Here is a 72,089-nt window from a genome sequence, read left to right on the forward strand (position 1 = left end):
ATCTTTCTTACTTGTTCATCATGTTTGGCTTTGTTAGTATGATTGACAACCTTATTAACATGTTAAACTTGATCATGAGTGAGTAGTTACTTAGCTAGGATTAATGGGTAATTAGGGGAAATAAACATGGGGAATGATTCATGCTTAATCTAATATGCTTCCATAATTAATTTGCTTGCTTGTTGTGATTTCAACTTATGCACATGTTATGTTTGATGAAATGCTAAGCCTATGAATCCTTGCATTTACAACCATCACTTATCTTTTCAATGAGACTTGTAAGACATAAACCAACTCGAGTCTCATTAGACCATGCATATAGTTGGATAGGGAGGATTAAGTCGACTTGTAGGTGTTGTACAATCTAATCGATTCGGCTCTGGGACCCAAACCTTCCTAGGATTGTAAGATATAAACCAACTCGATCCATCACAACAATAATTGCTTGCAACTTTGTAAACATGTTTGTATGATCAACACCATGAATCTCCTATGACCCCATGATATCCTAGCACTTTTAATCATTTGTTTACATTTCTTAGTTCATTGTTTGCTTTACTTTGTTACTTTCATTAGTTTAGAATACAACTACAAACCCCATCAATTGTGACACTAGCATAAATCGAGATAGATAGACTTAGAACCCAAAGCACACCGTCCCATGGATCGACTTTGACTTACAACTAACTAGTAGTTTGTTGAGAAATATAAATGCGTTTGATTGGGAGACCCGACGACATCACCCACATCAAAATGGCGTCGTTGCCGGGGATGGTGCTATGTGATTAAGTTCTTGCTTGTTTGTCTATTTTGATTTTGCTTTAACCTTGAGGAACTTGTTCCTCAAGGATTGTTTTTACCGTTTTCTTGTAGTTTCCTTGTTTGTAGTTATATCTTTGTCCTAGCTATGATAATGACCGAAGGCTTGGCACATGGAGTATGTGGCAGATCTTTTGAGTATGACTACCATGGGTATGGGGAGTTTGTGGAGAAAGTCAAAACAAACCTACCTTACAACTCATACAATGAAATTCCTAACCAGTACCCCGACTTTTCTTACCAAAACCCCCACATCCAACATCCACAACAACCACCCTCCCAAAACCCACTTTACAATCAATGCCAAATATCATCCTACAATGAACACCCATACCACCAAATTCTCATGTACCCACAATAAGAGAATGAGCATAATCTTGACATGCAAAGTGTGGTTCTCCAAATGTTAAGGGACCAACAAAATCTATTCATGTAAATGCTAGAAGAGAGCCAAGCTAGGGACAATGTTCTCAAAAACATTGTTATTAATGGTGAGAAGTTGGCAAATCAAATTGCCCAAATGGAAGCCACCCAAATGCTAAATGAAGAAGAAGGGGAAGATAATGAGGGTGAAGAAGAATTTGGATGGCATTATGAAGCTACTCTTGTGAATACCCCACCACCTCCTAAATTTATAAGTATTGAACACCCCATATTGCAACTTGTACCCAACTTTACAAACATTCATGATAGATGTGAATATGAAGATGTTACTTTTGAGGAAGGGGAGTGCTTGATTGATTATGGACCAAGAGTGGATGATGAATTGAAGCATGATGAAGTTGGGGTGGAGAGCAATGATGAATGTGAGTTGAAGGCCAATTATAAGACAAGCACTTTGTCTAAATTGTCTAATGAATCTAGCTCACACACTAGCCTTGCTTCTCCAATTTGGGATACCTATGATGATGATGATGAGGAAGACCTCCCACCATAATTTCCCTCTATGACCCATGTAGAGGAAGTGTGCTTCCTTGGCACTTATGGGAGTGAAGGTAAAACTTGGAAAGAAGAGGTTGATGAATTTGAACTTGCTATCTTTGGAGAATTGAGAGGCCAAGAGGAAAACTATGATGTTGGCATCTTTGATCATAGTTTGGAAGAAATTGAAGCTCTTTTCTTTGGAAATGGTTCAAGTTCTACGGAGGGTCAAGAAGAAAGTAAAGATAATGAAAGCATGAATGACCTCAATGGTGAGAAGTTGACTCCTCCACATCTTATCCTTCAGCTATCCCCTCATCAAAGAAATGAGAACTCCCCTTCTACAGATGAAGGATTGATGAATCAGTGCTCTATCATCATAGAATTTGAAAGAGATGGTAAAGAGTGGAAGCCTCCGGATGAATATGGGCAATACTTCATACCTTGTATTGACAAGAATCATGGGCTTGTTGGTTTGAAGCATTGTAAGAAGCCAAGTGCCAAGGGCAAAACAAATGGGAGAGTGTTCGGCAAGTTCTATTCCAAGCCAAGATGGCTAAACTACGTTTTGACATCGCCAATCTCCTATTTGTGCTTATATGAAGCCCATTCAAAAGCCTTTGACCGGTTGTTGAGAGCATTAAGCAACATGGACAACATCAATAACCATGACAACAAGGAATGAGTTTGGTGGAGTCCTCCCTCAAACCACCATTTGTAAGATATCCTTTCCTTTCACTTTGCATTACATTTACACTTGCATTTAGTTATTTACATATACATTTAGCTTGCATTTGTATTATATTTCATATTGCATTTACATTAGTTAGTTCATATAGTATAGTTTGCATTGTAATATATCTCACATGATTCATGTTGATAGTTGCATATAGACTAGAATTCATGCATAGGCACTAATGACCAAACCTATTCCTTTTCTACATTAGAAATAGTGCTTAAATCGGTTTGGGGAGGTTTGATCATAGGTGACCATAATTTACTAGAAAACATGCATCATATAATATAGTTTAGATTGCATTCATTTGTTATATATGTCATATAGAATTGCATTTAGTTAGAGCATGCATTCATTTATATCATATCATTGCATTTGTACTTTATTTCAAAAAAATCAAAAAATCAAAAATATGTATTTCCTTTTTATTCCTACTCCTACATGTACATTGAGGACAATGTCCAAAATAAAGTGGGGGATGAGAAAATTTCGAAAATGCATACAAATTGAAAATTTCGAAAAATCACAAAAATATGTCTTTTAATTTCATAAAACAAAAATCCATAAAAATTTGAAAATTTGAAAAATCAAAAACATGTTCTTTAATTTAGTAGTGTAGAATTGTATATACTTGTGCTTTTGTTCTCTTCTCACATAGATACAACACTACATTTGAGGCATTAGCAAGGGAAAATGAAGACCGCTTGGTATGATCGCTCTAATCTCTATTTCCCTTCCATTTCTTTTTCATTATATGAAGAGGATGGGCTTACATGTCAAGGAGGATGTGGTATATTTTGTTGTTGCGGTTTGTGTATCTATGTGTTGTTAGGAGTTGCATTTAGTTTATATGGCATATTAGTTGGTAGAATCATATGCGTAGGATGTATATATGTTAGTTGCATCATGGCATGTAGTTTGCATGGTTAGAAAAAGTTTGTGAAACCGTCTACTTGGGAAGCTTGACAAGTGTATATAGGCCCTAGTAGATGCTTTTTCTTCTTAAGACTTTGCTTGTTAGAATACTTGTAAAACACCCTAGGATGTGTCATGCTAGTATCTTTTGACCCATGGATTAAGGCCTAGTCAAGAGTACCTTATGGTGTGATAACTCCTTGGGTACCGTTTATTCCAAGGTGACCCTTGAAACCATGCATCCATCCATCATCCATGTTCTACCACATTTTTGTCATCAAAGGGAATGGGCACAAAAAGAAATCAATTTGAGTTCAATGAAATGAAAAGTGTAAGAAAGTTTGCAAAAATGCATCAAATGAAAAGAGGAGCAAAAATAGACTCCTATGCTTCAAATATAAGGCACCCTCACTACATATGGGGTGACTTTGAAAATGTTCAAAAAGAAAATGCAAAAAGTTGAAAAGTTGTCCAGTATTGAAATGCCAAAAATCAAAAAATAAATGGCAATGAAGTGTTCTCAAATGTTATATGCCACAAGAAATTGGGGGGAAAAACAAAAACAAAAGCAAACTCCCAAAGTGAAACTCAAATATCTATTGATCCCTTTATCCATCGTATCCATTTTTGTGCATGGTAGAGAGGGGAAGACCCTTCTTATTGTCTAGGCAAGAGGGGGAATTCCGCGATCCTCCAGTGTTTCTAACACCATAGGGAGTCTACTCTTGACAAAAGCATTTAACGATTGAGGACAAAAGTACCCTAGCTTGACACAACTTGGAGGTGATTTATTGGTATCCTTCTAGGCTTAGTAGTTTGAAGAAATTGCATCTATGAAGGAGTGTTGTGACACCCTCATTTATTGCGGAAAAGTAAACACGTAATTCTACAGAAAAACTGACAGGATATGTTTGTAATAGGTTCAATTGGGTAAAAACCTGTAATTTTTAAAAACCTGAACCTGTTATAAAGATATCCAAAAGGGAAGGTGTCAAACATGCAAGGTCCAAAATAAATCTCATGAATGAAACATCGCTAAAGTCGCGAAACAAAGTTATACAAACCAAATATGAGAAAGGGAGACATATGTCCCTAAAATGTATGTGACATAAAAAGGGTTTAAGGGTCACAATGAAATAAAACCAGTCTAGGTCCCAAGGTTACTTTGCTCGCTAGCTCGTCCATGTACCCCATATATGCATCACCTACCTGTCATTCGCATTTTATACAAATACGAAAGCCACAGTCAGTGGGGAGTAACTCCGAGTTCTCCCAGCCACGAAATGTCATAATTAATATAACATGTAAACATAAGAATATGAATACGAATCACACATAGCCTTAGTATATAGATGCTAGACAATCGTGCTTATCATGTGAACAACAATATAACAACACATAGTCCTAGCATGCGAATACTAGACCGACTCATACTGCACTATCATGTGAATCACATAACATCCAGGAATCCAAACTCTATCAACCATAGCCGGCTTGCATCTCACCTTCTATGATTCCTAGAATCATCAAACAAGAAAGGGCAATATATCAAAGACAGGCATAAGTTCTTAGTCCCGTCAATAGTCACTTTGTAACTCGAGTCTATACCACGAGGTAGGGAAGGTAATCGAACCGGTATCTTGGCTCAGCGGTTAATATTAATAAAACATGGCCAAGAGACAACACAACCCTAGCCTAAAATCTGCGCAGACCTAGACATGCGGATACACACCACCGCACCCAAGACCCACAATTTTTCTAAAACAAAGTGAGTACCCTAAGGAGTCCACCAAAGGGTTGGCTAGTACTTAAGCTGACCACTTACTATCAAAATAAGTAACTGAGGTCATGCCCCAACTTGGATATAAATCCACTAGTCAGGAACACAAAGGCTATCAAGCAGTGAACATATACTCATCAAAGACTATAAAGACCTATCTATGATGAAGGCCGAAATACTCACCTAGGACCTAGTCCCAGCTAGTCCCAGCTTGAATACTTTAGCCCACACCACACAAGACTCACCACACAAGTCAAGAAGACACCCACTTAACCATAAGAGGGCAAAAAGTCCAACTTACCAACTTAAATGCTAACATTCTATCATGTGAAAGGCTATATAAATGTCTATTCAGCAGATAATCCAACAGTATCCTCAATAAGTATTCAATACCAATTTCCAATTCTAACAATATTAACCATATTAAAGGTTTCGGGGAATCTAGGGCCGTTTCTACAATATAATAAGCTACTTAAATTAACTAACTACACATGTGAAATAAAAATATAATAAATGGCCTAAAACAAGAAAAAGGCCGATTATCCAATTCATATAAAATTTCATCCAAAGCATCCAACAACCAACATGTGAAATGATAATTACAAATATCAAGGCATAACATAAAACATCCAATCTCACCTCAAAGACAAACCCTCGACCCGAGTCCCGCGACGGGTCATCGGTCAAATCGAGGCTGACTGGTTTAAACCTAGCTTGACCAAACTCGTTCGGTCAATCTGGCCCAGCTCAGAGTCTTGGCCTACTTTGGCCCAAATTACAAAATTTATCGCAATATTATTCTCATGCTATTTCCAATTTTTATCATGTGAAAAACGAAAGTAAAACATTATCAATCACCTAAACACTTATCAAACAACAAACACAACATCAACTACTAATATGACATTAATTCGTCGAGTAACTCGGAATAGTTACCTTAAGCTAGCAAAGAGACAAGCAATAAACTTGAGAAAGCTTCTAAAACCCAAAATTACTCTTCATCTTCAACCACATATGAGGCACCTAAAATAATTATGTGAAAGGACGATATTAACGAATTATCGTTATATATAAAATATGAGACGGAAATTAATTTAATTATATTTTAAATAAACCAAACTAGCGTCAAAACAATTTATAGATACGGCCCAAACTCGCGACTTAGCCAGGCCACTGCCTAGGCCACTGCTAAGCTACAGCCAGGCCACTGCCAGGCCACAGCTAAGCTACAGCCAGGCCACAACTAGGCCACGGCCAGGCCACAGCAGGCCACGGCCAGGCCGCTGCTAGGCCAACAACCCAACGACAACAACCCATTCAAACAACCCAATAAGTGAATGTACATGTATTTGTATAAGAATGAGACAGAAATTCAAATAATTTAAACAAACCCAAATTGAGCCAAAGCAACCTCTACCCACGACTAAAAGGAGTCATTGAACGGTCCTACATCCGTCACCAAACAACTAGCAATAAACCCACTAAATAGTAGCCCGTACCAGCCTAGAAACAGCCCCACGAACCCCCTGTCACGGCTGCCCAGCAGCCCGTGAAATAGCCCCCCATGAACTGAGTTTTCATGGTCAAAGGAAACAACAACTGAAAGACAATACCAAAATCCATAATCCGAAATAACAATACAGTTGAAGCTAGCTAAACCAGTGGCCCAATCTTCTCGTACTCAATACTTAATTAATTCATCAACTATCAACAAGTTATGTTTATCTACATCCTCCACCTCCTGTACACTCCCACTTATGATACTACCATACATGAATTCAGATCATCACACTAATTACCCAACCTTAGTTGACGTAATCATGAGAATATACTTTCCCATTAGCTACTTTCTCATATAGCAGACACAAATTATTGCTATCTTGGTAATTAAACCATTAACCCCTTACACAATTCTCTCGACCTATCTCACAAATTAATTACCTTAACAATAAAATAGTATAACTACTATATAAATAATATCACATTCATTATCGATAATCAATTTAAATTAATACATGTATAGATTACACATAATCATATAACCCCGAACAATAATAATTATAATAGGATCGGTAGAATCGTGTTACCTTAAACGCCCCTTATTCTTCGAATAAATGGTCCACAAGGCACGAGCCTCACCCTGGGTCTTCGAATCCTTCATAAAAGGGCAAGAAAACGGAATAAAGGAGCTAAAAGACGACACTTTTATAAGACGGCGAAAGACGAAACCACTACAAAAAGGAGACTTTCTTACCTTAAAAGGAGGAGGAAGGAAAGGGAAAGAGAATGGTACAAAAATTACGGAATTTGGTCGAGAAATGGGCCGGGATCTGAGGTTGAATGTCGACTGAAATTGAGTTTTGAAGGTTTTGTTGATTGTTGTTGTTGCTGGTGAGTTCACGAAATGAAGAAGGAAGAAATGAGGGGGTGGGGACGGTAAGGAGTATAATAATAATAATAATAATAATAATAATAATAATAATAATAATAATAATAATAATAATAATAATAATAATAATAATAATAATAATAATAATAATAATAATAATAATGAGACACCAGCTAGCTTGCTAGCTACTAATTATACGTACGTTTCTTCGTCGTTAAGAAACTTCGATCGTTATTAAAACCGTTTCGAGTTAAATTTAACCGATTTAAGTAAAAGTTTCAGTAATAAAACGGAATCAATAACAAATAAATTTAATGAGTGAAAATAAAATAAACTCAGCTAGTTAACGGAAATAATACGATATCATCTTGAATCGGAATTATTAGCGATTTTTACGAAACTAACGGATATTAATAAAAATTGCTATTTTAGTGAAATAAGCTCAAAATAGCTAATTGGACGGTTTTGTTCCCAAAATCCATCTCGGGTTCACTTAAAACAACTTTCATAAGGACTCGTAAAGAAACAGAAATTATTAAATAAATAAACTCGAACTAACTTTAAATAAACTTATTAATGATTATTAAAATTAACGTATCGAATTATGATGAAATTAATTAATTAGCTAAGCATATATATATAAATCGTTAAATGATGTAATTAAATTCAAAATAGCAATTAAAAGAATTTTATCCAACTTAATAAAATACGGGGTGTTACAAGTGTGCACCCTTGAATTGCTTCCCTTGTAGATAATTTCCGCCACTTACATGAGAAAAGTGGCTATTCTTTTGTAGATGCATCCATTACTTGTTTTGTGTGCTTTAATGTTTGGATGTGTCGCCATCTTGGCAAGACCCACTTTGTCTTGGAAGAAGGCATCCTACCTCATGGTTGTCTTGTTGTGAGTTGAAGGGGCGGAGTGAGACCCGCTAATTGTCTCATATCGGTTATATTATCAGGATAGTTTAAATGAAGGTCTAGTTTTTGTCACCTCTTTACTCGGGACGAGTAAAGGTTCGGTTTGGGGATATTTGATGTGATCATTATTTGCGCACATTTAGTCCCCTAATTGAGCCTCTTTTGCATACTATTATAACATTCTATGGCCATTTTATCCGTCAAAACCTTCTATTTGCTTTTCTAGCGCATTTCGTATATTTTGTAGAAAAGGAGATAATAAGGCGGAAATTCCCGCCTTTCGTGCATATTTGGAAGCTTATTGATGATATTATATGGACTAGTATGAAGAGGAAGCAAGAATGATGACCAAAGATGTAGGAATAAAGTGTATATAGAAGGATCAAAGGGTTAAAAGTAAGAATGACGAGAGGGAAGGCATTACAAGAATAAATTGCTCAAAAACTGAACCAAGGGTTGCTCCTTTGGCTCTGAAAATATGCTAGATAGAACAGCATTGAAAAAACAAGTGATCTAGGCTTTTGAATCACTCCAATAGGAGTCCGGATGAGAAAACGACGTCCATTTTACAATCCGAGCTCAAACAAAGAAGCTGTTCGCCAATCCGCGCGTCCCGAGACAGAAGACGCCCGTCTTCCCCACAAGACGCCCGGGCAGATCCTCCAGAAGATGCCCGTCTTCCCCACAAGACGCCCGGGCAGAAATCACCAAATCCGCCCGTCCCGTGCTAAAGACGCCCAGATTCCCAGGCAGACCCATTTCGTCTTCTTCAAGCTTCAAGGAAGGATGCACATCTTTTTCTAGAGACCAGAGTCTCCCTAAAGACCGGAGTCTTTCCAAAAAGACCGGCGTTTCCTCAACAAGGGACTTAACCGTCATTTAAGCCCTTAGTTAACCCTAATTCTTACACCTAATCCCCACTATATATACCCCATTTCTAATAATCAAACCATCAAGTTTTCATTAGGTTAATTCAATCCTTCTTTAGATTAGATTAGGAGTAGATTAGAATAGATTACTCTTTAATCTTTCCACAAATTACACATTAATCTTTCCTCAATCATTGTTCAAGCCTATTATTGAGTAATTCAAGTTTATTACTTTTGGGTAATTGAAGATTATTGGGTTTATTGGGAGATTGACAACCTTCCATCAATCATCAAGTTCTTCTATTATTCTTTGCACTATTATTTTGGAATCTCCATAGGTATAATTCTCTTAACCCTTGTTTTAATTATTGTTAATCTTTCTTACTTGTTCATCATGTTTGGCTTTGTTAGTATGATTGACAACCTTATTAACATGTTAAACTTGATCATGAGTGAGTAGTTACTTAGCTAGGATTAATGGGTAATTAGGGAAAATAAACATGGGGAATGATTCATGCTTAATCTAATATGCTTCCATAATTAATTTACTTGCTTGTTGTGATTTCAACTTATGCACATGTTATGTTTGATGAAATGCTAAGCCTATGAATCCTTGCATTTACAACCATCACTTATCTTTTCAATGAGACTTGTAAGACATAAACCAACTCGAGTCTCATTAGACCATGAATATAGTTGGATAGGGAGGATTAAGTCGACTTGTAGTGTTGTACAATCTAATCGATTCGGCTCCGGGACCTAAACCTTCCTAGGATTGTAAGATATAAACCAACTTGATCCATCACAACAATAATTGCTTGCAACTTTGTAAACATGTTTGTATGATCAACACCATGAATCCCCTATGACCCCATGATATCCTAGCACTTTTAATCATTTGTTTACATTTCTTAGTTCATTGTTTGCTTTACTTTGTTACTTTCATTAGTTTAGAATACAACTACAAACCCCATTAATTGTGACACTAGCATAAATCGAGATAGATAGACTTAGAACCCAAAGCACACCATTCCATGGATCGACCTCGACTTACCACTAACTAGTAGTTTGTTGAGAAATATAAATGTGTTTGATTGGGAGACCCGACGACATCACCCACATCAGTTGGAGTTCACACTAGTACTCCGGCCGCCTCTTCCCCAAGCTTGAGATCCCCTGCCATAGCTAGCTCCTCCCGAAAAAGTCCTAACCTGATTATGATTGCTCCTCTTGTTGCTTGACTGATTGCCACCCTTACTCTCAGCCTTTTTCTTTTCAACACCCTTTTCTTTGGCTTCCTTGGCCATGTCCACTAGCCTCTCAGCTTGCCCCGCCCTTGTATAGACTTCTTTCAGATCAGTGACTATCCCAGCTGGTAGCCTCAACATGATCTTCACTGCTAACTCTCTCTCAAAGCGAAGAGCCAAACTCCATTAACTTAGTTGCATGTCCTTAGTATATCATGACAGCTCGATAAACCTGTGGCAGTATTCCGTGATGGTCATGTTATCAGTCATAGAAATGGAATCAAACTTAGCTCTCAACGTATAACAAATGTGCTCCGGAACAAAGTGATATCTCATAGCTCTCTTGAATCCTGCCCATGGGATTGCATGTTGGCCCAAATTCCTGTAGTATGCACGAGCCCCTTCCCTTTCATTCTGCCACCAAACCCCAGCCTCATCCCTTAGGTAGAACGCAACCTCTTCTACCATTATCTCCTCCGGACACTTGACTACCTATAGTACACTCTCCATCTCTCGGTGCCAATTGTCAAGCAGCTTTGGCTCACCAGTGCCCTCGTAAGTAGTGGGATTGAAGTAAGAAATGGTGGTGCTCAGCCGGGATGCATCCACCGGTTTTCCTTCCCCTTTTCCCACATTCTTGAGTTCTTCCATGAGCAGTTCTTGCTGCTCAATCATTCTCGCAACCTCATCCAGAGTCATTTTAGATGCCTGAATATACGCAGCTGATCTCTTTGGCGATATTTTGAGCTGATATAACCAAAATAAACGTAAGCACATAGCCTATGGCTCAAAATAAACAACACGTCCACCAAAGAGGTACTCGACCGAGTACTTGTGGGTACTCGGTTGAGAACTTACACTACTCAGCCGAGCATCCAACTCCAGTAGCTGACCTCAAATAACACCTAAAGCAAACTTGGCCTAGTAATCAAGGTACTTGGTCGAGTGCCCCACTTACTCGGCCTAGTGGTCATAACCAGTAGCTACTGTCCATAACTCACGTACCCACACTCGGTCGAGTGCCTGTCTACTCGGCCGAGTATCCCCTACTCGGTCGAGTACCCGCCCTGCTCGGCTGAATCATGCCAAACGATCTACCCTTCGACATTAACAACACATATATCTATACATATACAATTCTTATACATGTTACTATCAATCAAAGCCAAATAATAACACTCAAACATGCTTCATATCATCCACAATACTCTATATTCATGCAATCATATACTTTCAATCCATCCAACATTCTCATAAGGGACATATAGAACACATGCAACGACTTCCCAAGACACCCAATAGTGACCGGCTCAAAGTTTTAAGGGCCAAATTGCGACTTTAGGACGTCTCCCAAGCCTTTGCGGTAGCTCTAAACAACTCCTACCCGGGTTCATTTTAATTAGACACCCTATGTTCATTTGTTCATTGGTTTTAGGTTCCAAAATCGTCGCTCTGATATCACTTTGTAACACCCCCCATACCAAGGTGTCTTACCTGTTAGGATTCATTAATTCCATTACTTAACATATTCATATATGTGACATTTTAATTTAGTCATAAAATTAAAACTAGATCTTATGCATGCAAACATAAATAAGATAAGAGAAAAAATCATTAATCTTATTATATGATTTCGAATTAATGGGCACCAACAAATTCACCTATTTGTTAGTTCTTGAGTTTTCCTTAAAATAGATGAACAAAAGGTCCAAATTAGAACTTCTCCCAAAAGTGAATACCCAAGAAAATCCCTTAATAACTTATATATTTATGAACTAGTAAAATATAAGTTTTACTCATAATATGACACAAAATAATTTTGTTCTCTTGTCTTTTTCGGCAAAGAAAGGAAGGATTTTGGGAGATTTTATTTCTCTAATTTTTCATAAGATGTAGAGAGAATTTTGATAATTTCTTACACTAGAAATTATAGTGAAGTAGTGAATAACTGAGAGAAAAACCATTGACATTTTTCACCTCTAAAACCGGTTGGCAAGGGAGAGTAGAGCCAATGCATGAGCTAGTTTTTCTACCCAAGAAAGAATATGTATGCAAGACTACTAGTTAGATTTAATCATTGTGTTTTCCACTTAAGATAAAAACACAATATAAATCTTATACTCCCTCCATTATTTCGGCACACTTAAAATAAAATGGGTAGTCCATTTTATTTTGTCATTTGTCAATTTTGTCACATGTTACATGTTACATGACATGTCAAAATGTAATGTATTTTTAACATATTAAAAATCAATATACTCATAAAATATGTCATTAACAAAATCGACTAGTAATTCGTAATTACTTGTACTAAAACGGTTTATCAAATTATAAATTATTCATTCAATTTCAATTTCAAATTGTTTCGTAAACAATAATTTTATCTAAGTAATAAAACAATTCAATTACTTAGACCGTATCTAATTTAATCGAATTATAATAAGACACGTTAATCTCACTCACAAATCTTCCGTCAATTTTAAGCAATTTAATTAACTCGTATCGGCATACGATTAATTAAATAATCACTTAAGGGTATTTCCCCATAGGTATGACCTAAGGGGATCAACTGATCACCACCGTCGCACGACAGTAATGTCAAACTCTAGTCAGCCAATCATTACCGATATGTGTGGACCAGTTGACTGTAAAATATTACATCCCACATGTATTCTTAAAATGAGATTTAAACATGTGATCATCATGATCAACAGTTGTGATCGCATTATTGTCGGAGGACACAAATTCCAACAATCTCCCACTTGTCCTCGACAAGTGTGCGTCACCAATTCTCTTGTCCTCTTACTATCTCCCACTCAATGCAAGGTGTCTTTCAGGTCGTACTTGCAAGTGATCATATCGAGAGTGGTTTCATCGATCTGGAGAATAACTGATTGACCGGAATTATCTACCATAAATACCTTCCGAGCGTGGCCACAGATTTCCAGTTCATTACTCCTCGAGTGGCCCTGAGATATTGTTATAACCCTGACAAGGGGTGGAAAATTTCTATCGCACTTATTCCCTTCGACTAGCCACAGCCATCATAACCCAAAATATGCCCATTTGACCCCATTTACGAAGGTCGTAGTAACATAAATCAAAGTTAATCTGAAACTGTGCCACCTTAGGCGAACAGTCTTTAGTCAAAAGAATCGACTCATTAGAATACTATAGTAGCTCTCGCCACGACCAGGCTACATAAATTTGCCAGAACTCTATAAGCGGTCATTAGCCCGACAAAGTGTTCCTAACAGTCTGCCTATGTGATCGACTAGTCATTCTCATATGACTCTATGGCACTTGAACTTGCCATCAATCGCATCACACACTAGTCACTTCGAGACGTCACCTCATATAAGTGACTATGGGCGAATACAATGCTAATCCGTGTTCACTTTAACGGGGTTCAATTGTCTTTACAACCCATTTGGATGTAACAATGTATAAAGAAAAGATAAAAGACAAATGCGATTATGAACATGAACAAAAATAACACTTTTATTTCATTTCAAAATCTAACACAAACTTGGTACATGTTTAAGACCCATGGACACCATATGTCCATTGTGTTTAGCCTACGATAAAGGCTTGGTGAGAGGATCGGCTATGTTGTCATCTATCCCAACCTTACATATCGCAATTTCCTTTCTTTCAATGAAGTCTCTAATTACATGATATTTTCTAAGTACATGTCTAGATCTATTACTAGACTTTGGCTCTTTAGCTTGGAAGATCGTCCCACTATTATCACAATAGAGAGTGATGGGATCATTGGCGGTAGGTACTACTCTTAGACCTTCCATGAATTGCCTGATCCATACAGCTTTCTTGGTAGCTTCTGACGCTGCAATGTACTCAGCCTCCGTTGTTGAATCCGCAGTCACAACTTCCTTGAAGCTTCTCCAGCTAACAGTACCACCATTAAGCATGAAAACAAAACCAGCTTGTGATTTCACGTCATCCCTATCCGTTTGGAAACTTGAGTCCGTGTAACCATTAACACGGAGCTCGGTGTTTCCTCCAAACACTAAGATAGAATCCTTAGTTCTTCTCAAGTACTTAAGGATGTTCTTGACGGCTATCCAGTGACTCTCACCTGGATTTCCTTGATATCTACTCGTCATGATCAAGGCATACGAGACATCAGGACGTGTGCATATTATGGCGTACATGATTGATCCAACAGCGGAAGCATAAGGGTTCAACTTCATGTGTTCAACATCATGAGGTTCGGTGGGCGATTGAGACTTGCTCAATATTGTCCCACTAACCATATCTACTAATCCTCTTTTGGATTTGTCCATGCTGAAACGTCGAAGAATCTTATCAACATAAGACTCTTGACTTAGTGCCAATATCCTCTTGGATCTATCTCTATGGATCCGGATACCTAATATGCGTTGTGCCTCTCCTAAATCCTTCATTTAGAAATGGTTACCTAACCACTTCTTAACAGAAGACAACATTGGAATGTCATTTCCAATGAGTAGTATGTCATCGACATACAAGATTAGGAACACAACATTGCTCCCACTGAATGGTTCTTCAACACTTCGAGTGAAATCATTCTCTTTTATCACATGATCGAATCGATGATTCCAACTTCTAGATGCTTGCTTAAGACCATAAATGGATCTCTTAAGTTTGCACACTTTGTTAGGATTTTTAGAATCGACAAAACCTTCGGGTTGTATCATGTACACCTCCTCTTCTAAATGCCCATTTAGAAAAGCGGTTTGACATCCATTTGCCATATTTCATAATCATGAAATGCGACAATTGCTAACAAAATCCGTATGGATCTTAGTATGGCTATGGGGGCGAAGGTTTCATCATAATGAAGACCTTGGACTTGGGTGAATCCTTTTGCCACTAGCCTAGCTTTGTAGACAACATCATGTCCTTCTATGCCATTCTTGACCTTGAAAATCTATTTGCATTGAAGAGGTCTTGCCCCTTTAGGTAAATCCGCCAAGTTCCAAACTTGTTTTTCATGCATAGAATCCATCTCGGACTTCATGGCTTTAAGCCATAAGGAGGAATTTGGACTAGTGATTGCGGCTTTGTAGGTGGCGGGCTCATCACTTTCTAAAAGCAACATATCGAGTGTTCCATTTTCTTCGATAAGTCCCACATATCGATCGGGATGTCGAATAACTCGGCCCGTTCTTCTAAGTGGAGGAGGGACAACTGCGCTAGACGACAAAGGAACATCTTCAGGCATCTCTAACTCGGTTTGTGGTTCTTGAACTTCATCAAGTTCAAAATTTCTCCCACTCTGTCTCTTAGAAATAAATTCTCTTTCTAAGAAGACAGCCTCACAAGACACAAACACTTTGTTTTCTTGAGGTTTATAGAATTAATAACCTCGGGTGTTAGAATAGCCTACAAAGGTGCATTTTTCAGATCGTGGGGCTAGCTTATTGTCATTTTTGGTTTTGACATAAGCATTACATCCCCAAATTTTCATTTAGGATAGATTAGCAACTCTTCCTTTCCATATCTCAAATGGAGTTTTCTCGGTGGCTTTGGTGGGACAATTGTTCAAAGATCTTATTGCGGTTTGAGTCGCAAATCCCCAAAACGAGTTCGGTAACTCGGTTTGACTCATCATGGATCGAACCATATCAAGTAGGGTTCGATTTCTCCTTTCGGCAACACCATTGAGTTGTGGTGTTCCGGGTGGAGAAAGTTGTGATATAATACCACAACCTTTCAAGTATGAATCGAATTCATGGCTAAGATATTCTCCACCACGATCGGATCATAGTGCTTTTATCTTTTTGTTCAATTGGTTCTCTACTTCATTTTGAAATTCCTTGAATTTCTCAAAAGCTTCACTCTTATGCTTCATTAAATAGATATACCCATACCTACTCAAGTCATCGGTGAAAGTTATGAAGTAGTCATAATTTCCTCGATCGGTGATACTCATTGGTCCACACACATCGGTATGTATGAGGCCCAATAGGTCACTTGCTCGAGTTCCTTTACCGCTAAAAGGATTACGAGTCATTTTGCCAAGAAGGCAATATTCGCATGTTCCATATGATTGATAATCAAATGGTGTAATCACATTAGTCGAAATTAATCTTTTGATGCGATTCTCGTTTATGTGACCTAATCGACAATGACAAATGAACGATTCATTTGGATCACTTGATTTGAGTTTCTTTGATTGAATGTTGTAGATGTCATTAGTCGGATTCGAAGTTTCTAAAATGTAAATGCTATTAATGGAAGGAGCTTGGCCTATAACCAAGTTGTTCCTTGAAATAGTACAACGATTGTTTTTAATGACAAAACAAAAACCGTCCATGTCCAACATAGCGATTGAAATAATATTTTTAGAAAGTGTAGGCACATAAAAACAATTATGTAAATACAACTCAAATCCATTAGGCAAAGCTAATACATAAGTTCCCTTGGATTCGTCCGCTACTCGAGCTCTATTTCCAAGGCGTAGATCCACATCTCCTTTGCCAAGCCTCTTCACGTCTCTTAACCCCTGTAAATGATTACTAAGGTGAGAACCACAACCGGTATCCAGTACCCATGTCGTAGTGGAAGTATAATTTACATCAATAACATAAATTTCCTTAGGAATTTTACCTTTTGGAACGATGATTTCTTCCCTTTTATTTCGCAAATATACGGGACAATTACTAAGCCAATGTCCCATGCCGTAGCAATAATGGCACTCATCTTCAACTTGCTTGAAGTTTTTCCCTTTCTTTCCCTTCTTCTTGAACTTTTTTCCCTTGGAAGCAAGAACTTGATTGCTTGAGCTCCCACTAGATTCGGCATCTTTCTCTTCCAAAGACAAAGATCCTATAGATTTTATGAGGCGGTCTTCCTAAGACCGGCTCACAAGAGATCTTGTAGTAGTAGGAGGTTTAGAAGAAGTGATGAAGTTTACGTTTCCATCCGAACCTATCCCAAAATGAAGTTCTCTAGTAGTGTCGAAATCATTGTTGAAGCAAACGTCGTCAAAAACATTGTGGCAAAACTCAATATTTATCGGTGTAGTAGCGTTTGATGGATTCATTTGTAATGAACTACAAGTATGGAGGAAAAGGAAATATTAACATTTGTCTTTTTTAATCATACTTGTAAATAATTTTAACAAGATATGAGCATTTATATAGTGACCTCTACCCAACTATTATAAATGATTCCAAGACCCAAATTCATATTAACTTAGGCATCGGTAAAGCCGAATACAACCCTTATCAATATAACTCGGTGGATTAACTCTTTAATCGATTCTAATTTTAGAACTCTTGGTCGATAAAATTAAATTAATATTTATCTTTAGCCCGAAACACATTCGGCAACCGTCGAGAATACTTTCGTTGAGTTCAACCCAAATTTCGAATAAATGTGTCCATGATCCAAATTTACATCAACTTGGGCATCGGTAAAGCCGAATACAACCCTTATCTTTATAAATTCGGTGGGTAGACATTTATCACCCACTTCCCCTACGTAGCAAGGTTTGTACCCCGGTAAGGCTGAGTGCACCCCCTCACGAAATAGGTTTTCATGGTTTCTAATTTTTGGTAAGGCAAAGTCTCAATTGTTTATTTTAGCGAGAGCTCATGCCAATTTATTATCTATCACGTTTTAAGTGAACTAAAGCGGTGAACTACGATAATTGTAATTGACACGGTCGATTTACTCGATTTAATGATAATGCATGTTTTGTTATGGCGACTTAGCGATGCATGCAACATATAAATAAAATGCAAAGCATAAATAAAATCCTAGTATGGCCTTCCTAAAATAGTAAATCTAATAAACTATTACAAATTCGGAAACCAACTCCTTTGGTCCCTTGAACTTCGGTCTTGGCACGCATTTCAAGTAGAGGTGGCAAACAATGACACGACACGAAAACACGACACGAATCCGACACGAAATTAATGGGTTTGGGTTGAGACTTAATGACCCATTTATGTATGTGGATCGACACGAACACGACACGATATTTAATTGGGTTGGGTTAGGGTTGACCTCTCTAAACACGAACCCGACACGAATGACCTGTTTACTAAATTAATCTTAATTTTTCTTGATCCTCCATCACATAAATATACTTAAACTTTCAAAATATGGACGTGACACGAAAACACGACACGAACCCGACACGAAATTAACGGGTTAAGGTTGAGGCCTTATGACCCATTTATGTAACTGGGTCGACACGAACACGACACGAGATTTAATTGGGTCGGGTTTGGGTTGGAGGGATTGTGACCCGTTTACAAGTGACACGAACACGAACCCGACACGACCCGATCTGTTTGCCAGGTCTAATTTCAAGGCAACATTTTCTTTGATGGATCGCCTTCTCGAGTGGCACCGTCTTCAAGGTACTCCGGAATAAATAAATTACAAAATGAATTACATAATTTCCTATTATACATTTGTAATTAAAATAAAAATAAATCTATTAAATTACAAAACGGTGATACGAGATCACAATAATTACAACCGAATCGATATTCCCATACATTTCGGGTAATATCAATTAAAACTAAGGCCATACTAAGTAAAATTACATAATTCAAAAAATTACATAAAATTAAAATATGACAATCATAAATAAAATGCAGCATTATAATTAGTATAAGCATGCCAAATTTTATGCTAAATCGCCTTTAAGAGCCAATATCGTATATTAATCGGTTTTTACGGATTTGCGTGATTTAACTTATTAAAATCACAATAATTACATAAATTCATATTTATGTACAAGTTAAGTACCCTAACCATCTTAGGACTCAAAATTAGTCTCCACTAACATTTGACAATAATTAAACTTGATTTCTTAATATTGTTCATAAATGGACTCAAAAACACAAAATTATGCTATAAACTTTAAATTAAATTATAAAAATTTCAAATAATTTGGAAATTTGAAATTTAAACTCATGAACATTCTGGAAAAAATACCATGACACTCATAATGTTCAAAACTTAGGTTAAATATTTCGAAAATTTATCGAGAAAAACAATGTTGCGGTTTATCGGTTTTAACAATTATGACCCTAAAAATATGAGAAAAATTATATTCATCAACATTTCACTTTTATATCTGAAATACATGATAAAATGAAACATGTGACGTTTTTCCTTTAGTCATGAAGTATGTTTTAGCATTATTACTAATTATAGTCACTATTTATGTGATTTTTCATCAAATTCATAAATCATGCATAAAGACTTCATTATAGCCAAATATTTTACACACATCTTGTACAATTTCATGTGACAACGTAATAAATTTCCATGACCAGATTCGAAATATAACTCATATTAACCTATTTACTCATTTAAATACGATTTTAACTTGAAAAATCCATATTTCGAGCAATACAACTCATTTTATCATGAAAACTTACAGGCCATCATTAGATAATATATGTGAAAACATATCCAAAAACCACTGAAAAAATCAAAATTTAGTTATTTTTCGTCCAAAAATGACATTTTTATTATAAAAATCACATTTTAATGCCAATATTACATAAAATGAACAATAAAATCCATATATAAACCAAAATGTCCTAAAAATCACTTAGGACCAGAAACTTTTAACATGCAAGGTTATGTTTAGGTTTATCTTCATAAAACCAAATTAATTAGTTTTGTACGTTAATCATATAACTCGGAAAAACTATAAACCGATTTGCATGCAAACAACCTAAGGCTCATGATACCGCTTTTTAGGATTCATTAATTCCATTACTTAACATATTTATATATGTGACATTTTAATTTAGTCATAAAATTAAAACTAGATCTTATGCATGCAAACATAAATAAGATAAGAGAAGAAATCATCAATCTTACTATATGATTTCGGATTAATGGGCACCAACAAATTCACCTATTTGTTAGTTCTTGAGCTTTCCTTAAAATGGATGAACAAAAGGTCCAAATTAGAACCTCTCCCAAAAGTGAATACCCAAGAAAATCCCTTAATAACTTATATATTTATGAACTAGTAAAATATAAGTTTTACTCAAAAAATGACACAAAATAATTTTGTTCTCTTGTCTTTTTCAGGAAAGAGAGGAAGGATTTTGGGAGATTTTATTTCTCTAAGTTTTCATAAGATGTAGAGAGAATTTTGATAATTTCTTACACTAGAAATTATAGTGAAGTAGTGAATAACTGAGAGAAAAACCATTGGCATTTTTCACCTCTAAAACCGGTTGGCAAGGGAGAGTAGAGCCAATGCATGAGCTAGTTTTTCTACCCAAGAAAGAATAGGTATGCAAGGCTACTAGTTAGATTTAATCATTGTGTTTTCCACTTAAGATAAAAACACAATATAAATCTTATACTCCCTCCATTGTTTCGGCACACTTAAAATAAAATGGGTAGTCCATTTTATTTTGTCATTTGTCAATTTTGTCACATGTTACATGTTACATGACATGTCACAATGTAATGTATTTTTAACATATTAGAAATCAACATACTCATAAAATATGTCATTTACAAAATCGACTAGTAATTCGTAATTACTTGTACGAAAACGGTTTATCAAATTATAAATTATTCATTCAATTTCAATTTCAAATTGTTTCGTAAACAATAATTTTATCTAAGTAATAAAACAATTCAATTACTTAGACCGTATCTAATTTAATCGAATTATAATAAGACACGTGAATCTCACTCACAAATCATCCGTCAATTTTAAGCAATTTAATTAACTCGTATCGGCATACGATTAATTAAATAATCAATTAAGGGTATTTCCTATAGGTACGACCTAAGGGGATCAACTGATCACCACCGTCGCACGACAGTAATGTCAAACTCTAGTTAGCCAATCATTACCGATATGTGTGGACCAGTTGACTGTAAAATATTACATCCCACATGTATTCTTAAAATGAGATTTAAACATGTGATCATCATGATCAACAGTTGTGATCGTATTATTGTCGGAGGACACATATTCTAACATTACCAAGACCACTCTAGCATATCAAGGTGCTACCATCTCGGTTGCCCGAGGTAAAGTATATCACAAGTGACCATAAAAGAACATAATTTAAATTTCAACTGTTTAAATGTATACAACCAAAAAACCGAAACAAAAAGTACTACAACTGGCAAAACCAAAATATCCAAAACTATAACAACTATCAACAGAAGACTAAAGACTCCAAAACAAGTGATGACTCCATCCCAGCTAGATCCCGCGAGCTATCCATAGAAGTGCCTGCTAATCAACTGCTCACCATCCCTGAATGGATCACCACAGTTTTGTAAAACAACAACGGGGTCAGTCAACTGATTAACCAAAATAATAAATTCAACAAAACAATATCCAAGCAACTCATTACACATCCCTCCAACTCCAATAATCTCCAATCACTAACTATACATTAAAGTGTGTAGCCCTGCCAGATTACCCATCGTAACAGGTAATCCACACCGCCAGTGAGGACTGCAGCCTTACCACCTAAGCCCCGCTCAACTCCGAGAGCGAATACCCATGTCCATTAATGTGCACATCCCCCTTGTGACGAGAACCACCAGGGGAAATCAAGGGCGTGAAGCCATTCCCGATGATGACTCCACTCAGCCGAGGACACACCTTGAGAACCACAAACAACCAAATCAAATCATCCAATATATCACAATCACAATAATCATGCCAATAAATCAACCATAATCATCTTATATTCAATTATTTCGGCAACTGAGTAGGGAAAATCCTACCTTATTAGTGAATCTGCGATCAACAAATAACAGCGGAAGCTAGAATTGTTCCTCTACGAACTCATCACCTAGTAATAATCACAACCATACTCTATGTCACAATCATACCAATAAACCCCTTTTTCTAAATCTAAACAATTAGGGCAAAACCCTAAGGGACAACATACTAATAAACAAGGCACTAGAACTTACCAACGGAATCGATATAGAGAAGACGGACGAGGACTCAGGATCAATCAAGCCGTGGGAGTGATTAAGGTGATTAGAGAGGTGATAGACGTCGTTAGGCATTGTAAAAGTGATTTGTAAACTGATAATACAAAATTTATAACCTCTAATCATCTTAACCAAAACCGCGGAAATAAACCCGTCAGACCGGGTACTCGGTCGAGTACCTGGGGTACTCGGCCGAGTAAGACCTACTCGGCCGAGTATCTCACTACTCGGCCGAATTCTCCTAGACACTAACCTGAACAGAAGTCACACAACAACCTACTAGGTCGAGTTCCACTTACTCTACCGAGTAACTAAGGACCAGAAAACCGTGGTATTACATTAATTACTTAGCAATTTAGTGTAGATCTAGCTTAGTTGAATTGTTTATCTTTGTTACTTGGGTTTGTAAGTGAATATTTTGAAGAAATTCTTCCATTTATTAAACCAAAGGTTCCGTCTATCTTAGGTGTTGGTATATTTCCTTTCCTTGTTTACTTTAGTCTTCAATTGTTTAGATTTTTATTTCATCTTTAATTGTTGTTTAAATCTTATTTAGGAATGGAATGGATTGGAATGAGAAACCATAGAGGTATGGGGTTCCAACTCCATTCCTTTCAAAACTTATTTGTTCATTGGAAAAATAAACATAAAGGTAAGGAGTTTGAATCCATGGGAAGGAGGCGGGTATGGAATTTCAAGGGGTTGGAATGGAGTTAGAATCCACTGGGTATCTAACTCCATTCTAAAATGCTCCAACCAAACATTAGAATGGATCAAATCCATTCCAATCCATTCCAATGATGCCAACCAAACACTTGCAATAATGATGATGTTCTCTTCAATTATTTACATTTCTCTTGTTAGCATGTGTGAGTAGCCCTCCCTAGGGTTTAAGGGGATCTCAAGTAATGGGTAGATGTTGTGAATGGGTTGTTAAAATTTATGTTTTGTGTGACTTGTTGGTCTTCATAAGCATGCATTGAAGGTGTTTGATGAAATGTGTGAGTGAAAGCTTACATCTTTTATCTATATATGCTTATTATTTCTTTGAATGAGAGTTCTTAGGGATAATAGATAGTGTATTTGTGATGAGTTGATAATCAAAGTGAAAATTTTGTGTTCAATTTTGGGAGAGGTTAAAAAATTAGTCCCTTAATCCTAGACCATCAATTACCCATATCTAGTTAACTCCATTTCTAGTCTACCTTGTTAGGGTAAACCCGAATACCCTAGTTTTTCATCGATTGTTTACATATCATTATATTAGTCAACTTGCTTTTAATTGCTCTAGTCTCAGTTTAATTTCTTCCACCAATTTCCTTGCTTTTTGACTAAACTTGGATTTAAACAAATTAAGTACAACTCCACTCCATCCTCGTGGTTATACTTCCATAATTGGGTTATTTATAAATAATTTTTCGTGCGAGAATTGACGGCAAAACTCGGTCATCAAAATGGCGATGTTGTCGGCAGAGACACAAATCCTATACTTAGCCAAATTTTGAAGGCAAAAGAATTCCAAACTTAAAAGTGCTCACTGCCAGCAGCCGGCACAGAGCAGCAAGACGCATTTTAGCAGCTACCCCTCATTTGTGACATAATTTCATGGAAGCCTATATATACCCTCTCATAACTCACTTGTACACACAAACCTAGACTACTAATCATTTCCAAATTTATGTTAAGCATTCCATTATCATGCACTAATCTTTCCTTAATCAAACTTTAATTACTTAGCAATTTAGCGTAGATCTAGTTTAGTTGAATTGTTTACCTTTGTTACTTGGGTTTGTAAGTGAAGATTTTGAAGAAATTCTTCTATTTATTAATCCAAATGATCCGTCTTTCTTAAGTGTTGGTATATTTCCTTTCCTTGTTTACTAGTCTTATATTGTTTAAATTTTTATTTCATCTTTAAGTTTTGTTTGAATCCATTTAATGTTTATTGCAATGATGATCACGTTCTCTTCAATTGTTTACATTTCTCTTGTTAGCATGTGTGAGTAATCCTCCCTAGGGTTTAGGGGGATCTCAAGAAAGGAGTAGCTAGATATTGTGAATGGGTTGTTAACATTTATGTTTTGGTTGATTTATTGGTCTTCATAAGCATGCATTGAAAGTGTTGATGAAATGTGTGAGTGAAAGTTTACATTTTTTTATCAATATATGCTTAGTATTTCTTTGAATGAGAGTTCTTAAGTATGCTTGATAGTGTGTTTATGATGAGTTGATAATCAAAGTACAAATTTTGTGTTCAGTTTTAAGAAAGGCTAAGAAATTATTCCCTTAATCCTAGATCATCAATTAACCATAACTAGTTAACACCATTTCTAGTCTACATTGCTTGGGTGAACCCGAATACCCTAATTTTCCATCGATTGTTTACATATCATTATCTTAGTCAACTTGCTTAAGTCTTAGTTTAATTTCTTCCACCAATTTCCTTGATTATTGACTAAACTTGGATTTAAACAAACTAAGTACAATTCCACTCCATCCTCGTGGTTCAACCCCGATTATAGTACTATAATTGGGTTATTTTCAAATAATTTTTGGTGCGAGAATTGATGGAAAACTCAGTCATCAATATACAACACGTATTTGCGTTGGTTAATTAGGATACCTTCATCACTCTTTAAAACTTCCAAGCATAAGAACATGATCAATCCCAAGTCTTTGATAGTAAAAGCTGTGTGAAGAGCATGCTTGAGATGCGAGATTCCTTCTGGATCATTTCCTGTAATCAAAGGATCATCAACATATACCAAGACCATAACAATCTGGTTCCCAGAAACTTTCTTGAATAAGAGATAGTCATTGATGCGTGCATTTTATATAGACTTTTTGTACCGTATTTGCACGCATCTCTATGCATTTTGTGTAGTGTTTAGCTACAAATGTCCCCCGAATTGTCTACTTTGGTTTCTCTTGCCCTATTTGCAGGAATGAACCAAAGAGAATTGAAAACAAGCTTAGAACATGTCCATATGCATGCATTTAGGATATGAGTTGAGTCAGAGATTAGAAACTACTAATTTGTGATGCGCATAGAAGTAAGGTAGCTAGACGAGCAAAGGAAGAACTTCATATAACTAGTGCCTAAGTTTAAGAGCCATAACTTGAGTTCTACAACAGATATTTAAGTGATTCCAATTGAAGATGAAAGCCTATCCTCTTAGATTTCCAACGCCATGAAAATCACTTATTTCCAACAAGTAACAAAGAAATGACGGCCGTTTGAAATCCAGTGCGCGAAGCAGGAATTACGCGCTGGAAACCACTCGATCGAGTACTATAGTCCTCGATCGAGTACATTTTGTGCTCGATCGAGAGGTGCCTTTTTGGTGGTCCTCGATCGAGTACTTTTCTATCTGACGCAATATTTTAATATCTTGTTATCGTATCTTAGGTTAAATAAATATCTCTCCTATAAATAAGAGAGACTTAATTAGGTTTGAGGAGTTCCTTTTTTTACCTTTTCATTCTGTTGGACGTTACTTTGCTCTTCTATTCCCGGATCCTAAACTTTTGTAATCTCTCTTTACTCTCTCTATTTAATTTAATTATCCTTTGCATACTCTATATTGCTGTCTTTAATTTATGCTTTATTATTATTGTTTTTAGTTTATGTAATTTCTTCTTATTAATATCTATATCATGTCCTCTACTATTACATCAATCGTTGTTGTTTCATTTACCGATATACGTAGCTAAATCCCTTGTTGCTAGATTAAGGGAGCCATGATAGTAAAAAAATGATGTTATAATTAGATTAGACGGTTTTGGATTGTGAGAATTGATTCATAGCAATTTAATTGTAATCGTTTAGTTGAGTGCACGCTTCTAAATTAGTTAATCCGGTTAAATTCAGACCTAGATCGAGAGATTGGAATGAATAGACCTGTTATGAACAATAGACTACACTAATGATGGTGAAAGCTAAGTTAGTAGTATTTTAGGGCGGATAGCGGACCGAAAGGACCTTTCCTTTACCCTTCTCATGTTAGACCGACTGATCTCATTATGACCGAATTGGCTAATTATCATGGTGAACCGACATCCTAGCATTTCTCTCTATATTTGATCACATCCTTTCATTCTTATTAGTTTTATCGTTCTCTCTCTTTTCTATACATTTCATTTTGTAGTTTAGTTAAAACAATTTAAACACCTCCAATTTGCTACCGTGACAGACTAAGTGACAAGTAGATACAATAGCCTCCCTGTAGATACGATACCCGACTTACCTCTGCTATATTAGTTAGAGCTGGTTGGTTTATTTTTGATAGGGTTGTGACAGCCGTGTCAAATTTTGGCGCCGTTGTCGGGGAGGCGACGCTTTTTACTTGTTTCACTTAAGTTTGTCTTTGCCTCAAGGAATTTATTCCTTGAGGCAGTTCTCATCTTTTTCCTCTAGTTGTGTTTTGATAGGTCCTACAGGTCCTACCTACACATGATTCTTGGAGAAAGACCATCAAAGGGAAGGCTTGAGTACCTTTAAATATGAAGGAAGACAATGGTTATGGTGAATCTCCCATTTGGAAAGCCGAGCTAGATGCTTTAGAGGCTGCAATATACGGGACAGAACCCATAAAGGAGGGGAACGAGAAGGTAGATGAGTCAGTGAATGCTCCTAGCACGGTAGAGGTAAAATACTCTTTTGTCACTGATTCCGACATCAGGAGTGGTAGATCTCCCGACCGATCTGAGGTAATTAATGATAACTTTATGATTATTGGTATGGCGGATTGTAAACTACCTATGTGACTTCTACTTTTTGTTTTTCAACTCCACCCTCTCCCGGTTGGACAAATAATTTAATAATGTTTCACCATACTTGTCATCGGCAATTTGTTAAGTTGAGACAATATTTCATATTGCTTTTATATGCTCCTTTTGTATTTTGGTGCTACTTATGCTTTTGTGTAGCACATGCGCATATTTATGATCGATTGCTAAGAGCTTTGAGTTGCTTTGATTGTGACCAACTGGAGTAATTGAGATGAAGACAAAAAGAGGTCGTGCGGTACCTATCTGAAACCAGCGCTCACCGGGAGGCAACCCGGATTTTTAATACTTGTTGTAATTGGATTTTTGAAACATTTTAGTCAGTAGCGTGTGTTTTAGACTTTAATAATTGGTCTTTAGACGATAGACTGGAACGTTTGGTTTTGTTTTGTTAGTTTTGTGGGTTTTGCTGCGTGTCTGCAGGTACCTCTGGATCGATTGCTCTTTTCACTCAATCGAGTACCTATGTTTCCTCGATCGAACACTTCCACAGTCCTCTTTACTCGATCGAGTAATCTACTCTCTCGATCGAGTAGGCTTGTTTTGATTCACGTCCAGTGACGTTGTTATGGAGCTATTAGCGACCTCCCTTGTTGCTGGCTGGTTTGGGGAGGTCCCTACTTCGCGTATTGCAGTAAGTTTTCCGAGCTTCACTCTTCTTTTCAGTTTGCATTTCCTTTCCCTATTTTTGGGTACAATGAGGGCATTGTACGGTTTGGTTTGGGGAGAGTATATGCATCCATATCTGTGTCTGCATATTGTTTTTTATTGCATTTCAGTTAGCACGTTTAATTTTTGCATATTGAATATTTGGATTTCAAAAATTCAAAAATCTCATAAAAATTAGAAAATTTCAAAAAAAATCAAAAAATTCACGTTTATTTTTGCATATAGGTTGAGTCGGAACGGTAGATTTCAATGATGAAATTGCACTACAATTAGTCTTTTTGCTTAAGCCTTGTGATAAACTAATATTCTTTTGGCATTTTCTTATTGCATGATCTACGAATTTATGTTAACATTTAGCTGAACGAATAGACTTGACCTGAAATTTTGGCAACCTACTCATAATTTATAAGGATTTAGAGAGGTATAAAACTGGTGTCATTTATGACCAGTTTCATGTAGGATTGTGAGTAGTTACTCCTTGTGTAACACGTATCATTAATTTGCACAAGTATGAAATTCAATTACTTAATGCCTGCATACATTCGGGTTAGTGGTTGGTGTCACATTAGATTCCTCTTTCTTCTATTTTTCTCCATTAACTCCACATTTAGCCAAATTTGCCTTTTGACTCTTAACTACATCCAAATTTAGTCTGCCTTGTCAAGCTAGTTTAGTTATTGTTTTGTGGTATATCGCTTATTGAGCCGATTTGGTTCATATCGATAATTGGGAGTTGCTAATATGGAAAAGGAGGATGATGAAAAAAGAGAAGTTGAAAAAAAAAATCAGAAAAAACCGAGAAAAAGGAAAAAAAAAGATGAAAAAAAAGATTTTGATTGTTGTTGGTTTTTGCTCTTATGTTCTTATTATATCTTTTGAGGAGTTGATATTATTCGGTTTGGTGAGTTTGTATGCCGAATTAAGGGCACTGTGCTTTATTTTGATGGATTAGAAGCGGATATAGTTCATTTCGTTTTGTTTAGGTAGCTAGCTTGGCTATTTCCCTCACATATCCAAAAATGTTTTGCCTTTTCTTACCCATTGCCTCACTTTTCCTTTGTAAGCCCTCGGCTGTGACGGGACCTTGATTGGTTGGAATGTATGTGCACGGTAGTTAAAATTGTCTATCATATTTGCTGCATGCATGTTTATGTCGGTCGTAATTTAGGTGAGCGACTATTTTTCTTCTTCTCTTACAATTAATTGCTTACCCTTTGCTTCATGAGAGAAGAGTGACCCGTGAGAGTCCATTATCAAAGGTCTTGCAGGGTCGATGGTTCAACTTTATTATAGACATCTCATAACTCGTTTGCATTTGACAGTTTTTGCTATAAGTATTAGTTTGCTTGCATTAAAATGGTTTAAGTGGATAATTTGTAGCTAGCTCTGAGTTTTTATTCTGTTCCATTAGTTAGTTGCATATAGTTTTCTTGGGGACAAGCAAAGGTTTGGTTTGGGGAAGTTTGATGCGTGCATTTTAGATAGACTTTTTGTACCGTATTTGCACGCATCTCTATGCATTTTGTGTAGTGTTTAGCTACAAATGTCCCCCGAATTGTCTACTTTGGTTTCTCTTGCCCTATTTGCAGGAATGAACCAAAGAGAAGAAAAATCAAGCTTAGAACATGTCCCAATGCATGAATTTAGGAGATGAGATGAGTCGGAGCTTGGAAACTACTAATTTGTGATGCGCATAGAAGTAAGGTTGCTAAGCGAGCAAAGGAAGAGCTTCATATAACTAATGCCTACTTTGAAGAGCCATAACTCGAGTGCTAAAACTGATATTCAAGTGATTCCAATTGTAAATTAAAGCTTATCCTCTTAGATTTCCAACGCCACAAAAATCGCTTGTTTCGGACAAGTAACGAAGAAATGGAGGCCGTTTGAAATTCAGTGCGCGAAGTAGGAATTACGCGCTGGAAACCACTTGATCGAGTACTATAGTCCTCGATCGAGTACTTTTTGTGCTCGATCGAGAGGTGCCTTTTTGGTGGTCCTCGATCGAGTACTTTTCTATCTGACGCAAGATTTTAATATCTTGTTATCGTATCTTAGGTTAGATAAATATCTCTCCTATAAATAGGACAGACTTAATTAGGTTTGAGGAGTTCCTTTTTTTACCTTTTCATTCTGTTGGACGTTACTTTGCTCTTCTATTCTCGGATCCTAAACTTTTTTAATCTCTCTTTACTCTCTCTATTTAATTTAATTCTCCTTTGCATACTTTATATTGTTGTCTTTAATTTCTGCTTTCTTAGTATTGTTATTAGTTTATGCAATTTCTTCTTATTAATCTCTATATCATGTCTTCTACTATTACATCAATCGTTGTTGTTTCATTTACCGATATGCATTGCTAAATCCCTTGTTGATAGGATTAGGGGAGCCATGATAGTAAAGCAATGATGTTATAATTAGATTAGATGGTTTTGATTGTGAGAATTGATTCATAGCAATTTAATTGTAATCGTTTAGTTGAGTGCACGATTTTAAATTAGTTAATCCGGTTAAATTCAGACCTAGATCGAGAGATTGGAATGAATATACCTGTTATGAACAATAGACTATATTAATGAGGGTGAAAGCTAAGTTAGAAGTATTTTAGGGCGGATAGCGGACCGAAAGGACCTTTCCTTTACCCTTCTCACGTTAGACCGACTGATCTCATTATGACTGAATTGGCTAATTATCATGGTGAACCGACATCCTAGCATTTCTCTCTATATTTGATCACATTCTTTCATTCTTATTAGTTTTATCGTTCTCTCTCTTTGCTATACATTTCATTCAGTAGTTTAGTTAAAACAATTTAAACACCCCCAATTTGCTACCGTGACAGACTAAGTGACAAGTAGATACAATGGCCTCCCTTTGGATACGATACCCGACTTACCTCTGCTATATTTGTTAGAGCCGGTTGGTTTATTTTTTATAGGGTTGCGACAGCTGTGTCCGTCATTTTTAGATTGTATATGTTATCCTTGAGATTGGAGTGTCAATTCCAAATTCCAATACCTAAAGGCTTGTTTAAACCATACAAAGATCTATTAAGTTTGCTAACTTGATGTGGCTTTGCCTTGAAGTAATTTTCTGGAGGCTGCATATACACTTCTTCTATGAAACCATGTAAAAAAGTATTATTGATGTCCAATTGATTATTTGACCACCCCCTAATGGCAGCAACAACTAACAATATTCTGACAGTGTAGAACTTGGCAATTGGAGAGAATGTATTTTTGTAATATTTTTCCTCAACTTGACTATATCCCTTTGGAACTAACCTAGCCTTGTAGTGCTCAACAGTTCCATCTGGGTCAAACTTTACTTTGAAAAACCAGGAGGCAAAGAAGTTAATCCTCAGGTTCCGTTGGCGTCAAGAGCCTTAAGTTTCTTCTCCATTGCTGTGACCCACTAAGAATCTTTTTTAGATTGTGAGTAAGTAGAGGGTTCTGTTGTGCTAAGAACATTATTGAGAGAGGTAATATACTCAAGAGAATAAGATTGCATGTCAAAATAGAGAAAGCTTCAGAGGTGTTATTTTAGGTTGGACAAACATAGTCCTGAAGTCTTGGAGGCATTTGCCTGTGTCTAGTAGATCTCCTTTCTACGTGATACTGTGTACCAGAAGTCTCATCTGGTATAGGAATGGATTATGCAGAAACAGTGTTCTCTATATTGACTACAGTGTTCTCAACTGTAGTGTCATTTCTTACTTGCTTTATGCAGATGTTGTAGTATCAGAATTATTGTTTGTGAAAATAGAGAAAGGGGAATCACCTTCATCAACAGTGTCAGGTGTAGGAAATAAACCTTGACTACTAGATTGTAAAGGAGGTGAATTATTGTTTTTGTAAGGAAATATGGTTTCTTGAAATATGACATCTCTACTAACAAAAAACTTTGTGATTATCAAGATCATATAGCTTGTAAGCCTTTTTCCCATAAGGGTAATCTATGAATATACACCTTCTCCCTTGGCTGAAAATTTGTCTTTCCGAATGCTATTTATGAGACCATAACAAACGCACCCAAAAACGTTCAGTTTATCATAACTTATCTTGGTTCCCAATAAAACTTCCGGGGGGTTCCATCCAAATAGATTACTAGGCAATTTGTTTATGACATAGGTAGCGTCCAGGAGACTTTCACCCCAAAACTTCTTGGGTAGTCTTGAAAATAGTAACATTGCCCTAGTTGTCTCTACTAAGTGTCTATGCTTCCTCTCTACTCTCCCATTTTGCTGGGGACCCCTGGAACACTCTTCTGATGTATAATGCCCTTGTGATTAAATAGAGAAAGACATTCTTCTCAGAATATCTCAGTACCATTGTCACTTCAAATAACTTTCACAGACTTTCCAAATTGTGTTTCTATTTAAGCCATGAATGTTTTAAGAGTAATGATAAATTGTGTCTTGTACCTTGATGTAGCTTTAAATTACTCCTCCCGCAAGTGTACAGTTTAGACCGTTGTAGTATTGGGAGGTTCGAACCCAAAGGACGGTAACAATGGCTCTAGGACTATTTAATGGACTCGAGTTTAGTTCTAGTAAGTTGCTTGGTTGATTGGTAAACTAAGGTATATTAACTAACAAAAGCTAACGAATTAGGGTGATTAATGGTTTACTTAAATTAAGGGGAAACTAGGGTGTTCGGGTTCCCTAATGTAGACAAGGGTCAAGTGAAAGCCTAAATTAGCGGTCATCAAAGGGTTAAGTCAAGGGGAAATCTCCACCTCTCGGTGTGAGACGGTTTAAAGGTTAAGGGCTAGTCAAGCTCTCACTTTAAATACCCACAACCGAATAATCATGCACTATCTACCACAAGTCAAAGCTCTCACCTTAACAAATCAACAAAATACAGAAAGGTTAGAATCCTCATTCTAGCAATTCTATAAACACTTGGCGTCCATAACTATTCTAGACAAATTATCAAATGATTCAATCTTAGCCGAGTAAAAAAATGACCCTAATAGTCTACAAAAGATCCTCCTCCACCCTAGTTAAAATCTACTCACACATACTTAGGGTGATGGAAACAACAAATGAAGAACACATCATAAGACTCACTACAAGAGACATGATGTAAACTAAATAGATGATTAATACTAAGATAAGATGCAAAAACAAATTAAAGTAGAAGAGTAAACAAGAAGAATAATTATACCAAAGATGGAAAAATCAAGGAACTTGGATAAATAATGAAGGTGAATATCTTCAATCTACCAATTCATACCCAAATAACAAAGGTAAACTATTCAACTATAGTAGATCTAAGCTAAATTGAAGAGTAATTAAGGTTTAATTAGGAAAATATTAGTACTTGATTATCAAAGGATTACAAATTAAACTAGGGTTTCCCTCTATCTAGGGTAGTGTGTCTAAAACAACTGAACATATAGTATTTATAGTGTTCTCCAAAATTAGGTCTTAATTAAGGGGAAGGGAAGAAATCTCGTCACGTGAGCTCCCGGCTGCCGGTTAGCCGGCCGCCAGTCAGTTCACCGGTTCTGGACACGGTAGTACTTGGACTTGGGAAACTTGGAGATAATGCATTAGGAGCAGGGGGCCGGCCGTCAGGGTGGTGACCGACGCCGAGAACAATTAATTCTTAGCCAAATTCCTCAAATTAACTGAGTGTATGTTCCTAGCCGGTGGACGGGATATCGGCCAGCCGGCTGGGGATATCTTTTCTTATACCTTCACTCAAGTCTTTGTGTTGAGGTGTGTTGGGAGCCGGGGTGGCGGCTGCCGCCGGCCAGCTCAGGGCATTGCTCAGTTTCCTTTCCTGCTTCTTCCATGCTAGTCATCCAAACATGTCCTTTGCTTGCCCCTTTCCTCGTTTTCGGTTTAATTCATACAATTTGGGACAGAAACTCATAATACGGGAATAAGGGTACAAAATTCAAGCAAGGTGTTGATAAATTGCAATAATTAGGGCCAAAATGCATGGTAAAGAAGCGGGAAAATGGTATATATTAGGCATATATCAAACCTCCCCATACTTAAACATTACTCATCCCCGAGTAAGTAAGTAAGTGAACAAAATCAAGACCTTTATCATAAACTAATAACTATGACACTTTATTATAAAATCCGAATCGGGTTTAGCTTTACCCGTAGCACTTTCAACTAACAATTTGACAGTACTTATGGGGGAAAGTCCCTATTGCAAGGAAAATAAGGTCTTCCTACAAAAAATTGACTCACCAAAGCACTTAGACACCAAATCACACATTAGGACGAACCGATCAAAATGAACCCACTTAATTACCTCATCTAAGTGGGTGAGTTTTAAATCGAACCAAGACAGTCTTAAAGTGGAGAATACAATCTCTGGGTCCCTAATTAGTGTCAACCCCCTAATAATAGCTCTAGTCCCAATGTATTAACAAAATATGTCCAAGAAACACATTCAAGGATGCGGAAAGAGGGAGAACGCAACGGGACTCACATGATTTACAAGATTAACATAAGATTCGACACCAAACTAACCTAAGACTATATGAGACCTAAGACAATGATTTCCTCGCGGTTTTAGTTCATTACACAATTTAAGAACGAGTGATCATTGTACAAAATCGGACCAAATCACTCACCTACTATAACTCACGAAAAGGTGTCCGCAATCTAATGTGGCATTCCATCTTATAACCATGTAAGAGACGCAAAAAGAAAGTAAATGCACACATAATGAAGCAAAAGGGCCGGGTTTTAATAGGGCTAAGGCCATGGGTAGAAACGGATTTGTGCAAGCACCATTATAGGATATGTGAAGCTCAATACCAAGAAGTTGTCAAAATTTCCGCTTAAATCCAACCTAATTACAACAAATGAGAAATTACCAAAAGGGGAGAAAATAGTTCCCTAAATTCAAACAATCTTTGAAAGTTCGACTCACTTGGAAAACATCATTTTGCCCTTATATAACAACGTCTTTTTCTACCTCTTTAATGACGTATAAGGGGTGTTGCTTTGGCTTTTTCACGTTTCATGGTACAACGTAATCCATTTTATTTTTGTTCTTTTCTTTTCTTTTCAAAACCTCTTATTTAACATAACTTGACCAAATGAACACAATGGTTTCAACTCTTGCAAATTAACCTCAAATTCCAAAAAATTAGGACTCAAACCCCATTTACATGCAACCACAAACACTATGACATCTTTCTTGATCAAGGATAGTTGTTTTTGGGATGTATCTGATTATGTAGGTATGCCAAAGGAAAGGCTTAGGCTCAAAAGGGTAAATAAAAGTGGTCTTAATCTAAAGGGTCAAAACACAAGTTTATTTGGTCATGTGAGGTTAAAAACATACAACGAGTTTGCTTCAAAATATACGAACAAAAAGTAAGCATCTCTATGATTTAAGGAATGAACGCCACACTTGTGCGTGGTGATCTAACACCCCAAGCGAGGAGACCTACTCACAACCTAAAGTGGGGCTTGTTATAGATGGACCGACCCATAAGAGGCTCTTACCTCACCATTTATGTAGTTGCATCGGCCATAGGTCGAGTATAGGCTTGGTTTGTGTCTCACAGGGCGGTCGACTCAGGTGTCTTTCACGTTTCCCAAAAAATAACTATTACCAAGACGCGAGCTATCAAAAGGGACGACACACGATTGAGACAAATATCCTCATTAACGGCTTACATTCTCCAAATTTAGACTCTCTAAACAATTTATTTACAAAAAAATGCAACTTGTAGAGGATGCAACTAAACACATATGTACATGCTACGTGGATGCAAATATATACAACATGACATGTTTTCTACTTAGCATGTAAACAAACTAATCATAATAGCACATAAACACATTTTCCACAAGTTCCAAAATATAGAATGTTTCGTGTGGATTTTGCGCAAGGCAAGATCAGGTCAGGGTTGATTTAGGTAGGGTTAACTAGCTCTATATGGTTTATTAGTCAGATTATCAAGGCAGAATATAAAGATATAAAGATGATAAAAATAACAATAACAAGACAAAGAATTTTGTACGTGGAAAACCCTTAAATGGGAAAAAACCACGGGCACCAAGCCAGGAGAGGATTTCACTATTGTATTATATGTTTAGCACAATGGGACGTAAGTATATAAGATTTGTATATGAATATTGTCTTCTATTTCTCGTCTTGTATATCCCCTCAAATGATTTCCAAATGCTCTTTATATAGGCACTAGCTAAACGGCTGCTTGATCCTGGCATTAATGCGGAATATTCTCCTTAATTACCTGCAATAATTCTCAATATTACGTCCTTAATTGCTGCATTAATTACGAGATCTTCCTATTCAATACTGCGCGTATATTCCTCTTGTAATATAAGCTCCTGGTCTGACATCGTCCTGATATTTTGACCGTTGTCCTCTCAATGGCCTGGCGCCTGTCTTCATGTGTCCTGATAGCCTGACACCCTGGGAGCCTGATAGTCATGTTAAGGTGATACATTGATTCAGGGATATCTGCGGATTTTCAGGCCTAACAATTGCCCCTTATCTCCTTATATTAGATTTGTTAGGACAAAAGATAAGGAGATAACTTTAATCTCTGGAAAATTACTCAACGGTTGAATCATGCCTAATCAGTTCCTGTAACGGCTACTTTCTTGAGTTTATGACGCGTGTAGTTTTTGCTGCAACCTCTTCAATGATTATCTATCCACTTGCAGTTGAAACCCTAACTTAATCTACTACAAATACTTATTCACTTCATTAAGTTAATCTCCATCAGAATAGCCTTCTTTCTTCTTTCTTAATAATCGTCCTCTTCAATTTTCCCTTAATCTTCTTTTTTTTAATCTTCAATTAACTTTTCATAATCTTTAAATAATGGCTGCGAAAAAAAAATCTACCAGGGCGATGACTCTTGGGACTCCTCCTCCCCAAAATCCTGAAGAAACCTCTTCTGAAAATTTGCCTCCTTCTTCTGTTGCACAATCTTCTGTGGCTGATAATCCAAGTGATTATCCTCTGGAGATGATCTCAATTTTTTATGGCGATTCCAGTTTAAGCCTACAAAGGCTTTGAAAGATGACCAGTCTCTTGCAAACCGTTTGAAGCCTGAGTTCGAGAAGGTGCTGAAGGATAAGGGAATCATCCCTGCTGATGCTGAAGTCTGGATCCCTGAGAATTCTCCTATCAGGGCTGACTGGGCGTGTCCTGGTTGGTTCTGTATTCATGTCTGGGCTTTCAGAGCTGGTTGTAAGCTTCCTTTCTCCCCTCTTATGGTTGAGGTTATCAAGGAAATTGGTGTTCCGTCTTATCAGTTGATGCCCATGGTGTGGAAGGTGGTCTGTTCTGTTGAATACCTTTTCAAGAAACACAATATCTCGTTTTCTCTTAATGATCTGAAGGCTTGTTATGCTGTCAAAACTAACAGCCCTGGCCGTATAAGTTTTAAGGTCAGGGCTTCCACTACTCTTCTTTTAAGCAATCTGGATAGCGGCCATGATAAGAACTGGGCTGCTGGATACATGTTTGTCAGGACCAATTCTGTGGGTCCTGATCTGGCGTATTTAAATTACGAAGCTTGTGTTGCTGGTGAGTTTTTTTTATCTTTGCTCTTATCCTGCATGTTTTATTGGTTAGTAAAAATAAAATGAAATTTATAATAAGTCATACCTCTTACGCGTGCAGTTGATGATTGGGTTACTGAAACTGAGTATCCCACTGCAAATATTTCTGCTTTCCTTGCTATTCCTCCTTTGGAGAGGTCATGGCCTCTCTATTGTGGGGCTGGCCATCTTCCTCGTTGTTTGAACGCTGATAGTACTGCCAGGGTGGCTAAACCTTCAAGGGCTGTTAGTGCTTCTACTTCAGGCAGTAAGTCCATCTTGTCTTCTTTTTTCTTCTTATTCTAGTTTCTTTGGTGATGCTTAGTTTATATTGCTAATGTAGTGTTTCTTGTTGTAGCTATTGGTCATCTACTCGCCTTGCCAGGTTTGGTATGGCTGACCTCTCAGCCAGGTTGGCTAAGATTAAGGAGGAAGGCTCCCAGGAAAGCGGAGATGCCGAGCCTGTTATTGATCTGACCGAACAGCCTGATGCTTCTAAGGTTATTGCCATTCCTACTGCCTCTGCTGAAATAGGTTCAGCAGCCCAGAAAAGAAAAATTGAAGACGTTGATGTATCTGCCCCAGTCAGGGAAGTGAAGGCCAGGGTGGATAATATGGAGGCTGCTAGGGTGAAGATCAGGGATTATGCTTCTTCCAAGTTAAACGTTATACTTACCCTTGACCCTCTTGAAACTGCTACTCAGGCGGTTGCTTCGGTGGATCACTCAGTCAGCCTTTTGGCGGGTGCCTTGGCTGCTGTGAGGGAGGTATGCTATCTTTATTTTTATGTGTATTTTGTTTATTTTGCTTGGTAATTTTATTATTGGGGTATAATATTCATATTATTTTTTCTGTTTTTGGTCAGGGCGCTGCGACCTGTCTCCATAACACCTATCAGGCTAGTTCTTTGGTAGCCAAGATTGATCTGATGAGATCAGATTATAATAGGCTGAAGTCTGAACTGGATTTCACACGGGCTGATCTGGCTGCCAAAGCTGCTGACTTGGTGAGGGTGCAGCTGAGAAGGATGCTGCTAAGGCTGAGGCAGATTCGAGTAAGCGGCTCTTGCAGGAAGCTTTTGACAGGAATTAAGAGCTCACCCAGGAGAGGGATGAATTGGAGTTCAAACTTGATGATGCTTCCCTTTATTTCTATATTAAGAGGAAGGTTGCTGCCATGTCAGAGCCTGTTGAGGCCAGGGCAAAATGGAACCCTGAAGTTGAGATGGCTTTTGCTGCTTCAAAGTATCTTGACCTGCATAACATGGGAAATGAACAGGAGGTCGATTCTCCATGGGAGCAGGACGTTGATGTTGATCCGGCTAAGAGTGGGAGTGCTGGTGCTGTTTCCAAGGAGAAGCAGTAATTTGATTTTTTCTTAGTTTATATTTGGCCCATCCAAGGGGGATGTCCCTGGACAAACATTTTTATTTCTTCTGTCTCTATCCAGGTCAGGGAGATTATCCCTGGCCTTTATGAATATTTTGGTGCCTTTGCCTCAGGGGGTAAGGGCTTTATTAATATAAACGTTGTGGCCTTCTTTGGCTGATTCTGCTTATTTGTTTGAACCTGTGAATTTTGCTTTTTCCAATCCTGTTGGACCTGTCAAAATTTTTGTTTAGTTAACCTATAGAGCATTTTTAATTTATCCCGTTATTTGAACTGTCGTAAGTAATTCAACCAAGTATGGTTTTTTGCCATAATGGTTGAAGGGGTGGGAAAACCGGCCTGCCAGGAGGGCTTATGTCTCCTGCCTGACTGGAGGGCTTTGTATTCGGCCTGTCAGGAGGGCTTTTAGACTGATGGTCGGAAGAGAACACCCTTGAACCTGTCTTGCTGCGTCTAGCCATTTGTAAACATTAACAGTAAACCTAGTCAGGTCAGGCAATTATTTCATGCCTGATTGGTCCTGAAATTTACTGTATCTGGTGATGGTTACCAACTCGTCAGGCACAGTTAAGTGCAAAGTTTTGTTTCAGAATTTTGATATATAGTAGAGTAGCCCTCAATCCTGAATATTTATGCATATTGTTCAGGATTCAAAAAGTGAGAGAAAATGGGATAGTTAAATATATAGATATGACATACATTTAAGCCTGCTATTAGAGCTTCCTATTTTGTTTCATTGTTTGTAGCTTTGAACTCACAGCTTATAGCCTATGCTAACATATCTCCCTGTGGTGATTTGATCACTAATCCTAACCCTGTCCCCTTGGCGTTGGATGCCCCATCTATGAACAAGGTCCATTCCTTGTCTGGGGTTTTATTTTTTAATTGGTTGACCTCTTTTTTCAGGTCAGGTTCCAGGTTAGGGCTAAAGTCAGCCACAAAGTCTGCTAGGGCCTGCGATTTGATCGCTGCCCTGGGTTCAAAGGAGATATCGTATGTGCTAATCTGAACTGACCATTTGGCCATCCTGCCTGATAATTCAGGTTTACGTAGGACAGATTTTATGGGTAAGTTGGTCCTGACTATAATGGGATGGCTTTCAAAATAAGGTCGTAATTTAGTACATGACATAATCAAAGCTAAAACATATTTCTCAAGTAATCCATACCTCATCTCAAAGATCCAAAGAGCTTTTACTTACATAATAAACCGGGTGTTGTTGGCCATCCTGTTCTTTTACTAGGATCATACTGATCATCGTGTCGTGACGGATAAGTATACTGACAAGGGTTCTCCCTTCTCTGGTTTAGCCAGTAAGGGTGGAGATGATAGGTAGGATTTTAAACCTTGAAAGGCGGTCTCATGTTCATTCGTCCACTGAAACTGTTTATTCTTTCTGAGGAGGTTGTAAAATGTTTTGCACCTTTCAGAGGACCTCGATATGAAATGGTTCAGGGTAGCTACACGGCCTGTCAATTTTTGGATATTTGACAGATTTGGGTGACTGTAGTTCCAGGATAGCTTTTATCTGTTCAGGGCTGGCTTCTATGCCTCTCTTTGTGACCATGTATCCATGAAATTTTCCTGCAGAAACTCCGAAGTGGTATTTTGCAGGGTTGAGCTTCATGTTGTATTTCTCCAATATTTCGAATGCTGTTTATAGATGCTTCACATGGTCTTTTGCATTTTTGGATTTTACCACCATGTCGTCTATGTAAACCTCCATGATATCACCTATTTGGTCTTTAAACATCATGTTTACCAGGCGCTGGTACGTTGCCCCTACATTCTTCAGGCCGAAAGGCATGGCAGTGTAACAGTATATGCCTCGGTCTGTAATGAATGCAGTACTTTCCTGGTCAGCAGAGTGCATCTTTATTTGATTGAATCCACTGGAAGCATCCATGAATGTCAGCATCTCATGGCCTGTTGTGGCGTCTACCATGGCATCAATATGGGGTAAAGGAAATGGATCTTTGGGACAAGCTTTGTTTAGGTCAGTGTAGTCTACACATACTCTCCACTTTCTATTCTTTTTCTGCACAACAACCACGTTAGCCAGCCATTCAGGGTACATTACTTCCCTGACCATTCCCATATCCAAGAGTTTTTCCACTTCTTCATTAATTATGACATTTCTTTCAGCTGCAAATTTTCGTCTTTTCTGTTGTACATGCTTAAAGGATGGGTCAACATTGAGTTTATCAAAATGTGACCAAGCAAACCAAAATGATTTATTTTTAGAGTAAATTAAAAATTACTACCTTTTAAAATCATGTTTTTTAAAATTACTCCCTTATATAATTATTTCCTAAAATTACTCTCTTAATATGCACTTTTATCAAAAATTGCTTCAAAACTCCAATTTAGGCGACTTATTACCTCTGTTTTTGAACTTATTCTTCATTGTTATACGTTTCAAAGCATAAATTGGCTAAGACACAAACGAAATAATTTCATAAAATGACGGAATAAGTAACTTAAATTGGTATTTTGAAGCAATTTTTGTTAAAAGTGCATTTCAAGGGAGTAATTTTAGAAAAAAATTATATAAGGAAGTAGTTTTAAAAAACAGGATTTTAAAAGGGAGTAATTTTTAATTTACTCTTATTTTTAAGAAACTTTACCAGTTCGGGCCTGACACTATCTAGGGCATCATATCCTACTAAAACATACCTGTCAGGGTACCCAGGGTCCAGAATTACCTGATCTGTTTCCATTCTGGGAAGTGCTACATAAGTGCTCCTGACAGGGTACTGTAATTGCCATGCAAGGGACTTACCTGCCTTGGAAGGCTTCAAGGCTTGTGTAGAATTCCTGGGCTGTCTTGTGATCCCGTTTAACTGTGGCTATGCCCCAGTCTGTCGGTATCTTGATACACTAGTGATAGGTTGATGGTACGGCCTTGACATTATGAATCCAGGGTCTACCCAAGATCGCGTTGTAAGATGACAGGCAATCAAGGACTCCAAATTTCTCATAGGATGAGACTCCTTCAACGTAGGTTGGAAGGTGGATTTCTCCTAGAGTGCTTCTAATCTCTCCACTGAACCCTACCAAGACGCTGGATTTTTTGGTGATTTGGTCCTCGTTAATTTTCATGGCTTTCAGCACGTCAAGCATGATCAGGTTTACTGAACTGCCTCCATCTACCAGGATCTTTCTTACTGTAGCGGTTCCAATCTGCATAGAAATTACCAGTCCATCATGATGAACATCAGGAATACCTACTAGGTCACAATCGTTGAAAGTGATTGTTGGGATAGGATCTGATTTGAAGGGTGAGACAGTCCTTGGCGTCCTGGCTATCTTTTTTGCTGCTGAACTGGTCATGCCGTAGATTTCCGATCCACCAGATATGAATTTATTTCATATATTGGAGGTGGTGGAGGGAGGCTGCGATCCTGATCCTCTTTTCCCTGGTTCGCATTCCTGCCTTTCGTCTTGATCAGGTCTTTTAAGTATCCGGATTTCAGCAGGTAAGCCACTTCTTTCCTCAGGGTGAAACAGTCATCCGTCGTGTGTCCAATGTCCATGTGGAATTCGCACCATTTGCAATTGTCCCTTCTAGGGTTGGGATTTTCCGACTTCCTGGGCCATCTGACTACTGATCCCATGTTGTCAAGTCTCTGGATTAATCCTGCAATATCAACACTGAAGTTATGTTCGAAAATAGGTGGAAAAATTTTAGCCTTACCTTGATACTCATGAGCCAGGTTAACTTTTGAATGATCTGGCCTGGAATATAGAGTAGGCCTGTAGTTGTTTCCTTTGTTGATTTTCCCGTTGCTCTTTTCATAATCCTTTGGTCCACTGGGTGATCCAAGTTTGTAGCTCTTGTCCTCTTCCAGCCTAATAAAAGCAAGAGTCTTGGCCTGGACATCTTTGAAGGTATGGCACGGATACTTAGTGAGCTCATTGTATAAGTCACTGTGTGGTAGCAACCCCTGTCTGAATGCCTCCACTGCTGTTTCAACGTCACACCTGGGAATAGATACTTTCTCTTTGTTGAATCTCGCAAGGAATGTCCTGAGAGTTTCATCAGGCTTCTGTGTAATCCGGTAAAGGTCACTGGATCGTTTCTCCAACTCCCTGTTGCTCGCAAACTGCTGGTTGAAGTTGTTGACCAGGTTGGCGAAGGAATGGATGCTCCAGTTGGCAGGTTGATGTACCATTGTAGAGCAGGGCCGGTCAGGGTCGTTCCAAATCCCTTACACATGCAAAATTGTCTGAATTCGCTAGGAATAGATCCAGCCAGCATTTTTTGCTTGTAGAGAGCCACATGATTTTGTGGATCTGTGGTTCCATCATAGATTTTCATGGATGGGACCAAAAACTTCTTTGGTAAATCTACTTTTGCTATTTCGTCTATGAATGGCGAATCAGCATAGCTGTCAGGGGCAGCTTCTTCCTTGCTGGCAGGTACTCCCGGTATCTTGTCGATTTTTTCATTAAGTTTCTTGATCTCCTAAACTACTGCCATCATGATGGCTGCTGCTGATTCATCATGTTTTTCATTGTCGTTCTTTGGTTCACCATCACCATCAATATTAATAAATTTAGAATCACTTGGGCTCCCAAAACTGGAAAAATCGATATTTTTGATGATTGATGCAAATGGGGTTCCTGGCTGGAATCTAAAGCCTGCTCCTTGGGTTTTCTCTAATTTTTGTTTCAGAGCTGACTCAGATTCTCTTAATTGCAGGATTTCTGCTTCAGTATAGGCCACTTTTTCTTTCAAGCTTTCCAACTCAGCGATTTGTTGAAGAGCTGCGTTCAGTTGTTCTTCAATGGTAGGTTGGGCCATTTTTGTAGGATTTTTGAATTTTTGTGAGACGAGAAAAAAGGATTTAAAGAGCTAGATGCCCCACGGTGGGCGCCAATTGGTTCGTGTGGATTTTGCGCAACGCAAGATCAGGTCAGGGTTGATTTAGGTAGGATTAACTAGCTCTATATGGTTTATTAGTCAGATTATCAAGGTAGAATATAAAGATATAAAGATGATAAAAATAACAATAACAAGACAAAGAATTTTGTACGTGGAAAACCCTTAAATGGGAAAAACCCACGGGCACAAAGCCAGGAGAGGATTTCACTATTGTATTATATGTTTAGCACAATGGGACGTAAGTATATAAGATTTGTATATGAATATTGTCTACTATTTCTTGTCTTGTATATCCCCTCAAATGATTTCCAAATGCTCTTTATATAGGCACTAGCTGAACGGCTGCTTGATCCTGGCATTAATGCGGAATATTCTCCTTAATTACCCGCAATAATTCTCAATATTACGTCCTTAATTGCTGCATTAATTACGAGATATTCTTATTCAATGCTGCGCGTATATTCCTTTTGTAATATAAGCTCCTGGTCTGATATCGTCCTGATATTTTGACCGTTGTCCTCTCCATGGCCTGGCGCCTGTCTTCATGTGTTCTGATAGCTTAACACCCTGGCAGCCTGATAGTCAGGTTAAGGTGATACATTGATTCAGGGATATCTGCGGATTTCCAGGTCTAACATATTCATCAACAAAAGCCCATCCTCCTTAATGTATACACAAGAAAAGAAATGGAAAAGGAAAAGAGATTAGAAACATTATACCAAGCATCTTCTAGCTCCTCATGTCTCTGATGCTCTAAGTGGGCCTATACACTTATTAGACAAAAATACAATGTAAATAATGCATGTTTTGGGATTTTTGGAAAATTTTCAATTTTTTTGTGTATTTTCGAAAATTTTCTCAATATTTACATTATTTACAAAAGTAAGATATTTTCCATCCACAAACTTGATATTTATATTGTTCTCAATTGAACAAATAATGTAAGGAGGAGAATCACAATGAAACAACATCTTTTTGGATTTTTTAATTTTTAGAAAAAAATTAAAAACATATTTTGTGATTTTTAATTTTTTGAAAATGAAATAACATATTTTTGGTATTTTAGATATAGAATTTTTCTCCTGACACTTAACATTTACATTGTCCCTAATGGAGTCAATGCAAGGAGGAAATTGAAATTAAAAGACATGTTTTTAGATGTTTTTCGATTTTTCAATTTTTTAGTGATTTCATTGTTTATGAATACAATGCATGATATAATACCATGATAAGCTAACATATGAAATACGATGCAAAATAAGCTATATGAATGCATCTAAGCTAATTACCATGATAAGCTAACATATATTACAAATGCAAACTAATCTAATGCATGATTGATTACATGAATGCATGCTTTTGGATTAAATGGGGGTTATTTGTCATTTTGGAATTTGCTATGGAAGAAATGAGCCTTATGGTGTTTCAAGGCTAGATAATCCTCATGGGAGTCCGAGTGACTCCTCCAACTAACTCAATTAATCAAATTTGAAACTAAGAGAAGAGAAGAAGTAACTTACAGCAGGCCATGGTCGAGATGCTAAAGGAGCCACCATTGCCATGGGCGCGCACTTGTATGTAATCTTCTCTACTCTCACCACTATCTCATCACCACCTCAACCTAATTGTATGAGTCATTGTTCGCGTCATTATCATCTTTTGCTCCATCGCGAATTACATCATCACTTGCCAAGAAGCCTTAATTCATAGGCTTATCATCATCGTTCACCGTAATATACACCTCATTCCTTGATCCCAAATAACCAACATCTCTAGCAAAGTAGGGTCTTACACCACCATACCACCCCCCTCCTGATAATCATTTTTGAATTGTTGTGGGAAAACCGGGGCACTAAAGTAGTCCGGTTGAAGGTTGAAGTCACCACGAATTCCTTGGGAGTGGTAGCCGCCATCGGACCATAGGTAGTAGGATGGATGAGGCCCTCCGGGTTGGACCTGTTGCCAACTAGCATAATTATTGTAAACGGGGTATTGACCAAAGACTTGGTCGTAGTGGATGCGGTCCACTTGCCTCCCCATATTATCAAACCTTAAATTCCGGAAGTCTTGGAACTCGGATTGCACGGTACCCACATCGAGGTTTATTCTCTCCATAAGGGCAATCACGGTGGGATCCAAACTCCAAAGCTTGGTATTGGGGCGGTTGACTAGATGAGAAGGGCATATCTTGATGAAATTGGGGGAATTGTTGAAATTGAGAGGGTTGGAGGTTGCCATTTCATATTGCATCGTGGTATCGGTAGGGCCAACACATTCTCTTGGATAAACTTGGTCGATATTGGTTGGCGGTTCCCACTCCTCAATTTCAATGAAGTAGGCTTGCTAATTTTGCTTGATCTTTACTTTGTGGGAATTAAGTAAAGGGATTGAATTTCTATCGTTGATTTGCCAATAGAGCGCAGTCCTACGGGTTTGTTTTTAGCCCATTCAAGGACCGAGTCAAGTAATCGGTTGATAGAAGGTTCTCCCCCGGGATTGGATTCAAACTAGACTCATCACAATTTCTCACCAATTCTTTAGCAATTTGAGTGACGAGTCCTCCCATGTATATCCTGGTATTTTGATCGGGGGATTTGGCAAGCTTTTTCATGTGGAGGGCCAAATGGTTGGGGATGTTGATTTGGAAGGATTTGGGCTTGGTGTACAAATATGAGCCAAGGATATTGAGTTCCTCGGCCCGAAAAGTCTAAGGTTCGTGTCTCGCGAATATTGTCCAACCCATATACCTATGCCAAATTCTCACCACCGGATTATGGCATGAATTCGCCCCCTCTTTACTTTGGCCCTATCCTCTAAACCGGAGATTGCCTTCCACACCTTGGAGTAGTGGAATTCATCCGGAGGGTTATGGCTCTCCATATAAGTTAGCCTAAATATTTAAAGGCAAGGAATAGGTGTATTCATGAGCAAAAAAGCCACCGTTGACACAAGACCGGTGCTCCTTTGTTTGCCTACTGAAAGAGAGCTCATAAATTTCCAAGTAAGCTGGGGGGGGGGGTGAGTCCTCCTATTCATAGAATACATTTCCCCCATCCCAACACCCTGAAAAAGTTCTTACACTCGGTGTCCAAACCCAAAAATCTCATGGTTGTCCTATAAATAAATCTACTACGAGGTAAAGGACAACTCTTAAATAATTGGAACTTACTACGTTGTACCTCGGTTACAAAGACGACATTTGGAAAGTAATCATCCGGGCCTGTCCCCAAACTCACCGCCGCTAGCATGGTCGCCTCCGCCTTTGTCGCTTCCACCCTTGTTCTTTTGGTTGACATAAATGTTGATGAGGAAAGGATATTGGGTAAGAAAAAGGTGTTGTGTTGTTGTTGTGGTGGAGTATGGTGGAGTTGGTTGAGTTGTGTTGGAGTTTTGAAGGGTTGTTGATGAAGATGTGGAAAATATTGGTATACTTCATCAAGAAATTCGGATTATAACGAAATTATAATTATGAAATTGCTAGTCATAAACGAAATTGCATAAACACAAGGAGTAGAGATTATAATCAACCATTGGTCCTAGCAATTTGGCCTAAGAACAAATATCGAGATCGATATTCTCCTAATCGTTGCACCCAAAATGCTTTGAGAAGCGCCACTCTTTTTGTTAGAATGAGATCCCTAATTTCTAATGATTTTTAGGGTTTTGTGATGTGTGAAAATTAGGTCAAAAAGAAGTGAGAAAAATAATACTCCCTCTCCCTATTATAACCGTGTATCTTGAGGGAAAAGGGGAAGATATTTTTTTCTCCTTTTTCTCTTCCTTAAACCGGGTAACAATCCAAAAAGAATAAGAAGAAAATCTTCTTATTTTGGTTGTTATCATATTTGTATAAAATGTGTATATAAATTAATTGTCATATATGTCGTCACATATTAATAAGTCCACACACTACCGTTTGTAGTCGATTTATTAATTCCGGTTTGTCAACATTTATTATGACAATTTCGTATAATATATACATTAACTATAAATATCGCATATTTATAATTTGCTAATTAAATATAACTTGTTACGTTTAATTACGAATTAACATCTTAATTCGTTTAAGCTAACATTATATACATTAATTAAATATAACAGTTTATATTCAATTTACGAATTAACAATTAATTCGTCTCAGCTAATATTATTTAATTGTATTAAATAACCGTCTCATCATCACATTGACTAACCTTTTAGTCAAATACATGGACTAACCTTTTAGTCATATAAGGCATCAATGTGATTATATTTCTATACAATCACATCTCTCAAACACATCCTTTAGGTGTGACTTTTAGGGACCAGTTGATCACCGCCGTCAGTATGATAATAACGTCAAACTTCTAGCAAGCCAACCGTTATTAATTAAACGTTAATCAACTGATAAAATACTAAGTGTACCCTGTTAACCTATAAGAGATTTATATACGTTATTACACTAACTGTGGAGGACACTAGCTCCAACAATCTCCCACTTGTCCTCACAAGTGTATGTGCGATAACCGATTCTCATATCCTTAATTTCTCCCACTCAATGTAAAACAACTTGCAAAATCCGTATTCACAAAGGTCGTATTTTACAAGTGATCAATATCAAGAGTGGTTTTCCCGACTAGGGAGTAACTTAACTGATAAACCAATCATCATTCGAGCATGGTCATGCATTTTAGTTACAACTCCTCGAGTGGCCCTGAGAAATGACTAAACCTGATAAAGGTTGGATATTTTCTTCAACTCGAATCCTGCAGATATAAGCACAGTATTAAATGACCCAGTGAAAATCTGCTTAGCCTCCTGTTACGGTCGACCATGAGGAAGAAACCAAAGTCACCCAAAAACTGTCTTAATCTCAAGAGACAGTCGATAGTCAAAAGAATCGACTCTGGGAACACAATGGACGTCCAATCCACGACCTGGCACCGAATGTTTTTAAACATTTAGGACTCCATTACGTTGTCACAATGTCCTACGAGGTATCGTTATAACTTGCATCTGTGATCGATCAGCCAACCGTTTGACTTATGGCTCGTTGAACCCACCATCAATAAACTTCACAAAATAATAGCCAGAGTTATCAGCTCATGTAGGCGATTACGGACCAAAATAAATATAATGTAATTCAGTTAACTTTGTGGCGTTCAATGTTGTCGTAAAATCCAAATGAAAAACAAAATATGAAAAACGATGAAGTTATAAATAGCATATGAAAGGAAAATGTATCGAATCCATAATCAACTACTACAAGTCAGGAACACGTTTAATTCCCATGGAAAAAACGTGCCCTTCATGCTTATCATATTTCAATGGTTTAGTGAGAGGATCCGCGATGTTATCATCCGAAGCTATCTTGTCAATCACTATCTCCTCTTGCTCCACGTAATCACGAATCAGGTGAGCCTTCCGATGTACATGTCTAGACTTTTTGCTAGACTTAGGCTCCTTGACCTGGAAGATGGCACCTCTATTGTCACAATAGATGGTGATTGGGTCATTCGAACTAGGAACTATGGTTAGTCCTTGTAAGAATTGACGCATCCATATAGCTTCCTTTTTCACGCTTCAAGCGGCATAGTACTCGATTCAAAGAGTAGAATCTGCTACAACTTCCTGTTTGGAACTTTTCCAGCTGACCGCATCACCATTAAGAGTAAAGACGAATCCAGACTGAGATTTCAAATCATCTCGATCTGTTTGGAAGCTAGCATCTGCGTAACCTATTGCACATAGCTTAGTATCTCCTTCATAAGTCAATACCCAATCCTTAGTCCTCCGTAGGTACTTAAGGATGTTTTTAACAGCTATCCAGTGTGTTTCACCTGGACTGCCTTGGTACCGACTTGTCATACTCAATGCATATGCCACGTCTGGACGTGTGCATATCATGGCATACATGATTGATCCTATGGCTGATGCATAAGGAACTCGACTCATGCGTTCAACCCCTTCCGGTGTCATGGGTGACTGAGACTTGCTCAAATGCATCCCAGAAGTTATTGGAAGGTTCCCCTTCTTGGAGTTGGTCATGCTGAACCTTTCAAGAATCTTATCTAAATAAGACTCCTGACTCAATGATAACATCCGTCGTGATCTATCTCGATAGATACGGATTCCCAATATGCATTGTGCCTCACCCAGATCTTTCATCTGGAAATGGTTCTTCAACCATCCTTTTACCGAAGATAAGAGAGGAATGTCACTCCCAATCAAGAGTATGTCATCGACATACAATATCAAGAAAACAATCTTGCTCCCACTCGACTTGATATATAAGCATGGTTCTTCGACCGATCGAGTGAAACCATACTCTTTTATCACCTGGTCGAAACGATGATTCCAACTTCGAGAAGCTTGCTTAAGTCCATAAATGGAATGTTTAAGCTTGCACACTTTCTTAGGATTTTCAGTATCTATGAAATCTTTGGATTGTACCATGTACAATTCCTCCTCCAAATAACCGTTTAAGAAGGCGGTTTTCACATACATCTGCCAAATTTCATAGTCATGAAAAGCGGCAATCGCTAAGATTATCCGAATGGAACGCAGCATAACTACAGGTGCAAAAATTTCATCATAATGCAATCCGTGCACTTGAGTGAAACCTTTTGCCACTAGTCGTGCCTTATAGGTATCTTGTTGCCCGTCTACAGAATGCTTTATTTTGTAAAGCCATTTGCACTGAAGAGGTCGTACCTTGTTAGGTAAATCAACAAGATCCCATACGTCATTCTCATATATGGAGTCCATCTCGGATTGCATGGCTTCAAGCCATAGCTTAGAGTCGGAACATGTCATGGCACCTTTATAGGTAGCGGGTTCATTACTCTCTAGGAGCAAAACGTCATTTTCCTCGACCATACCAATGTATCTGTCTAGAGGATTAGAAACTCTACCCGACCTCCTAGGTTCCTGAGGAATGTTAACCGTATCATTAGTTGAAGGAACATCTTCCTCCATTTGTTCCTTGGTTGTTGGTTCTTGAATCTCCGACAGCTCGAAGGTTCTATTACTTGTCTTGTTCTCGAGAAATTCTTTCTCTAAGAACTTTGCACTAGCCGCAACAAAAACTCGATGTTCGGTAGGTGAATAGAAGTAATGACCAAACATTCCTTTTGGATAACCAATAAAGTATGTCTTGACCGATCGCGGGCCGAGCTTATCCTCGTGTCTCCACTTGACATAAGCCTCGCAGCCCCAAACCCGAATAAAGGACAAGTTAGGGACCGTTCCCTTCCATATTTCATACGGAGTCTTCTCGACAGCTTTAGACGGACTTCGGTTAAGTATAAGAGCAGCTGACAAAAGAGCAAAACCCCATAATGAATCAGGTACTACCGTGTGACTCATTATAAATCGAACCATATCATGTAGTGTTCGATTTCTCCGTTCGGACACACCATTTAATTGAGGTGTTCCAGGTGGAGTTAACTGTAAAACTATTCCACAGTCTTTAAGGTGTTGATCAAACTCATTTGAAAGATATTCGCCACCCCGATCTGAACGGAGTGCTTTAACCTTTCTTCCCAATTGGTTCTCAACCTTATTCTGGTATTCCTTGAATTTTTCAAAAGACTCACTTTTATGCTTCATTAAGTAGACATTTCCGTATCTACTCAAATCATCTGTGAAAGTGATAAAATATCTATAGCCATCTCTTGCGGTGATTGACATAGGTCCGCATACATCAGTATGTATGAGTCCTAATAGGTCATTAGCGTGCATTCCAACACCTTTGAAGGAAATTCGAGTCATTTTGCCGATAAGACATGATTCACACGTGCCAAATGAAGAAAAATCAAATGTGGGGATAGTCCCATTCTCGATGAGTTTCTTTACACGTTTTTCATTTATGTGTCCCATTCGACAATCCCATAGATAAGTTTGATCTTTGTCACCAACCTTTAATTTCTTATTATTCACATGTAATATATATGTGGTTTGATCTAAGATATAAATTTCATTCATGGAAACCGCTTTGCCATAAACCATTTCATTAAAAGAGAAAATACAGCTATTGTCCTTTATTGAAAATGGAAAACCGTCTTTATCAAGTACGGAAACAGAAATAATATTCTTAGATAAACTGGGTACATAGTAACAGTTATATAAATATAACTCAAAACCACTCGGGAGCTGGATTACGTATGTTCCCTTTGAGACTGCAGCAACTCTTGCTCCATTCCCCACTCGTAGGTCCACATCACCCTTTGCGAGAGGTGTGATGTTTTTTAGGCCCTGCAAATGATTACACAGATGAGAACCACAACCAGTATCAAGTACCCAAGTTCCGAAACTTGCATGGTTAATCTCAATCATATGAATATAAGATGACATACCAACAGGAGTGACGCGGCCTGCTTTTATGTCCTCACGGTATACGGGACAGTTCCTCCTCCAATGCCCAGTCTTGTGACAATGGTGGCACTCAACATCACTGCCTTTGCTCTTTGCCTTGCCTTGTGAGCCACTAGTATCACCAGGACCACTCTTACCGTTTCCTGACTTCTTAAACTTTGGCTTTCCTACAGTTAGGTCGCCGTGAGATTTGCCCTTACCCTTATTCTTGTTGGAAATCATGAGAACATCTTGCTTCATGATCCCACTCAATTTCATATCCTTCTCGGTCTGTACGAGAAGTGAGTGTAGCTCATGAGGACTTTTCTTCGTGTCATTCATGTAGTAATTTGCCCTGAAAAGGGCAAAACCATCATGAAGTGAATGAAGCATACGGTCAATGACTATCCTCTCACTGATTTTGCAATCAAGTGCCTCCAGTTTCTCGACATTCTCAATCATGTTAAGAATGTGTGGGCTAACCGGTTGGCCCTTCTGGAGTTTCGCATCAAAGAAGCGACATGTATGCTCATAAGTAACGATTCTTGGTGCTTTTTAGAACTCATTAGTGAGCGTGGTGAAAATCTTGTTTGCACCTTGGGCAATGAAGCGTCTTTGCAAATTGGTTTCCATTGCAAAAATGAGTACGTTCTTTATCGCACCCGCTTCCATGACGAAGTCACTATAAGCAAGTGACTCGTTAGCTCTTGCATTGGGGCCTAGATTTGGCGGTATTGGCTCAGTTAAGTACTTGAGCTTACCGTCAGCAATGGCAGCATTCCTTAATGATGCCTCCCAGTCCCCTTCTTCGTCACTTCATGATGGTTTTGCCCTTTTCAGGGCAAACTACTTACCCAACGTAGAAGGGGTCATATGGAGAGTAAGGTCCTATATGCCTACCGACGAAGAAGGGATTCATAGTTGTTTGGCCTCTAAAGACTAGTCTCAATTTTAGTTATAGAGGAAGATCCCATCAACTTTATTTTAATTCATTTTAAGTGAACTAATATCTAGCATGCGTGAATGAATAAACTAAGATGATGGCTTAAAATGGTGTGACATCTTTATGTCCATGATAACTAACATCCAAACTATATGAGTCAATTTTCATGCTTATAAGTAGGTGGTTTGGTTTAGGCGGAATATGATGCACTAACTATTAAGCGAAGAAAGGCAATAAGAATGGAAAAACGTAAAATAAAAAACAAAGTCCTAGTGTGGCCTATCTACCAAAATGAACATAAATACAACTTTGGAATCCTTCCTAGGACCCGAGAAGCTTGTCTTGATGTTCCATCTTGGTCCATGTAGCGGGAGTGAGCAATCCAATCTCCATATTTAGTCTTCTCAAAATTACAATAAAATTACAAAATAAACCTATTTACATTCTAATTTCAAAAACATAATACTTAAAGAAAACCAAAGGAAATTCGAGATCTCAAAATTACATTAAGACTATGGTTTCTTCATTACGAAAACATAATCAACTAAGGCCACACTAGGTGATACAAATTACAACTGATTGCAAAATAATGTAAATAAACCATTCAACAAATCATTCAACTAAATAAAAATGCATCAACTATAAATTAATCACTCAAGACATAATTCCTTAATTATGTAGAGTAATTTATCCAAACCCCCTATTTAAAATGATCAAAATTATGTGACAATTCCTCAATTACTCACAATAATTCCAATCTTGATTCACATTAACTTATAATATGAATTAATCTAACATTATTTTAAACCTCTTTAAAATAATTTGGGTATCTAAAATTTGTGAACTTTTTTCACAACAAATAATCATACATTATAAATTTAATGTATAATTATTAATGGCCAAAACACAAAAAAACAAAAAAAAACAGTTTTTTTTTATAAATGCCCTCGGCATTCCAACCCTAAAAACAAAAACAAATTTTTTTTTATGGCTTGCGGCATACTGCCCAAAAATCGAAAAAAAACAGTTTTTTTTCTTTTCGAAAATTGACCCCTTCTATGAACAAATTTGTTTAATGTTGCTAATATAACAAGATTAGCATAATCATCAACTTTTAATTTTAATATAGATTCAAACTAGATGATTCAATTTAACCTCTTAAAAAGAATATCCAAATTATTATTAAATCGATTATTCGAATATTTAATTCATCACAATTGATTTGAACATTATTAAATTTAATGAATCATGATCCTAAAACAATTTAAAACCATGTATGCCAAAAACTATATAGCAAAACAAATGAACAAGATCAATCAAAAATGATTTCCATTTACATTTTAATTTAATTCTAATTAAATCAAAAAATCTACAAATTTATCATATTATCATCTTAACATATTAAAACAACAATATCAATAAATCAAAATGGAAACAAAACATAAAAAACCAAAAAAAAAGTCTCGGCAAAATTTTTTTTTTATTCGGCCGAAATTTTTTTTTTCTCAAATTTTTTGTTTAAATTCATTTATGAAAATCATATAAAAATAATTTCGTGGCCTATGCTCTGATACCACTTGTGGGAAATATCGGTATACTTCATCAAGAAATTCGGATTATAACGAAATTATAATTATGAAATTGCTAGTCATAAACGAAATTGCATAAAGAAAAGGAGTAGAGATTAGAATCAACCTTTGGTCCTAGAAATTTGGCCTAAGAACAAATATCGAGATCAATATTCTCCTAATCGTTGCACCCAAAATGCTTTGAGAAATGCCTCTCTTTTTGCTAGAATGAGATCCCTAATTTCTAATGATTTTTAGGGTTTTGTGATGTGAGAAAATAAGGTCAAAAAGAAGTGAGAAAAATAATACTCCCTCTCCCTATTATAACCGTGTATCTTGAGGGAAAAGGGGAAGATATTTTTTTTCTCCTTTTTTTCTTCCTTAAACCGCGTAACAACCCAAAAAGAATAAGAAGAAAATATTCTTATTTTGGTTGTTATCATATTTGTATAAAATGTGTATATAAATTAATTGTAATATATGTCGTCACATATTAATAAGTCCACACACTACCGTTTGTAGTCGATTTATTAATTCCAGTCTGTCAACATTTATTATGACAATTTCGTATAATATATACATTAACTATAAATATCGCATATTTATAATTTGCTAATTAAATATAACTGGTTACGTTTAATTACGAATTAACATCTTAATTCGTTTATGCTAACATTATATACATTAATTAAATATAACAGTTTATATTCAATTTACGAATTAACAATTAATTCGTCTTAGCTAATATTATTTAATGTTAGAAATAATTAATCTCATTAATTTACATATTCATATATGAATTTATTTATTTAGTCATAAAATAAATTGATGATCTTATGCATGCAAACTAAATAAGAAGAGATAAGAAAATCGTTTTCTCACCATCATAAATTCGGCCAAATGGGCACAATGAAGGTCACCTACCTTCATTTGTTTTTGAGCTAGAAAATACATCAGGATGATCATCCATGACTTCAAAATAGAAGCCCTCCATAAGTAGCACCCAAGACTATCCCAAAATCCCACAAAATAATATGTACTAGATATTTGTAATGTGGTTTACCTTAAAATCGATTACTAATACTCATATACTACTACTAGTATTATTAGTGATTGATTTGTACAAATTTGATTCATAAAACTTGATTTTATGAAGAACAAGAGAGAGAAAGTTATGTTATTATTAAACATGAGAGAATGAATAAAAATTGAGAAAAAAAACACTCAATTATACTCTCTAAAACCGGTGGGTAGGGTGGGTATTAGGACCCTTTTCTTTTTCCTTTTTGTCTTCACAAGACAAATTAGTGTAAGGCTTTGTCATTGTCAAGTCACTATCAAGTATCATAGACAAATGAATAAGACAAAACTTCTAAAATTTGCCCACCAATTTCGGTTATCATATGTAATATGGAGTCCATTTTATTTTTGTCAATTGTACAATTGTATGTCATGTGACATGTCTTATGTCATGTTTTAATTTAAAATGCATATTTAAAAAATTAAATATCATTTACAAATTAAATAAATCACATTTAACAAATTGACTATTAATTCAAAATTACTTTCACATAAAAATGGTCATTTATATACTAGTTACTATAATTCACAACATCTTGTAATTATAACTAACTTATCATTCTCATCTCGCGTGTTTCGCAAACACCGATTAATTTTAGTAATATAACTTCTTAAATTACTAAATAAAATCTTATTTAATCACATTATAATAAGATGTCATTTTCTCTCTTATGATAATAATTTGTTCAATTTTAAGGAATTAATTAATCTGTATCGACATACAATTAATTAACCTTTTTCAATTAAGGAAATCGTCCTTTAGGTGTGACCTCAAGGGATCAACTGATCACCACCGTCGCACGACAGTAATGTCAAACTCTAACCAGCCAATCATTACCGATATGTGTGAACCAGTTGACTATATATGTAATGTATCATCCCTTTCATATTCTTGATATAAGATTTAAATATGTGATCAATATGATCCGACAATTGTGATCGCATTATTGTCGGATGACATATATTCCAACAATCTCCCACTTGTCCTCGACAAGTGTGCGTCACCAATTCTCTTGTCCTATTACTATCTTCCACTCAGTGCAAGGTGTCTTTCGGGTCCTACTTGCAAGTGATCATATCGAGAGTGGTTTCCTCGATCTGGAGAATAACTGATTGACCGGAATTTTCTACCATAGAAACCTTCCGAGCGTGGCCACGCATTTCCAGTTCATTACTCCTCGAGTGGCCCTGAGATATTGTTTTAACCCTGACAAAGGGATGGACAATTCCTATCGTACTATTCCCTTCAACTAGCCACAACCATCATAACCCAAAATATGCCCATTTGACCCCATTTACGAAGGTCGTAGTAACATAAATCAAAGCTAATCTGAAACTGTGCCATCTTAGGCGAACAGTCTTTAGTCAAAAGAATCAACTCATTAGAATACTATAGTAGCTCTCACCACGACCAGGCTATATAAATTTGCCAGAACTCTATAAGCGGTCACTGCCCGACAAAGTGTTCCTAACAGTCTGCCTATGTGATCGACTAGTCATCTCACATAACTGTATGGCACTTAACTTATCATCAATCGCATCACACTCTAGTCACTTCGAGACGTCACCTCATACAAGTGACCATGGGCGAATACTATGTTAATCCGGGTTCACTTTAACGGGGTTCAATATCGTCATACAACCCGTTTGGATGTAACAAAGTATAATAAAAGAGTTTTAAAGTAAAACTCGAACGACAAATGCGATTATCACATATGAATAGTCAATGCCTGATTATTAATTCATATTCTATAATCTAATTTGATCTTGTATGTAGTTGTTCATCTCAATCCAATTGAAATGACATGACTCATCATGTTAAGCCTATGAATAGGCATTGTAAGTAGGTCTTAGCAACTCCCTGCTCAACCTTGCTACATACTTGTTTTCCTTTCGTAATGTATACATTTGCATTACAAAACTTTCTGAGTACGTGTCTAGATCCAATCTAGACATAGGCTTTCTTGCCTTAAAATAGCTCCTACTGTTTTCACCGTGTGCGGGACTCATCCCTCTTGCACATCCCATGATTGCAAGTGTACTCAATTTCCGTTGTAAATGTTTCTCATTGTTCTTTATTGCCTAGAACGATTCTAGAAAATCTATTTCTTAAATAACATAGCCACAATGGTATCTTAACCATCCTAATGTGTTTTTATTATGGTTTTGTCGGGAACCATGCGCAATCTCAATTATCAATTGTCATTTGTGTAACACCCTTACACAAAATTGCATCAAAAACACTTTGCTTTACATCCTTAATGTTTCTGCAAGCACTTAAGGGTAATCTTTATGGCTTACTTGGTAAATATTACTTAAATTCGATTTGAAACAATTCATCATACTCAAAGTATATGAAGTGTTATACATCATTTCCAATTTAATTGATTCGGCAGCGGAAGCAAATGGAATCAATCAAATATGTTCAATTCGATTGAACTAGTCATGAATCTTATCAACATAAGACTCCTTATTTGACATTAATATCATATAGATTTATCTCCATAAATCCGGATATTAAAGATGTACTATTTTTCTCCAAAGTCTTAAATCATTCGCAATGATCAATATATCATCCACATATTAGACTAATTAAAATCTCCGTAACTCCCACTAAACTTCATGTATAAACACAACTTCTCGACTTATCGAGAAAAGTTTTATAACATGATCAAAACATTGATTCCAACTCATTGATGTCCTACTTAAGACAATCTCTTAAGTTGCACATTATCTTAGGATTGTAAGAATCTATAAAACTCATGACATGTATTGAATACATTCCTTCTAATAGAAGAAGTGGGGTTTAGATTTACTTGCTATATGTATATCATCATAATGAAACACAATCCCTAAGAAGATCCGAATAGTGCAAAACACTTTGCAACTAATCAAGCTTTGATATCTCTATTTGATATCCAACAATTCCACTCGGAATTTATTTCGGATTTTCATGGCTCTTAACCTTGTATTGAGTTGTGACTTAAACACTCTCATGTAAGTCATATGTTCATTACTTTCCAGAAGTAATCAACTTGAATCAAACAATTTCTTTGTAAGTTGCAAGCTCTTTACTTTCTAAAAGTATCACTAATTCATCATCTTCAACAAGTGATGACTTTAACCTCCTAGGTTTTGAAGAAACAACATCTTACACAAAACGTCTCATGTAGCCAAGAAAGACCAGTTTCTTGCGACATAACATTCTTTGTGGCTCTTGAATAATTTCTCCCACTCTGTCTTCTAGAAATAAACTTGTATTCTAGAAAGACAGCTTTACGAGCCACAATCCTGTTGTACTCGTGATTATTGTAAGGAAAAATGAGCATTTGTTTCTCGTGTAAACTTACAAACATGGTACCCTACCATTTCATATCTCATTAGGAATCATTTTAGATTTAGTGGAAAAATAATTTAGACAAATTGATAAAATACCCAAGAGGATCAAGTAACTCAAAGTAACTTGATTGAAGTCCAAACCATATCGAATAGCGTTTGATTTCTTTATCCAACCACACATTATCCCATAATGCGTGTTAAGAGAGATTAATTTGTGATACTATATCACATTTCCTTTGGCTTATATCACGATAACTCTTTGCGTTCATCATTCCAGAATCTAAGGTTTAATCTTGGGTTACCAATTTGAGTCTTGCATCATCTTCATGATATATCATTCTAGTTTGGTTTAGAATATAATCACCTTGATAATGGGCTAGCCATACATCAAATCATGGTGTATAGGATCACAAAAGTGAAACCTCTTTTGTATCTTAACAAGTTTATATTCTTATTTAGAGTTTATGTACTTAATAGTCACAATTAAGTACAACTCCAAACCCAAAAACTAGATTTAGTACACAATGACTATATCTCTCGACTTCATTGTTGCTAGTCGTCATATTCTAATCATCCTATGTATCAAATACAATGACGAAAACCACCACCGGTTTCTAATATTGACGAAGTAGTACTAGAAAAATTTGTGTCAATCAAATAAACATTTAAAGAAGAAGGTCGCATTAGATGTCCCACAACTAACTTGTTGATTCTTAAATAATTTGGGGTAGTTTCCTTTCTAGCGTCCAACAATTAAGACAATGGAAACTTTGTCGGTCGGGATTGATAGGTTTAGTATCGTTATTCTCAATAACTTTACTGTTAACATTACCTTGTATCAATTCCATTCTAATTTTACTTCTGTAAAACCTTATCCTTTTCTTAACAGTTTAAGAGAATGCTCCCACTTATTTCAATGAGTCTTTGCTAAGAGAAGCAAAATTGAATTTCATGAAGACTACTCTTCATTCGTTTGTTTAGTCTTAAAACTTTTATTGAAGTGGTTGCGGTATTTTGGTCAATTTTGATTTCCAACAAATCGAGTTACCAAAATAATTTAACTTTTCAAAGTACTTAACTCAATTAAGCGTATGAGAAACAATTCATTGTAAGTAGATATGTTAGTCAAAAATCAAAAACCCTTTTGATCACGAATAACTTTTATCTATACTCTTCACAAGAGATCCTTGCAAAGGATAATTTGAGGTTTTAGAAGAAAATTCATATTTGTCTTTAGTTACGATGTTTTAATGGAGATTTGAATCAAAAATCAAAATGATATCGTATATGAATTGTGGTAAAGAAATAGAACAATATGATAACGGAATAATGAAAACAAAACATTCATCGTTATAATAATACTTGTAAATAACAAGTAAAGCATTTACATAGTGACCTTTACCCAACTACGATAAATGATTACAAGATCCAAATTCATATTAACTTGGGGCACGGTGTGCCGAAATACCCTTTATTAATATAACTCGGTGGATTAACTCTTTAATCGATTCTAGTTTTAGAACTCTTGGTCGATAAAATTACATTAATATTTATCTTTAGCCCGAAACACATCCGTAAATCGCCGTGAATACTTTCGTTGAGTTCAACCCAAATTTCGAATAAATGTGTCCATGATCCAAATTCATATCAACTTAGGGCACGGTGTGCTGAAATACCCTTTATTAACATAAATTCGGTGGATAGACATTTATCACCCACTTCCCCTACGTAACAAGGTTTGTACCCCGGTAGGGCTGAGTGCACTCCCTCATGAAATAGGTTTTCATGGTTTCTACTTTTTGGTAAGGCTAAGTCTCAATTGTTTATTTTAGCGAGAGATCATGTCAATTTATTATCTATCACATTTTAAGTGAACTAAAGCGGTGAACTACGATAATTGTAATTGACACGGTCGATAAACTCGATAAAAATGCATGTTTAATTATGGCAATTTAGCGATGCATGCAACATATAAATAAAATGCAAAGCATAAATAAAATCCTAGTATGGCCTTCCTAAAATAGTAAATCTAATAAACTATTACAAAGTCGGAAACAAACTCCTTTGGTCCCTTGAACTTCGATTTTGCCACGCATTTCAAGGCAACTTTTCTTTGATGAATCGCCTTCTCGAGTGGCACCGTCTTCAAGGAATTCCGGAATAAATAAATTACATAATAAATTACATAATTTCCTATTATACATTTGTAATTAAAATAAAAATAAACCTATTAAATTACAAAACGGTGATACGAGATCACAATAAATTACAACCGAATCGATATTCCCATACATTTCGGGTAATATCAATTAAAACTAAGGCCATACTTATAAGTAAAATTACATAATTCAAAAATTACATAAAATTTAAAATATGACAATCATAAATAAAATGCAGCATTATAATATATATGAACATGCCCAATTTTATGCTAAATCGCCTTTAAGGAGCCAATATCGTATATTAATCGGTTTTTACGGATTTGCGTGATTTAACCTTTTAAAATCACAATAATTACATAAAATCATATTTATGTACAAGTTAATTACCCTAACCATCTTAGGACTCAAAATTAGTCTCCACTAACATTTGACAATAATTAACCTAGATTTCTTAATATTGTTCATAAATGGACCCAAAATACAAAATTATTCCATAAACTTCAAATTAAATCATAAAAATTTCAAATAATTTAAAAATTTGAAATTTAAACTCATGAACATTCTAGAAAAATACCATGACACTCATAATGTTCAAAACTTAGGTTAAAAATTTCGAAAATTTATCGAGAAAAAACAATGTTGCGGTTTATCGATTTTAACAATTATGATCCTAAAAATATGAGAAAAATTATATTCATCAACTTTTCACTTTTAGATCTGAAATATATGATAAAATGCAACATGTGACATTTTTCCTTAGTCATGAAGTATGTTTTAGCATTTTTACTAATTAAAGTCACTATTTATGTGATTTTTCATCAAAAATTCATAAATCATGCATAAAGATTTCATTATAGCCAAATATTTTAAACACATCTTTTAAAATTGCATGTGACAACATACTAAATTTCTATGACGATATTCGAAATATAACTTATATTAACCTATTTACCCATTTAAATACAATTTTAACTTGAAAAATCCATATTTCGAGCATAACAACTCATTTTATTATGATAATTTACAGGCCATCAGTAGATAATATATGTGAAAACATATCCAAAAACCACTGAAAAAATAGAAGTTTAGCTATTTTTAGTCCAAAAATGACATTTTTATCATAAAAATCACATTTTAATGCCATTATTATATAAAATGAACAATAAAATCCATAAATAAACCAAAATGTCCTAAAAATCACTTAGGACCAGAAACTTTTAACATGCAAATAAATTTCGTGATATTTCATAATAAACACAAATTTATAAGTTTTGTTTGTTAATTAGATTAACTCGGAAAAACAATAACCGATTTGCATGCAAACAACCTAAGGCTCTGATACCACTTGTTAGAAATAATTAATCTCATTAATTTACATATTCATATATGAATTTATTTATTTAGTCATAAAATAAATTGATGATCTTATGCATGCAAACTAAATAAGAAGAGATAAGGAAATCGTTTTCTCACCATCATAAATTCGGCCAAATGGGCACAAATGAAGGTTACCTACCTTAATTTGTTCTTGAGCTAGAAAATACATTAGGATGATCATCCATGACTTTAAAATAGAAGCCCTCCAATAAGTAACACCCAAGACTATCCCAAAATCCCGCAAAATAATATGTACTAGATATTTGTAATGTGGTTTACTTTAAAATCGGTTACTAATACTCATATACTACTATTAGTATTATTAGTGATTGATTTGTACAAATTTGATTCATAAAACTTGATTTTATGAAGAACAAGAGAGAGAATGTTATGTTTTTATTAAACATGAGAGAATGAATAAAAATTGAGAAAAAAAACTCTCAATTATACTCTCTAAAACTGGTGGGTAGGGTGGGTATTAGGACCCTTTTCTTTTTCCTTTTTGTCTTCACAAGACAAATTAGTGTAAGGCTTTGTCATGGTCAAGTCACTATCAAGTGTCATAGACAAATGAATAAGACAAATGAATAAGACAAAACTTCTAAAATTTGCCCACCAATTTTGGTTATCATATGTAATATGGAGTCTATTTTATTTTTGTCAATTGTACAATTGTATGTCATGTGACATGTGACATGTCTTATGTCATGTTTTAATTTAAAATGCATATTTAACAAATTAAATATCATTTACAAATTAAATAAATCACATTTAACAAATTGACTAGTAATTCAAAATTACTTTCACATAAAAATGGTCATTTATATACTAGTTACTATAATTCACAACATCTTGTAATTATAACTAACTTATCATTCTCATCTCGCGTGTTTCGCAAACACCGATTAATTTTAGTAATATAACTTCTTAAATTACTAAATAAAATCTTATTTAATCACATTATAATAAGATGCTATTTTCTCTCTTATGATAATAATTTGTTCAATTTTAAGGAATTAATTAATCTGTATCGACATACAATTAATTAACCTTTTTCAATTAAAGGAATCGTCCTTTAGGTGTGACCTCAAGGGAACTAATCACCACCGTCGCACGACAGTAATGTCAAACTGTAGCCAGCCAATCATTACCGATATGTGTGGACCAGTTGACTATATATGTAATGTATCATCCCTTTCGTATTCTTGATATGAGATTTAAATATGTGATCAATATGATCGACAATTGTGATCGCATTATTGTCGGAGGACACATATTCCAACAATCTCCCACTTGTCCTCGACAAGTGTGCGTCACCAATTCTCTTGTCCTATTACTATCTCCCACTGAATGCAAGGTGTCTTTTGGGTCGTACTTGCAAGTTATCATATCGAGAGTGGTTTCCTCGATCTGGAGAATAACTGATTGACCGGAATTTTCTACCATAGAAACCTTCCGAGCGTATACCCTGTGAACCTATAATAGATTTATATACGTTATCACACTAACTGTGGAGGACACTATTTCCAACAGGAGATTTAGAGGTTTTGGAGTGTTAAAGGGTATGGGAATATAAATATAAATATATAGATATAAATATATATATATATATATATATATATATATATATATATATATATATATATATATATATATATATAGAGAGAGAGAGAGAGAGAGAGAGAGAGAGAGAGAGAGAGAGAGAGAGAGAGAGAGAGGGGGGGAGAGAATTTTAGAGAGTGGAAGAAAATTGGGTGGTGAAGGTAATTTATAGTACCTGAAAATTAATGTTTTTAGTCGGTTAAGGACCGGCTGCCAGTACCCTGGCTGGGAACACATTTCATTTCCTTCAACTTTTTCGAAATTTGTTTTTGCATTTTTGTTCTCGGCGCCGGGTACCTGCCGGTGGGCTGGCTGCGGCTCAGGACACACACACACACACCTTTCTTTTCTTCACAATTCTCAAACTAGGCTGTTCATAGCCGGCTGCCGGCCTACCGACTCATACCCACTTTATTTCCAAATTCAAATTTTTCCTCAATTTAAAACGCTCTAGATGCCGGTAGCCTGACCGGCGGCCGGTTGGCCGGCTGAGAGCACATTCTTCCATACTTAGCCATTTTTCCACTTTATCAAATTTTCAATGTCTAAAACTAAAATGCTCTCGGTGCGGTAGGTGGGCCAGCGGCCGGTCACACGGTTGAGAGCGCGCTTTCTTATCATTTGGCCATTTTTGCAAGTTTTCTTCATTCAATGATAGAGTATTTCGGCACCGGTTCACGTCATAGCCTCTGAGTACCCGGCTAAAGGTATAAAATGCTTGTGTTCCGCATCCTTATCTTAGATTCTACCTCATAGCCTCAAAAGTTAGGCCAAGTAAGAGTGGTACATGTATTCCACTCCTTCCACAAAGATACTAAATCCCATCCTTCAAAACTCAATGAGGGTGGCAACCCGTTATCCTTTCGTTCTCACAATTGGATCCATGTGACAAACTGCTATAACTAATCAAATAAGCTAACCAACCTAAGATGCGTGCACTATTTACAAAGTGGTGGTTCTTGAGGAACTCCACCAAACCTAAGCTCGCTTAGTTTGAGAATCATTCATCCCCCAAGGGAGGGGGATCTTCAATTTCCATTTCATCTTCAGTGTCGATTTTTTGACCCTCATAGAAGTATTTTACTATTTGCCTATTGACTTTGAAACATTCACCTTTGTTGTTCTTTAACTCAAATGAACCATATGGGAAAACAGTCACTACGTCAAAGGGTCCCGATGATCACCGAGACTTCATTCTTCCGGGAAGCAATTGAAACCTTAAATTGAAAAGAAGGACTTTGTCCCCCATATTTATCTCCTTCCTCATGATCTTGGAATCATGCCATTTCTTGGTTAGCTCTTTGTAGAGGTTAGCATTTTCATATGTATCCATTCTAAGCTCGCGGAGCTCATTGAGTTAAAGAAAACGCTTGTTCCCTGTAATATCCAAGTCATAGTTAAGCTCTTTCAAAGCACATATTGCTCTATGCTCCAATTCAAGAAGGAGGTGACAAAATTTACCGAAAACCAAATGATGGGGATAGTACCTATATAGGTCTTGTAAGGAGTTCTAAGTGCTCAAAGTACATCATTAAGCTTGACACTTCAATCTTTCCTTGATTTGTTCACCACACACTTTAGAATGGCCTTAATTTGGCAGTTCGACACTTCCACTTGCCCATTTTTTTGGGGATGATAGGCAAGGGTAATTTTGGGTCGAACATCGTACTTCTTAAGCAAGACATAGATGGTTCGGTTAATGAAATGTGACCCACCGTCACTAATCACGACTCTTGGCACACCAAATCGCGGAAATATATACTCCTTGAAAAGCTTGAACACAACTCTTGAATCATTAGTGGCTGTGGCGATAGCTTTAAACCATTTGGACACGTAATCCACCACAACCAATATGTATTGGTTGCCATAAGAGGATGGAAAGGGTCCCATAAAATATACACCCCACACATCAAAGAGTTCCACTTCTAGAATGTTGTTAAGAGGCATCTCATCTCGCCTTCCAATTGACGTGGTCAATATTTACACACTTTTACTCCCCTAACTAGCCTTGTTTCACATTCTTTTTGTGATAATTAGGGTTGTTTCACATATCTTTAGCTTTCTATTTGCTATTCTATAAGGTTTGGTGCCATTTGTAGGAAAAGGGCGCTAATATCACATTCATGGAGCATTTTGGAGCTAAATGAAAGCATCTAACGACCAAGCATCAAGCGGATACTAAGGCCAGAGACCCGTAGTAAAATAAATCAAGTTTATGGGCAATGAAGGACAATCCCCAGGAGCCCATGTTCAATCCCCACAGATTATGAGGCAGCAAGGACCAAGGAAAAAGAGCACCATATGAACTCGTACGAGTTTCAATTGAACTTGATCGTCATTTGATAGCCAATCCCCATGAGCTTCACTGGAGTCTTACAAGTATATGGATTCGTTTTATGGTCTTATACATCATTTAAACCCTTAGTTAACCCTAAACTTGTATTTAATATAAATAGCCTCTTGTAATTAGTAGAAGGTACAACACTTTAGACTAGTATTAGCACTAAATACTCTAGTTAATCTTTTCTTAATTATTCCTAGATCAACATTTGTAATTGAAGATTTCTTGGGTTAGTTTGAAGAAGGTGACAATTCTCCATATAATCAAGGATTTCTTCTTTGTTCTTCCTTATTTTGTTCATCTACTTAAGTTGGTATATTTCCTTAATCTCTAGTTAATCTTTTGTTAATTCTTTGTTAATTACCTTGCTTTGATCATCATGTTTTCCTTTGTTATTGTTTCGGGTTGAAAACAATCAAGTCAGCGTTGCCCGGCTCGTAGTCTGGTGGATTGATGTGCCTCCTCCATTATCCTCGAACTGTCCCTACACACTTAACACACAGGGCTGGGGGGGGGGGGGGGGTAGGAGGGGTCCGAGGGGGCCCTCTCCGATGCCTAAGTCAGTTTGGTAACCTCATATATAAGCCGAGACCCTTGGCATGAGGCTCGGTCTCGGTCTCTTTTTCTTAGTTTCTTAAGGTAGACTTCTTTCTAGAGAAATAAGTAGTTATTGTGTGACTGATTGAGATGTGATTGATTGTATTGTGTTTCGTTGTTGCTGTCCCTTACAAGGAACTTTGTTCCTAAAGTGTCTTCCCGTGGAAGGAATCTAAGGAAGATATTTTATGTTTGAGGAGGGAAGTGTACCTTATATTGACTTGGCTACCATTTAAACCTATTTGACTTGCCGTCTGGGATACGGTTCGGGATCGACTCGACGTGCCCCATCAATTTGCCCCAGACAGGATGGCATCTGAGCTAGGCGCCTCAGTATTTTTACCCTTTGATGGCGGGTTAACACGACCTTGCTGCGTAGGCGATTCTTTCGGAGTCTTATCATTACGAATGATATTGCGCCAGTTGGCGGCTAGGAGGCGGTCCACCTAGTCCTCTCGCAATTCCTTTATAAATGCCTTTTTATAAGCGAGTTCACGGGTTGTTATCTTTTGAGATTTTGCTGTCGCATTTTCGTTTGTTAGGGTTATAAGGAACTTGGGGCATGGAGTTCCCCTAATGTCGTTATCGAGAGGAAGTACTGTGCCCGGGAGTAGGCGGCCGACCAGGTCAGAGGAGTCGGTCACCTCTCCAGTGTGTGCTCTGGTGGCGGAACCGGAGGAAGGTGAGGCTGTTAGAAATCTATATCTCATAATACTCGACATATTCTTATATGTTCCATTTAATTTAGTCATAAATTAATTAGATCTTATGCATGCAAACATAAGTAAATATAGTGAAGAAATCATCATTCTTACATTGGAAATTTCGGATTATTGGGCACAAGTGAGTTCTCCTACTCACTTGTTCTTGAGCTCTCCTAATATGGATGAACAAAGGATTCAAGTATAGAATCCCTCCCAAGGAATAATACCCAAGATAACCTCTTAAAAAAATTAATATTATTAATACTAGAACAATATTAATCTAAATAAAATTGACCCAAAAAGTTTATTTTGGTCTCTTAATTTCGGTTAAGAGAAGGGAGAAGGGGTAATTTTATCTCTCTAAAAATCTATATTTTTTATGTGTAGAATGAATAATAATTCACTAGTTTTCATGTAGTGAATAATAGGTAAAATGAGCAAAAGACCCTTGGCCTTTTTCACTAGGAAAACCGGGTAAGGTGGGGTAGTGTTGGCCAATTCATGATCAAGGTGCTCTTCACAAAAACAACTAGGGTTGCATGACTATGTATTAGGTAAAATGATTATGTTTTCCACTTAATTAATCAACACAATATTTGTCCTAATACTGTAATACCCCGTATTTTATATAATCGATTAAACGGATATTATTATATATTAGTATTATACATTTTATATTGGTTGCATCGTAATATCGTGAATGTTATTAAGTCGGGTTTATATCGTATATATTGAGTCGGGCTACATCACATTTGTCTTTTGGGTCAAGAATTACCCATCTACATTTACCCAACGACCATACCCGTTTAACCCATTTGCCCTACCCGGAACATGTAACCACCATTTACCCTAAACCTAATCTAAGAGCTGCTCTCCCTCTCCCGTCTTTTCATTTTATCATTCATAAAATCATTTCTAAACCTAGAGAAAGGGAGAGGAAGAAGAATTGTCGAGCCTTTCATTTGATTGATGATTTCTCATCGATTCGAACCTAATTCGATTTCTCTGTTTGTAAGTCGATTTCATTCCATTGTTTATACTGTTTTAAAGTGTTCGTCTTCAAAAAGTTTGAAAAGAGAGTCCTGTTTATTTGATGTCTAGTTTATGCATATAAAATCTCGTAGTCAAATTCTTTATGGTTTGTCCTAGGTGATTTATTTATGAACATGTCGCTGAAAAGTCCGCGAATCTGATTTGGTTGTGGAAAATGATTTGAAACCCTAATTTTTATGTCGATTCAGTTATGAGGCTTCTTCATACATCATCTTTGTATAGTCTAGATGATAATAGGATTTGGAATTACTGCAAAATAATGTTTTAAACTCGTTTTATGAATCAATACTTTTTATGCGATGGTTTCTGTCAGTTTTTGGAAATCAGTGTGAAAACTCTTGATACGTTTGGAATTTGAGAAACACACTTTAGATATAATTTGTAGCTAAGACTCATGGGGTTCCAATCCAATTGGCCTTGTATCAATTTGATTTTTCTGGAATTAGTTATGTATTTTATTCCGAGTCTGTCATGTGCTGGAAAATCAGGAAAAATCGTGTTTGTTCTTTAAGTTGATATTCCTATTAAGTTATGATGAGTCTAGGTTATGTGCATGATTATTTGATTGAGTAGGTGGTAACTATACATAATTATGTTATGTAGGTGATGGATATGTGAACGATCATAATTGATTGCTTGTGTGCTTGGATTGCGAAATGGTAGGGAAATACACTTGACTTATTATCGTTGTTGTTGAATTGTGTTGACTTGTTTGTGTTTCATATAACCAAACGGTGAATGTTGACGTGATTCGTGGTTGTTGATTCATGTTATGATTCATATCCTGGAATGTGCTTGACTGAATTGATCATATTGAGTATATTATCACAACATTCGGTAACCGACATGATTCTATGATTTACCAGTTCAATGATATACATATTGTGTTGCATTAATTTCTTAAGCATTCATATTCATTGAAGATGGAGGATGTTGTGGTGACGTGGTGTTGTGATGATGATGTTGTGATAAGGCCCAGGCGGGTTCTGCAGGACTTGCCCTGGTGTCCTCAACAAGGAAATGCGATCGGCTACGGTCGATATATAGTCTACCGGGGATCGGTATGGCTGGGTTGTACGGGTTATGAGATATGAGTTGAGATGGAGGTGGAGGTGACGGAGGAGCATGCATATCATATTTTGTTGTTTCATTGTATTCCCTACTCAACCTCGTGGTTGACCCTGTGTATTCGTGAACACCTGTGATGACCCAAATATTGGTGAGCAGACTTGACAGGTTTATGAGATAGGATGGGAGCTTGATGGGCGTGAGACACTGGATCAGAAGACTTAGTAGCTAGATCACTATTTAGAACACTTTCACTTTTATTTATGTTAGTTATTTGTAATTTGATGTAAATGAGGTTTTGTAAAAAAGTTAAGTTAAAGAAATTATGTAATTTGCCTTGGAGTTTAATTTGTTATTCACTACCTCGGGAAACCGTGATGGTAACAGTCCGGTTTATTAGGGAATGTCTTGCTAGAGGCTCCTTTATAAATCGGGGTGTTACAAAGTGGTATCAGAGCGAACGATCCTCAGGCCTAAACCAATGAACCCAATGAACGTAGGATGTGTCTAAATAAAATGAACCCCTGGGAATAAACTGTTAGGAGCTCACAGTGTGGTTAAGAAGGCGCCCTTAATGCGTGCTCTTTTGCCCTCTCAGTTTTGAACCAGGTAACCCGAGAGAAATCGAGTGAATGGGGTAGTTAGAAGGAAAACCTTGGATATAATCTAGTGGGTGTACACCTTAAGACCTATATATTCTAACCACTCTGCAGGACAACGTTACGGTAAGTATTTTGTATGAATGATGACGTGATCATATGATGTTGTGGAGATGAGAAATAAATTTTCGTGTTCAGGTTGATAATCAATGAAGTGTTGGATTGTGGTAATCGTGAGCGTAGAAATAATTGCGAATTGATGATATTTATCTGGATGGATGTTGAATGACGTGTTGATAGTGCTATTATGTCTAATGATATGCGGTTATGTGATCCCGAAGCCATGCTAGTATAGTATTGTGATAGTAATTAGAAACACTATTGAATTGCATGTTTCTAGTCATAGCAATCGTGATTTAGATGTAAGGAGTAGATCGAGATGCGAAGGGATTCTATGGGATAGATGTTTACGTAAGTACAAAGTGTGAGATTTAAGTTGGGATGGGTTAGTATGCATAGTATGTTCATAAGAGCTTGTAACATAGTAAAGAATGACCTAGTGCTGAAACTCGTTTTGTTTGATTTTACTCTTTAATTGACCTTACTGCCATTTCTTTTCTGTTTATTGCCTATGGATGAAAATTTTATTGGAGATAGCCTCGGGAGTTATTGTTCATTTGGCGTTAGTTTCATGCTTATAGGATATACGGATTAGGAGTAATAAATATTTTAGTGGGCTGTGGTCAGGAAGTTCCTGTGCAGTGATGTTTTGACCAACGATTTTGTAAAACTCCTCATTTAAATTGTATTAATAATTTTTGCATAATTCCAACTCCATCGATAAGAGGATTCGCATATGTTTTCAAATTGATAACCCACGAAAATTCTTGATGTTTCTATATTAAATGGTAAGTTTTGCAAACTGACCCAAGTTTCGGACCAATTGCTGTCACATACTTGTTTGGACCAACTGAGTTGTAAAATCCTTTAAAAATTGAATTCTTGAGCTTTGGACCTCATTCTTTTTCTCACGAATTATTAACTCTCTGTATGTTATAAAAAGTAATATAACTCAAGTTTTCGTTGAACGGTTATTTATTTGTGATTTTTGGAAGTTACAACATGAATCATAACTTTTAAAATGTGAATTCTATGTTGAGTTTTCATACAAGTGTTCGATTATTTCATGAGCCTTATTAATGTGAAATTATAGTGTCCTTATATGATGATAGTAGCACACATATTCATTGGTTATGTATCTTAACAAGTGATAAAAAAATTAAAGTTTAGTTATAACATTGTTGGCATGATAGTATGTGTGAAATTGAATAGCTTAATCTGATCCTTAATCGAGGGTGAAATATTTTATACGAGTCCAGTTGTTGCATATTTTATATATGTTTGGCATGTTGTAATATCTCTGGTGTGTTCATCATATTTGTATAGTGGTCGGATATATATAAATATAA

The sequence above is a fragment of the Silene latifolia genome, chromosome Y, assembly GCF_048544455.1.
Source record: "Silene latifolia isolate original U9 population chromosome Y, ASM4854445v1, whole genome shotgun sequence".
Lineage (NCBI taxonomy): Eukaryota > Viridiplantae > Streptophyta > Magnoliopsida > Caryophyllales > Caryophyllaceae > Silene > Silene latifolia.